The 51,097-nt window shown below is 39.1% G+C and overlaps 1 protein-coding gene across 1 annotated transcript; it reads left to right on the top strand.

The window, feature by feature from the left end:
• Positions 1-34,395: 34,395 nt before the first annotated feature.
• Positions 34,396-38,131, top strand: LOC121243225 (calcium sensing receptor, chloroplastic). Its single transcript, XM_041141318.1, has 6 exons — positions 34,396-34,728; positions 35,075-35,320; positions 36,439-36,631; positions 36,804-36,945; positions 37,444-37,575; positions 37,744-38,131. Exons 1-6 carry the CDS (start codon positions 34,501-34,503, stop codon positions 37,982-37,984), a joined length of 1,182 nt encoding a protein of 393 aa, XP_040997252.1. The 5' UTR covers positions 34,396-34,500; the 3' UTR covers positions 37,985-38,131.
• Positions 38,132-51,097: the final 12,966 nt, after the last annotated feature.

Here is a 51,097-nt window from a genome sequence, read left to right as displayed (position 1 = left end):
GGTGTTTTTCGAATTTTATTTAAAATTCCAACAGTGCAGCCTAGGAATCCAATAATCCAACATGCATATTACAAGAAAAATTATCATTCATGACGAGTTATTTACGACGAAAATGACTATTTATGACGAGAATAGACTCATTTTGACAAAAAATAAATAGCAGTAAATAAACAGTTTTCTTGTAGTGATGCACACATTTTTAACTCAGAGATGGTTGGAATACGATAGATCGGCTATTTTACATCCAAATTAAGAAGAAACATACAAAAGCCTTAGAGCATTGACATTGGTTTCATTAAAAGCCTAGCCAAATGTAAAATTTGATAAATTTGATCAAAATTCATCTGCATTGGATTCATCAAAGGGATAGATGGGAAGTTGTGAGCTACAGTAAATCCATAGTATCCTTCAAATTTGAAGTGTTACTATTCATCAAGAAAATGTATTTTTTTTTTCTTGTGTTTTAATCCCGCAACGGCCTTTTTTTCTTTTCCTTTCTCTCTCTCCTTTTTCCTCCCTGCGTCTTTTCTCTCCATTTTCGTTCTCGCGAACAGTAGTGCCCCTTCTCTGTTTCTCTCGTTTTCGCAAATCGCCATCTCTCTCTTTCTCTCGTTTTCGTAAATCGCCATCTCTCTTTCTCTTGTTTTCGCGAATCGCAGTGCCTCCTTTCTCTTCACGATTTAGGTCCACCCAAGCAGAGTGCGAAAGAAACAAAGCAGCACCACATTCAGGTTTGCGCGAGCTTCTTTCATTTACTGTTCATCTCTTTTCTTTTCTCTTGAAATCCTAATTTTTTATGAGTTTTGATAGTTAAGGTGCATTTGAAGAAATGATTGTAGTTTGGGGTTAAATCCCCCACTCCTTTTTTTCATGTTGTTGAGTACATCTTGCAAATCTCTTGCAAGAATTTGGATATTTTTTCATGTTGGGATTAAATCCCCCGCCCCTTTTTTGGTCTAGAACTTTTATTTTTTTTGCATGGAGCCTATTTTCCGATATACATTTACTTAAATATTTTATTAACTTTGGATATTTTGGCGCTGATAGTCTCTTTTTTTCACTTATTTGATGATCTAAATATTTCTCAGGCGCATCAGTGTTGTGGATTGTCAAGCAACCACTTGGAAAAGGGTATTTTTTTTTCTTTCTATATTGTATTGTTGGTATATTTCTAGATTTGCATCTTCAGTGTGTGATAATTTATCTGCAGACTGTAATGTATTGTACACAGAAGTTAGATTGAAACATGATAATGGGAACATCTCAAGTGTAATATGCATTACATTGATGGCTTGAATGCCACTATAGGAGAAATATGAGTCAAATATAAAACACTTCTTAAGTATGATTTGTAGTGTAGTGTGAAGATGGTGTTAATATTTTCACAAGTTCAGTACAACTTTGAATGATTTATTTGTTAGGAAAGATTTATGGAACCTGTAATTTTTAACCTGTAATTTTTTAGACCCACATCTTTAGAAGCAATTCTTCAGTGTTACATATTGTTACATTATGGTTGAACTCTTTATCTGTGGTGGGCCTGCTTCAAACTCTTAAATTTGTGATGAGCCTCCATGGCCCTGCCACGTACTTCTTTCAATAGCACGCTGCATAATGCTCCACTCTTTGTTCTATTTATGTATTTTCCCCTGTAGAAATAAAAGCCATGTAGAGTACTGGGAAATTATTGTTTCTGGTCAAGTCTGCCATTGTTAATATCCATACTACACAACCAACCTTTTATGCGTATTACAAGTTACTGAAATTACTTAGACTGTATCATAGTTTAGTTCACTACACTAAAGAGTTTTCTTCCTTTTCTGTTTTTTCTTTGCTTTCCTTTTTAGTTACTGAAATTAGTTTTCCTCATGAGTAATTATTGTCATCAAAGTAATTACACAGGATGGTCAGAAGATACAAGTGTTTTGAAAGTAAAGAATTTTCTTCCAAAATACCTAGACTGTATCATAGTTCACGATACAACCAACCTTTTATGCGTATTACAGGTTACTGAAATTACCTAGACTGTATTATAGTTCAGTTCACTACACACAAGAGTTTTCTTCCTTTTCTGTTTTTTCTTTGCTTTCCTTTTTAATTATTGAAATTAGTTTTCCTCATGAGTAATTATTGTCATCAAAGTAATTATGGAAAATGTATGTGTTGCCTTGTCTATTTTCTGCCTTATATGTACTGCCTTGTCTAGTTTCTGCCTTGTCTATTTTTCTACCTTGTATGTGCTGCCTTGTCTATTTTCTGACAACTTAAACATTACGATTCTTCAAGGATGGACACTCCATTTGAGGATGATCCATTCTTCACCAGTCTTTTACAAAGTGGAGGAGAATGTTGTAATATCACTCCAACATACACGCAACATTTTAATGATGTTGTCCAAACAACCCCCTTCATGGTGAAAAGAGGCCTCCGGAAAAAAAAGTTCAAAGAGGTGCATCTTTCACTGTTGAGGAGGATAACTTGTCTCCGGTTGGCTCAACATTAGCATTGATGCCATACGAGGTACTGATAAAAAATCCACTCAAATATGGACAAAATTTATGAGTTTTACCACGAGTATAAAAAACCAAATACTGTGAACCGTTCGGTAGGGTCATTGATTAATCGTTGGTCCATGATCCAAAAATGCACAAACAAGTTTTGTGCATTTCTAGCGCAGATAGAGTCATTGCACCCAAGTGGTGCTACCGAGTAAGACAAGGTATGTACCATTTTCTTTTAATAATGTATTTATTTATCTAAGATTTATTTTTTGACAGTATTCCTTCACTTTTTCAGATTGAAAAGACAAAAATAATGTACAAAGAGATGGAGAATGAGAACTTCACACTGGAGCATTGTTGGTGTCTTTTGAGACACTAACCCAAATGGTAGCAACAAATGATTTCACTGAATACGATGAGCAAACCACATGATAAACGTCCAACTAATAAGCAGTCAAGTGAAGTTGCGGACGACGTTGTGGAGGAGAACGTTGAGAGGCCTCCAGGCAAAAAAAGATGAGAAAGATAACTTGAGGAAGTGGAAGGTCCAAGAATCATGTGATATTGAGTTCAACATGGCGTTAGAAAAAATGACCTAGGATAGACGGTTGTTCTTGGCAGAGAGGAGATCATGGGTGATGAAGGCAGATGACAATAGAGGTGCACAACTAGAACTTGATAAGAGAAAGTTTGAGGCGGAGATTATGAGCAAGGATCTTTCTGGCATGAATGCCATGCATCAAGCCTACTTTCTAAATATTCAGAGGAAAATTTATGAGGAATCTTTAAATTGTTCCGAAGGTACATCCGAGAAATCTCTATCCACACCTGATGGAGGTGTGTAACTATTGGATATGATTTTAGATTTCCAGCTTTTAGTGGCTGGACAGCCACTATGAGATCTAAATTTTTTTATTTTGAAGTTGATATGTAGTCTTTTTGTGTTTGCCATAGACTGAAATTATATATGTACCTTTGGACTTGCTGTGTAACTGGAATTGTTGACTTGCTATGTAACTGGAATTGCTGATGACAACATTTTGTGTGATGATAGCAGCTTGTTCATATCTTGTATGTTACTTGATGATATTTACCTCACTGTACTAGTTCATGTGAGGATGAATTATTTGGTCATATCTTGTATGATAGCAGCTTGTTCATAGCTTGTAGTGATTGAAACAAATACTAAGTATCATGTGCAATTAATTGGAGCAACTAGCTATGGTGTATTGAATATATTTATCACATCATCTACTAAATATATGTTGTTGTCTTACTGTAATAAAGCAGGAAAAGGGAACCTTTTCGCATACCCACTTAATTTCATTAGGTTTGGTTTTTTGGTTTTTTTTTAGAAGGGGATCTACTCAATATATGTTGTTGTCTTACCGTATAGTTGGTATTGTGGAGGCGTGATAGCTACCTAGACAGATTTTCAATAAAAAGGGAAATCTTAAATAATGAACAATAAAAAAGGATTGCAAAATATGAAAAAAAAAATTAAAATAATATTATTAAAAAATAATATTATATTATTATTTTGATGAATCCAATGACTAATCCAATATGAAGTTATGGATAGAGAGGTTTTAGATATATGAAAAATATGTACTTTTCTTCAAAATTTAAAGATGAATTTGATGAATCTAATGCTAGTGCTCTTACATCCATGGCTTCTAAGCCATAGGAGAGAGAGGAGGGGAGAGAAGTGGGAGGGAGGAGTACCTCTCAGATCGACTATGTTTTTGGATGAAGAGAAGTGGATATATTTAGAGAGAGAGAGAGAGAGAGCGAGAGAGAGAGAGTTTACTTGAACGGAATGTTTTAATTGCAAACATTTGCATACTTAGGGAGTTAATATAAAAAATTTAAAACCGAGGTAGTCATGATTTGGAAGCTGGTTAAAACTCAGACTGATTCAGCAACTACCGTTAGTTATTAATCCATTTGACTCCAAGTTAATTCAATGTATGCCTCAACGTAAAACCTAAAATTAATAGTTATAATATCTTCCCCAAAAAATATAGAATCTACTTTCACTTATCAACATGTTTACTATCTCTAGTGATTGACATTAAAGATGGATGTATTCATTTATTGAAGTATTTATTTGAGAAGTTAAAAATATGTGGTTTGATTGGCAAAATTTACAGTCTTTAAAATAGAGGTCTGAAGTTCAAAACCCCATCCTTCAATATAAATATAAAAAAAAAACTATTTGAAAAAGCCGATACTTTTAGAAGAATAATATTATTTATCCTCAATTTTATCATATTTAATCATATTTATTAATATAATAAATTAAATCATTTCATATATCAACCATTTAAAAATGTATTACATCAAAAGTTCTTTTGGAATAATGGGACAACAAACATCATTTCTTTTTTCTCAGTAAAGGCTGCTGCTTGATGGTGACTGCTATTAGAGTACTACAAGATACATCACTTATGCATAAATCCATTTAAGGCTTGATACTAAAAACTTAGCATATGCATAGAACCATGAAATTATCACTTGTAATAGAATAGAGATCTTGAGTTTAAATTTTAATTCTATATTTTACTTAATTAATTAAATATTTCACGTGTTAAGTCTCTTATTAAGGGAGAACTTAGCCCACATATGAATGAGAGTGTTAAGATATAAAATAAATAATAAAAAACTACATCTTGTCATCAGTTTAAGCTTTTGAGACTGGCCAACAACCGTCTACATTTAATTTAACTCTTCCTCCATTCGGTTTATGACAATTTAAGGCATCATTATTTTTATCTTGAAGCATATAGATTCAAGGTGCCAACTGATGATCATTGGAGGGTGTGAGTATACCAAGCGAGTATACCAAGCATGATGCCTACTTGCTTGAGAAACCATTTTTAGAGCCATTTATTAACCCGTTCCTTCCATGTGTCTTTGCACCCATATGCCAAGTTTTTCACCAAAGAATTTCTGAACACCCCCCACCAACTCCTCTGAGTACACTACACGGTCCAATGACTCCATTATAGGTCTTGAGCAGCAGTCACATTTGGAGGCCAAAGGAATTTTTAATTGTTGAACCCATCATGAGTCAAAAGATAGGGTTGAATAAAAGGCTTTCTACGTAATATTGATACCTTTGTGGGATATGTTTATACCATATATATCCTTCTGCTCCACTCCACTCCAACTTTGATTTGTCCACTCCAACTTCGGTTCATGAATTCACCAAATCTCGATCTGTCCAAATAGGGTATCCTCCCCTTCATGAAGCTGTGATGCCATTTGTTTGATGCTAAAATTAAAATTTGCATAATAGGCTAGAAAGGAGGAAAGAGTCAATCTCGGCCCACTATAGTGGCTCGATAGTTGCTCTTGTGTGGATACAACATACTTGAGTTCATCTATAACAATAAATAATAAATAGAATGTAAATAAGAAGAATACACATATTTACGTAGTTTGGCATATATAAACCTACTTCTACCGAGTGTTTGGAAGAAAAATCTATTATAATGAATGATTTGTACAATCTCTCGTATCTCATAATATAATGGAAGTTGAAAACCTGCCTAGAGAAGAGAACCAATTTGAAGTTTCTTGGGTTGAGGTTGAAAAAGCTTTCCAGAGAGCCCTCCAAAGGTCGTCTAGAAGTTTAATGATGTCCGCCCAAAATCCCCTTGTCTTGGGTAGGAAAACTCTCAGCTTTGTTGAGGTCTTGGGAGTGGTTGGTCTTGTCTTGTCTTCTTTTGTCACTTTCACCTTTCCCCATCTAACTTTATTCCTACTTCAGTTCTAGGCCTTGTCTTGTCTTGTCATTCTCTTTCCTCTTGATGATGGCTTTACGGTGGACTGGCTTGGTATATTTTGGATCTGGTATATTTTGTCCCTAACACCATCGATGAGAACTCATTAATTAGTTAAGTCCCCTCCCATACTCGTAGTTAGCATTTTCATATCCTATATTCCATTTCTTAACACCTCACAATTTCAATCCTAACTTGAAAGGTCCACCCCTTCCTCCACTAAGTTGTAAGTACCTCTCCAGTGGTCAAACCATACAGCGATGTTACATCTTTTCACCAGCCACCTTGTCCCTTGAATGACCTCAAGTAGAAGAGAAGCTATAGACCTCCACAAACTTGAGGTCTGTTTGGAAGGTTTAAGGAGTAATGGGTGAAGAACTTTGACATACTTAGCCGGGTATTATTCTGCCCAAAGAGTGATTGTGCAATAGCTGGCAGGCCGATTTCATATTAAGGGTTTTTTTTTTAAAGTTTATTTAGGTCCCTGACTATGCATCCCTTCTACTGATTTGGAAGCTTTTTCTATACCACCAACTTCCTTCTACCCTTCCATGCAGCATCTCTTCAAAAGAAAAGTTAGAGGTGAAAAAATTTAGAAATAGTGTCTATTACCTTCTTTGGAACATTTAGAACATAAAGTATATGGACTGGCATGCTAGAGATGACATGTTGAATCCTTACATCTATATCGATATGCTTAATTTCCTAGTCCATAAATTCAACCAATCTTAGTGATACTAGAATTACTTTTTAGCCTTTAAATCTTATGCTGATTGACTAACATATTGGTTGGAACCTCAATCTCATATCCCAAGTCAAGTTGGACGTGTTGTATTATGTTTATTTTATTTTTATTTTTCTTTTTTAGTTAGGAGAAGATGATAACTCTACCTGTCTACGTGGGACTATTATAACATCTTATGGATGAGAGATTATAATCTCGAGCGTGCATAAGCTCTCAACAAGGAATTTCCTGCTAGTTCATATCGAGTAATTCGAGAAAAAGTTCCCCAAGTCCGATGACCTTGGAGAAATTATTTGCACCCTAGGATTCAATCCTTTAGACCTAGAGGGAGTATACCACTGTAACACCTCGCTCCTCAATAAAGACAGTTTTAGAACTTTCGGGAAACCGGTGTGCTACTACTGAACTTGACCTAAGGATTTAATTTTCTTAACGAAGCTCTAGATACAAAGATTCTATATAATAAATAATGTCATTCGTTGTAAAAAAATATTGAGATCATAAGAGAGAGTGTACAGAAGCATTTTTATTAAAATTTCTCAAAAATTGTGCCATAAAAATCATAACTTAAGCTCTCTGTACATGACCTAGACCACTGTCTCACCTCCCTGGTCAAATCCTATCCTGCAGTCTCATCCTCATAATGTCATCACCTGGATTTTCTTGAATACTTAATAGACAACAAATCATACTGTAAACAAAATAAACATAGGGTTTTCTTGAAAATATACATACTCATAAATACATACGTAAATAACATGAATATGAACTTATCTTTCACTTATCATAGGCCAATACCCAATGTTGACGCCGTGAGTTAGGGTTAGCGAATCTAAGTAGATTCCAATTCCGCCCGTGGCCGCAAGTTGTCGAATCCATACATAAGGAAGACACATTGGGTGCACTACCAACATGTATGACCTGGCAATGCAATATGCCCATAACATATGATACATTTTTCTTATCATAACATAGACCGTTATGTATTTTATCATTCATACTTGCATACTTGTCATATCGTTTCATATCATAGATTTCAAATGAAATCGCATTCTTTAATAAAATTTCGTGATACATGTTTCCTCACATAAAATCATGATTTTTCATAAATATTTTAATGCATAAATCATCACATAAAATCATGCATAGCTTTTTATAAATATTTTAATGCATAACTCTCACATAAAATCATGAATTTTCATAAATCTTTGATGCATACCTCCTTTAATAAAATCATTAATTTTTCTAAATAATTTAATGCATAATTCTTGTGACACCCCCAAACCTCCACTTGGGATGTAACAGAGAGTTGGAGCGTCAGGACATCCGACACAAGGTTATATACTCTCGTTCATGACAGTTAATATGCAATGCATCCTAGTATGCAACTAACAGTATGCGATAATTGCAGCGAAATAAGGGTAATTTGTTATAACTCATGCCAGAATGAGCTAAAACATTCCAATAGCATTAATAACCATCATAAGTTCAAACTTAAGGATAAAATTTCCTTAATACAAAATATTTAATCCAAGTTTCATGGTTAGATCAACTATTTTATATGCTCTGAAGTATGAAGAGACAATGCTTATGAGCATCGAAACTATATCTAGTCTTCGCTCATGGTCTGGCTCCTCTTCAACCATCTGTATCCAGCTGTCCTTCCTCTATTGGTTCTGACTCAACTTCTATCATTCCAAGGGGAATGATAGAAGGTTCATAAGGGTGAGATTTATTTGAAATCTTAGTAAGTTAAACAACCAACTTGCACAGAGATAAGATATATATAATTAATGATAAACATGAGATGCATGCAATGATATGCAGAAAAAAAATTGTATTTGTCTCACATCCAGGTTTCTCAACATTTTCATAAAACTTTGATGCACTTTCTATTTCAGAGAACATTTTCACTTTCTCATCTAAAAAACATGACATTTCAAAAGAGAACCTTTCATACCACATTGCTTTAAAAAATCATAACATTTCATCTTTATTAAAGCTATCATTAACATATGTATGGTAGCAACACGGTTCCCCATATGCACCATGAGCACCTGCCCGTGACCGTAGCATAACTCATGTTGACACTACATCTTTGTCTGCAGAAATCGTTCTCAATGCATTGGTAATATAACATAACATCATAATATATACACTCACCAGCATTAGGTGTCATAACATATGATTTCGTTTTGGCGTTCTTTAGAAAGAACCCATTCGAAGCCCGTTGACTGTTCTTCGTCAACCCAAGGATAATTTCTTAAACACTCCAGAGTGAAAAGAGAAGTTCCATTAGGATAATTTCTCATTCTAGCCTTTGGGGTTATGACAAAAATCATTTTAATGCTATGCTTGAAAAATGTATTTCATGACATGATGCATGTGGTAAGCTTTCATGTGAAAATGACAATTATATGCAATATGCTAAAAATGGTGAGAATTTCACATGTCATGTAAACAATTAATCAAATGCTTAATGATGTATCATATAATGTTTAATGATCAAAATGACATTTAATATGAATGTGGTGTTTATACAAGAATCATAAATAAATTATTTAAGAGTAAGTTATAAGCTAACTTACAAACTTCCAGAGTTTGGAAATATTGTAGCGGCTGAAATCAAATTCGTACTAAGTTAGGATTTGTACTACTATAGAATACATTCATAATCAAAAGGTTTAAAAAATGATTATTTACAAAAATACCCCTAAACTCTAAAAAATTGCCACTAAGGCCTTAATTTTTCGCTATTTGCAAACAAATCTCAAATTTAACCAAATTTCATGGACCTCATATTTTTCATATTCTAAAATCATCCATACTCCTAGAATTGTAAAATTCAAAGTGGAATTAGTTCAAACATACACAACCTGTGGCATGCACTCTAATTAACTCCTAAGTGTACTTTTAACTATTGATCCCTATGAATGCATGCATATACAATATTCTTAAATAAAAAATAATCACTATAGTCCTTAATGACATTATAAATGCTAAATCTTAGGTGAGCAAATTCATCCCAACACTTAATCATGGCTAAAAACCTTAATCTTCATTAATCCTTCATTAATCAAGCATGATGCTCTTAGCCTAAATCACCAAGGCATGCTTTCAAAATTCACCCAAAACATGTATTTTCATTCTTATCCCAATCACAAGATCTTCTAAATGCTCATTGATCAAACCTTGGTGAAATAAATCAAAACTTCTTAAAATAAGCATGATTTAATCAAAATCGTGCATGCTTGATGCTCAACACAAGGTAGAATTAAAACCTATCATGACATGCTTCTAATCTTAAAATCAAACCTCTCATGATCATTCTAAGACATTAATAAATCATATTAAAACATACTTAAGACATGCCATAGCTAAATTTCCACTTAAAACAATTTAAACACTTAAATCATCTTTAATGAACCCAATTTTGAATTAAGTATGGTAATATTTTTCTAAACTTAACCAAAATTCACTCCAACACTTGAAAACAAGGTTTGACATGTAAACTAAGACAAGGGCAAGAAAACTTACAAATTTCGTAGCCCACTCAAGCACTTAGCACAAGAACTCCCAAGAACACTTAAACTCACTCACTTTTCGGTTTCTCTCAAGACTAAGGGGGAAGATTGCTCTCTATACTCTGGGGGAAGATTGCTCTCTATGCTCAAAGGGAAGTTGGAGAGGAGGTGTGGAAGAATGAAGGGGTGAAGGGGCCTTTTATAGATGGCCAATAGGGTAGAGGTGTTGGCCTTGGTCCAAGGGAATTGGTTAAGGTGGGAGGTGGTGTAAGAAGCTGAAATTTTTAGATTTTAGTCCATCAGGTTGTGTCATCTTGTGCAGACCAAAAAAGTACCCTAAACCACCGTGATTTCACTTCTACAGTTGCTACATTGGGCCTAAAGAAAGCTAGTCTAGTCATGGTGCAGAAAAAAAGAAATAAAAATACAAAATCATCATACACAAGAAAACAGGGTCAATGGTGGTTTCCTTGAGCAGATTTCGGTTTTGTGCTTTCTTTGGCTGAAAAGAATGAGTCCAAAGCTCATGATGACCATGAGGACCTCTTGAGGATTGGGTGGTTAAGGAGGTGGCATGGGGTGGTGGCTCAGCCAACGGCAAATGGGTTGTTGAATCTCAACTAAAACAGTTTGCAACCAACTAGCTTCCTAGGTGCAGTCAATTGGTGTTTTGGTTTGGTTCTTGAAACCAAACTCGTCCAAGGCTTGGTCTGGGTTTAAAGGGGTCTCATGAGGTGTTTAAGGACCATAGCTCCCTTGAGAAAAAGGCACAAAAATATTGGGCTTAAGGGAAAAACAGTCTATGCACTCAAACGGCACACATGTGTGCCAATTGATGTAGTTTTGGGGTTTGATAAGTCATTTCCTCTAATGACATTTGTGGAGGTTTATCTAAGGTTTTAGTATGATCTAATAGTGATGTAATTTAGTAATAAAATAAGAAAACTTTAGATCCAAAGGTTAAAAAAGATTAAGAAAGAAAATTAAGTTTCAAAACATGGTTTAAAGATCACTAATCTTGGATAATTTGATTAATGGTCTTAACCTAATTTTAAAACTTAATTTGGGTACTTAGGGTATGATATGGGCTTGAGGAAAACTAATGATATGGTGTATGTGGGCTCCAATTGGAAGTGTAAAAATGGAAGACAAGGCTTTGGGCCTTGATGGGCTTGTAGGGCCATTAGTGTGGGTTAATGGTCCATGGGCTTTTGGGTTTGAGTGGATGGGGGTCTTGTTTCCAAATTTTGATAGATTAAAAGAGACCTCAAGATCCACAAAGATGGGTTTTGAAAGGCTTACTTGACCTAATTGGGCAATGGGTCAAATCTATGCCAAGCTTGACCCAAAGGTCTTATGTTTTCCTCATACTTGAGCCAAGGCTATCCTACCAAGTCTTGCACTCATATGAGGCTTGTTTTAGGGCTTCTATGGATTGTCTCATAAATGTCCTAAGGTTCTAAAGGTCTTCACTCTTTCTAAGTTAGGCTCAATGGCTTTATGTCCTTTTCATTGGGCCTATTTTTTAGTGTCCTCCAAGAAAGGCTTAAAACTTAATATCTTCCAAATTGGTCTAAGGCTTATGGTACCTATTCTTAACCTATCACATCCTTAGTGAATTGGAGGCCTAAAATCTTATGTCCAACAAGTAAGGCCTAAGGCCTTAGTGTCTCTCCTAAGCCTTTATACCCAAAAAGCATAGGCCCTTAATAAACAAATCTCTTGGGCCTTCCTAAATCCATAAAAAATTTAACCCAAATTACTTAACCTAATAAGGTGGCAAAATCTCCAATATGTCACTTGTCATTCTAACATTGGCCTCTTGGCACATTTTCTCAAAATTAATTAAGCACTAAAAATTCTCCAAAATAATACTATTAAACCAATCAAGATCCAAAAGTCTTCATTTTCCTCAAAATCAATATTGTACTAGAATCTTCTAAAAATTCTACTAAACCCAAAGTATACGGTCCCCTTGCTAACTCAAATATCTAAAATTGTTCTTATTCTCAAATAGCCCAACTCTTAATTAACTAGGATTAAGGTTACTAAGGTCAAGGCCTAAGGATTTTTTTAGGCGGGATGTTACAATTCTTCACATAAAATCATAGATTTTCATAATTTTATCATGACTTGGGTACACACAAGGGGCTTCCAATAGAGGGTGTACATGCATAATATTTTTTTAATAAAAGACGTGGTGTTTACCGTATATACGTGTAAGGGTATGATCATGCTACTTACCTCGTAACACTGATCCAATATTTTCGGGGCGTGACTGATTACCTCTAAAATACATATACTTTGCATAAATCTCTAATTAGATACATACCTTGTAATTAGAATCTAAAATATTAAAACCCTTGAAACCCTAATATGTCATCACCTCGAATACTTTGATCTCCTAAAATTTACGATCAACCCTAAGATCACATAAACTCTTAAATTTCATAGATTTACATACACGTATTATAACTCCAAACTTCATGAATAATTTTCGTCACAAGGATCCACGACACGTATCCTTCCATTTAACATCCTCAGTTTGGTTACTTAATATATATATAGATATAGAGATTGTTCTGTGTGGATAAAGAGGGACCTTACCGAGTGTAGTGGGGATAAGCAGCGACTGAAAGTGGGGGGGTGGGGGGGGGGGGGGGGGATGGTGGTGCCTCATAGCAGCTCAAGCTTCGGTACTAGGCATTGGCTAGAGAGAAAATTAGGAGAGAGAGAATCAATGTGAGGAAGACCGAAGGGTTTGGCCGAGAGGTATAGAGGGAGAGTCACCGAAGGAGAGGAAGAGGACGCACGGTGTGGCTTTCAGCTTGGTTGTGAGGTTGACCGTGGCTTATGGTGGGCTTGGGTGCAGTTGGGTGGCTCTTCGGTGGCTCAAGATTGGAGAGACCAGTGCTCTGGTTTTTGGTGTACAAAACAAGGGTACAGGTGGTGCAACTCGGTAGCTCATGGCCAAGCAGTGGCATCGGTTTCTATTTGTCTTTGCACGATGGCTAAGGGAAGAGACGTGGGCTGCCTTCCCTTAGTTGTAAAGCTGGTCTGGCTTCCGTTGGTGGTTCACTACGTGGGTGTCGTGAAGGGCTGGATGTGGCTACTGCGGCGTGGAGTTTCCTTCAAGGCTGGTTCTGTGCATGGAAGCTGGCGACTTGAGGGAAACTGCTGTGACTTATAGCAACAAGGAACCCTAGAGGTAAATATGAGAGGGGTGGTTTTTGGTGGAGCTACAGGTAATGGGGCAGATTGGTGGTCTGGGTATCTCGAAATCGACAATTGTGATTATACAAGGTGATACAATTTGTGATGGTTTGTTTGGCTGTGGGTGGTTTGTTGTTACGTTTCCAGATTGCAAGGGAGGAGAAATATAGGCGGAAGAAATTTGTTGAACGTGTTCAATTCGAAGTCAATCACTTACTTCTATAGGATGAAGAGCCGATCATGATGACTAAGAAGAGGAAAGGTGACGGATGTCAGGGTTTGTTTTGGAAGTATACGAGGAGAACTCTAATAAATCTGTGTAATTGGATAACGCGATAGTTGTGGAATTGTAATCCTATTGGGAGAGTTCTATTGAGTGAGTTCTAGTGGAAGTTTGAGACGTGGATGGTTGGAGTTTATGGAAAGCAGTCAGTTAGGAATTGTATTATGAAGAGGAATGTAGAATGGTAACTGTGTTTGGAGTTGGACACTTTCATGTCCAAAATAAACATAACTTATCCAATAAATTCTTTTATGGACTTTTAGAAAAATTCTTGGGCTATTACTAATTAATTAAGGTCCATTGGTCTATTAAACAGTTCTTAACTAATTTATTAGCCCCATGAAAATTTCATAATTTGTTTGAATAATTTATGGGTCGTCGCCTATCTAAAATAATCTAAGAAATCTCAATTGGACTTCTATAATTATTGGCCCATTAACCTAATTTAGGCCCAATAAAATTATCTATAATTTATCCCTAATAATATTGGATCGGGTCATTACAACCAACAAAACCAAAGTTCTTACCACTTGAGACAATTCTTAGAAGTTGATTCAATACGGATTTATAGAAGGAGTTAAATAGCCTATGTGAGGACCACACAGATTCAAGGGGAGGGATCCCCTCATGTGGGCCAATGCTAGCAGGAAGACGGTATTCAGGAATGCACAGGAAAAAACAATGTAAGGTAAGCAGCACGTTGTGGCGAGCAAGACTAGTGCAAGCGTCACCTTACGCGAGCAACGAACAAGGCGACTAAAGAGATACGTGCTCCGAGCAAAGGATGTGCTAAAAATAGGTAAGGTGAGCGGCGAGCAACGAACAACATAGTACTGAGCTGGGAACGCTTTGAGATAACATGGAGGAGCTAAAATGGTAGCAGGTGACATACCGAGGAGATAGACTACGTGCCTATTTCCCAAGCAAGCTGCAAGGAAGTGCGCGTTTTGTCCCATCAATTTACTCGGTCTCTACCATTCTTCATTCTAGCATACATGTGAATGATCGAGATTCATGATCCCATTTTCAATCATTCAGAGGTTTTAACTGGTGCATTCATATTCATATGGTCTATCACTGTTAGTGTTGTGATAAGTTTTAACTTATTGAGGTTTTTGAAATCTCATCGTGGTAGTCTTACTACGATTTCGTCCCTCAGAACCATAGACTTTGATGTAAGTCTTAGAAAGGTTACCTTGAGGAAGAAGGACCAGTACAACCTAAGGAATAGCCCTTAGGCGACAAACAATTTATTTGAGTTGGACGATGAATAAATGTTGGTATGTAATTATATTTGGGATGATGGAACAATGACTGATAGATATTTTTCTTAATGAATGAGCAATGTACAATTTCTCTGGTACTACTAGTGTTAGTCTCTGACTAATACCCTTTACTAAATCCACTGCAATTCTTATACACACGTGTACTTGACATATGAGCACACAAGATTCCCACGAATGTAAAGGATGAAGTCGTCCGGCTTGCATCTTCTGCACTATGGTTCCTTGCCAAAACACAACCATGGGCAGGGGCCACCACAACCTATAAGTTATAAGTATTAATGATCACAATTACTTTAACCCAATATATAAATCTAAGAAAAATATCTTCATAACCTCAACTGCCATAATATTTGTAATCACAATCTAAATTATCATTATTGGCAATAACCTTCTTACATCCATAATTGCAATGTACCATATTTTTCCTTTCAGAAGGTCTATATTGCACCAACAATTTAAAAAAAGACAATATTGCCAAATTAAATCAACAATTAAAAAAAATCAATTATTTATTTATTATTTCAAATTTTTTTCAACTTTTAATTAGAGTATATGTGGAAAGGGCTTAATACCACTCTGAGGCCTATTGGGCCTCTTCATGGGCCTGGGTTGCAACTCAAGCCAATAACCCACTCCTCTAAGAGCCCAATCCATCCTAACCATTGAAGTAATAACCGATTAAGAGTATATCGGACAAGAAGACCTATCCAATAAGTTGGATTTTATTATACTCTCTATCCCAAGACTTGAATTTTAAATAACAGATAAGCCGGCTATCGCATGGTAATAGAAAACTCATGGGCTCTATATATACATATCTCTCAGGTATGTGAAGATTTATCTGATTCATTTATCTAGAAAAGGAGATTCTTATCGTAATCACTGACTTAGGCATCAGAGGTGTTCTCCAAAACCCCCAAGCCACCCAACTCTTTAGTTTTAGGTGAGTGTGTGCATGAAGCCGTGAAACACGTCCATAACAGTAGGTGCCGTCTGTGGGCTCTTGTCTCTATTTGTCCTACAACCAGCGTACTTTTCACATGCCCACCACCACTCGATCTCAGGCACCCAAGCCCATCTGGGGAGGACACAATGCCTAGCCAAGTCAACAAGGTCGAGATGAAAGCATATAGCGCTGGAGCTGGCCGACCTCCTCAAGAAAATGAGGAAACGAGAAAGCTACACCATGACCTGTGCAGTTTGATAGACAAATACGAATAGATGGCCAAAAAAATAAGGACGACTTCTTCAGTGGATCAATTGTTGACCAGCACTAATCTGTCGTACATCGCAGAAATCATGACAGTACCCTTGGCACCTAAATTCAAAGTTCCAGCAATAGACATGTATGACGGATCTAAAGATCTAGTGGAGCACTTGGAAATCTTAAAATCCCACATGACAATCCACGAGTTCCCTAGAGAAATCGCATGTAAGACATGCCCTTTAACTTTGAAGGGATTGGCATGAGGGTGGTTTGGAGCGTTGCAGCCAGATCCATTGATAGCTTTGAAGAATTGGGTAGGCAGCATACCTACTGACTGTGAAGAAGATGGAAGAAGGGAGCCTTAAGGCATATCTGGCACGGTTCAATAAGGAGAGCATGACAGCCGAAGGTCAAGATGAAAAAATTATGTTGGCTACTTTGCTAGGGGGAATTTGGCCAAGAAGTCCATTTATGGCGGAATTGGCAAAGAAGACACCATCCACCTTATGAGAATTTATGGATAGGTCAAATGATTTCGTCAACACTGAAGATACATTGATCGCCTTAATGTCCAGACCAGAGAATAAAGAATAGCAAGTGCCCAAAGCGAATTAAAAAAGGAGCGAGATGGAGGGTCGAGATCGAAGAGAAACCCACACGAAAGAAGGCGAGACGCTGCACAAGCAGTCACGTGTATTACTCTAGTGTGCACATGCAAGTGAAAGTCAAAGAGGCCAGGCGTCCATTGGAACATGGATGGGGGTGATAGACCCAAAACTAATGCACCTACCACAATACGAGCAGCCTCAGAACTGAAGATTTCTATACATTGAAGCAAAAGATTGAGGAGATGAGGGAAAACAGCAGGCTAGAATGCATTTTCGCCCTGAACGCTACTCCCCCCGGTGTCTGAGCGTAAGGCAATAGCACATGTACCAACGGAGCAAAAGCCCAAGAAGAATAGGCTCGCCAAGAATAGAAAGAAGGTCATAGGAACTGCAAGGCGACACCCTAGGCAGGACGGAAGTCGAAGGAACCCACCCGTAGGTGAGATACGGATAATCGCCAGAGGATATGCCGGGGGTAGCCCCATTTCCTCTAGGAGGAAAGTGTATGATAGGAGAGCCAAATATGATGAACTATATAGTATAGGGAGACTTGCCAAGTAGCCTCATGTGCAAGTTTCACCCACGATCTCTTTTGAAAACGATGATTGTCTAGGAGTAGTCTACCCGTATGATAATGCATTAGTAGTAACAATGCTGGTAGCAAATTACACTGCACGGAGAATATTGATCGGCAACGGGAGTTATACGGACTTCCTATTTTGGGACACATTCACAAGAATGTGAATCAATGTAGACCAGCTACACCCAGCGCAAACTACTTTGAAAGGATTTACGGGGGAAGCAGTACAACCCATGGGATTTATCACATTACCGGTGTTGGTAAGAACAGATCCCCACGATGCCACTACCATGACAGAATTCATGGTGGTAAAAACCCCAATTGGCAAATAAAGCTATCATTGCCCACTCATCTCCACCTACCATTTGAAAATGAAGTTTCCCACGAGAATAGAGATTGATGTGGGGTACGAGGTGAACAAGTGCTTACCCGAGAATGCTACGTCCAGGAGCTTAAGGGGAACGAGAAGTAGAAGTGGTTGAGACGTGGGATGATGCTGTCGCAGCCTTCCGACCTGAAATTTTCATGACAGAAGCAAAAATGAGAGATGAAGACACCATGAAACTGGGGAGGCAGACGAACCCTTGGAGCTTATCAATGTTGATTGAGCCCAACCATAGAACTACGTGAAGATTGGAACCAGAATGACATGTAATGAAAGGCGGCTACTGAAACAAGTCCTCCTCGAGCACAAATATGTCTTCGCATGGAGTCATAAAGACGTGCCAGGAATTGATGTGGAGGTGATAGAACACAAACTGAATGTTAGCTCGAGCTCTTGAGGAGTTAGATAGAAGAAACAAAGTTTTAGTTCTAAGAAGTACAAAGCGATTGCAGAAGAGGTAGATAGATTACTAGCAACTGGATTCATCAGGAAAACTCAATACCCCGAGTGGTTGTCAAATGTTGTGCTGGTGAAAAAAATTCAATGGAAAATGGTGGATGTGCATGGACTTCACGAATCTTAATAAGGCCTGCCCAAAGGATAGTTTCTCATTTCCGCACATAGACTTGATAGTCGATGCCACAATGGGACACAAGGTGTTGAGTTTCATGGACACCTATTCAGGATATAATCAAATCCGAATGAGTTAGGTCAACCAAGAAAAGATGACTTTTATAACTGATCGGGGATTATACTATTACTAGGTCATGCCTTTCGACTTGAAGAATGCAAGGGCAATGTACCAAATATTGGTAAACAAGATGTTCAAACATCAAATAGGCCGAAACATGGAAGTATATGTAAACGATCTGTTGGTGAAGAGCATGGAGTTTGGACAACATATGGAAGATCTAAGAGAAGCCTTCAGTGTGCTACGCCAATACAAGATGAAACTTAACCCTACTAAATGCACATTCGAAGTACAATTAGGCAAATTTCTGGGGTTTATGGTCTCAGAAAAGGGCATCGATTCAAATCTTGAGAAATTGAGGGCAATCTTTAAGATGAAATCGCCCACGAACATAAACGAAGTTCAAAAGCTAGTTGTAAAATAGCAACGCTCAATTCGTTCATGTCCAGATCGATGGATAGGTGTTTCCCTTTCTTTCGAATCCTTAAAAAGGCACAGGGTTGGGACTCTAAGTGCGAGGAGGAGTTTGCACAACTCAGTGAATACTTGGTGCACCCATCGCTGCTTAGCTAGACTAAGCAAGGGGAGCTGTTGTTGCTATCCTTAGTCACAATCCCATATGTCGTATCTGCCTTGTTGGTAAGGGAAGAAGGGGAGGAGCAGAGACCTGTGTACTATGTAAGCCGAGCCTTAAGAGGAGCTGAGACAAGATATCTGAAGATAAGAGTTAATTGCTTTCGTCGTGGTAACGGCTGCGCGACATTTACGCCCCTAATTTTAGGCCTACCTGATAAAAGTCGTAACCTCATCGCCCTTACAGAAGGTGATGTAAAGGCCCGACACCTCTGGCCGGTTGGTTAAGTTGTCCATTGAATTGAGCAAGTACGACATCAATTATGTTCCTAAGACCATCGTCAAAAGAAAAGTCCTACTTGATTTTGTAGCGAAATTCACAAGTTTCCAAGAAGAGATGTCCAAGACTCCAAAGAAAACATCGTGACAAGTGTATGTCGATGGGTCATCTTGCAGAATAAGAGGTGGCGTGCACATAGTGACAAATGATGGCACCGAGTTGGATCATGCAATACAGATAAATTTCAAGTTAACAAATAATGAGGCTGAATATGGAGTAGTGCTCACGGGGTTGGCCGTAGTGGAGACGTTAGGCGGGAAGGAGATAGAGATGAGAGCGGATTCGCAGGTCATGGTCAGCCAAATCACAGGAGAGTATTTTGCAAAAGGACCAAAACTGATCAAGTACCTCCATCAGGTTCAGGAAGGGTGTAGTTGCTTTCAGTAGTTTCGAATCGAGTGAATCCCTCAAGTTGACAATTGGAAAGCCGATCGATTAGCACGAGCAGGCTCGACGAAGGAGGAAACTTTACCATGAGAGGTCACAATGTGGGCTATTGACACATTGGCCGTAGGTAATGATGTCTTGGAGATAGGAAGTAGCGTGCCGAAGTGGGCGGATAAGATAATCAAATACCTATGAACAGGAGACCTTCCTACCTCTTGCAAGGAAGCGAGGAAAGTCAGAAATAGGGCGGCCTGATTCACCATGGTAGATGGGAGGTTATACATGTGAGGTTTTTCAGCTCCATTGTTAAGGTGCATATCGAAAGAAGTGGCCAAATACGTCATGAAATAGGTGCACAAAGGAGTATGTGGAAACCACTTAGGAGGGAGATCCCTTGCCATGGAGATCATGAGGGCAGGGTACTATTGGCCAAAAGCCCTAAGAGACGCAAAAGAGTTTGTAAAAAGATGTGTTCAATGTCAGCTGCACGCGTTGGTCTCGTACACTCCTCCTGATGAACTTACATTGATAATCTCCCCTTGGTCATTCGCTCAATGGGGTATAGACCTGGTCGGCCCTATGCCCTCGAGCAAAAGGGGAACCAAATTCATCATTGTCACTGTCGATTACTTTACCAAGTGGGTAGAAGCTGAGGTGATAACGACAGTGACTGCGCAAAACGTGACTAGATTTTTGTGGAAGACTGCAGTATGCGGGTTCAGGGTGCCACAAAGCATTATCTCAGACAACGGTAAACGGTTTGACTAGGATCATTATTGCAAATGGTGTGCCAAACTAGGGATCAAGGTCAAGAACTCCTCCCCAAGACATCCGCAAGCAAATGGGAAGGTTGAAGCAACCAATAAGACCATTGTTGGACTACTGAAGAAGAAAGTAAACGAAAGAAAAAAGGGCATGGACAAATTAGCTCCCTGGGATTTTGTGGGCATACAGGACGACGACAAAAACTTCGATAAGCAAAATATAGTTTGCCTTAGCATACGGAAGTGAAGCAATGATACAAGTAGAGGTAGGATTACCCAGTCGCTGAAGGGAAAGCTTTGAGGTCGAAACAAATAACAAGAAGCTGGAAGAGAATCTGGACCTATTGGTAGAGGTGAGAGCGGATGTCGAAATAAGAGTGGCAGGTCACAAAAGGAAGACGGAGCAGTAATTCAACAAAAGAGTAAGACCGAGGTCCTTTAAAGTGGGGGACCTGGTTCTAAGAGAAACCAGAGTAACTATGGCAGAGGAGGGAAAGCTGGGACCTTGATGGGAAGGGCCATATGTCGTGGTAGCTAGCTATCACTTGGGAGCATATCATCTAAAAGAAGTTACCAGCTGTGAACTACCTCATCCTTGGAACACCGAGCACTTAAGAAGATACTACATTTAACCCAAGGTATATTACATTCAGTTTAATAACTTTGGAAGCTTGTGAACACTTTGTCATTGTTATTATTTTGCATATTTATGTCAGTTAATTTAGCTCCAGAATTTTTTGTTGCATCTAACTCTGATCGCCAAGGTTATGCAGTCGAGGCATTATCCCGCTAGGCTACTCTCCACTCGCTAAAGTTGCGTGATCGAGGCTACCTCCCACTACACATAGTCGAGGCATCCTCCCATTACGCCACTTGCCAGAGTTGTGTGGTCAAGCTACCTCCTACCACACTCTTATCGCCAAGGTTACAAGATCGAGGCAACCTCCCGCTACATCATTCACCAGAGTTGTGTAGTTGAGGCTACTTCCCACCACACTCTTATCGCCAAAGTTACGTGGTCGAAACATCCTCCCGCTACACCACTCTCCACTTGCCAAAGTTGCGCAGTCAAGGCTATCTCTTGCCACACTCTTATTGCCAAGGTTCTACGATCAAGGCCACCTCCCACCACACTCTTATTACCAAGGTTACATGGTCGAGGCATCCTCCCGCCACACTCTTATTGCCAAGATTATGTGATCGAGGCATCCTCCCGCTGCACCATTCACCAGAGTTCCACGGCCGAGGCTCTCTCCCGCCACACTCTTATCGCCAAGGTTGCGTGGTCGGAGTAATCTAACTCTAACCAGAATGCTCGAAAAGGTAAATATACATAATCCCATGTATCGCCATATTTCAGTCAGATTCCTTTAAGGGAAAAACATAATGTAGCGCAAGATAACAAGGGAAACAACAGAACAATATTGAAGTAGCATTTACAACATTAAAGCCAAGAACCAAATTGTAAGCAAAATATAGTCCTTTTAAAGGAAAATCAAAAGAAAAAATCTTCAGGAAGTACAAGGAGGGGGGAAGGCGTTCAACATAGTATCCCTTTCAAAAGAATCGAAGATATGGTAAGCAGAAGGACTAGCTCGGATTGATTTCCAGTTCAGGGTGCGAAGATCCTCCTCAGGGTGGTTAAGTAGGAACTCACGCAACTGTTTAATTCCAAGCTTGAACCCAAGACCCCAGGCTCGGCTTCGAACAGAGTAGGCAGCTGTCAGTTGAGGAAGAATGCGAGCAACCTCACTTTGAGAATGACCCAACTCGGTGTTCAATTTAGTCACCTTAACTTCTTAGTCTGACAGCTGGTTTTCGCAAGTCTCCAGAACCTGATTTAGATACAAATAATGGTGTTCATGCTCCTTAAGATCTTTTTTCGCCACCGCTAGATATTATTCGACCCTGAATTTCTCACCCTCCACTATGCTTAATCTAGTATTGGATTCTCGACACCCTTCTTCGGAGGTTAGCAGGCGAGCAGTGTAATCAGCCTTCACCTTCTTCTGCTCCTCATTCTCTACTTTCATTTGGTTACGGCGAGCGACTAGATCATCTCGATCCTCTTTGCTTCGTGTTGATGACAGCTGGTTTCCTCCAAAGAGCTCGCAATTCCATTTTAAGTGAGTCAACTAGGGCACATAAGGAAGCCAACACATCTTCAAGCCCACGGGAGTGAGACTCAGCTCGGGACAATGCGCCTGCCATCTCTCCCTTCTCGGCATGAGCAGCACAGAAGGCGTTATGGGCTTTATCAATAACGGATCGCATGGATTAGTTTTCTTCCTCCAATTCCAAACAATCCTCAATCCCAAACGGTCATTAGACTGTTAACTCCCTGAACCTAAAAAAGAAAAGAAAAAAAAAGGAGTAAAAAAAGGCAAGAAAGAAAATATAAATCTTAATGCAAATGAACTCACTGGTGAGAGGATGCTCCAAAGGTTATGAACGGTGGAGTGAAAGGCCTCTTCACGGCGAGTACGTGAGTCCTAAGAGGAACTAGCTGGGCGAGAACTAGATGAACCTCGAGGATCAGGAACCTTAAAGGAAACACCAGTGAAACCCATCGAAGCAGGAGTATCTTGAACAGAATTTAATGGAACTCTTAGAGGAATGCTCATATTTGCTCCCACCTATTGATTGAGAGTAGCTCTACATCATCCTCTCGAGCAGTTGATGCCTAGGAAGGACCAGCGAGAGGATTCTCCTCTGGAAAAGTTGAAGAAGGCTCACCACCCTTGATAGGGGAAGTGCTGAAAGGCGAAGAGGGGATCGATACCCTACTTCCGCTAGTAGGAGATATTGTTGGGAAAACAAAAGACAACTTAGGGGTAACCCCACCCAAGATGGTCGAGGCAAGGGGCAAGCCAGATGTAAGGGTGGTAGCTTCCACCAATGGGTCTTCAACATCCTTGACCCGAGGGGATCCCCCAGAAGCGTCGAAAGAAGGAAAGCTGCTCAGTACATTCAGAGGTGCATTAAGGAATTCTGGGTTTAGAGTTACAATGTCATCACCCTCATCTAAGTTGATGTGGTCACCTGTTTGCTGAGTAACTACATATAGTATATTAGTGACAAAACAGCTTCAGCCGCTATTACCTACTCGAGATCGGCCTCGGCTTGAGCCATAATCTCGTCAAGGGAATTGGTTAAAGGTACTAGGGGAGGGTTTGATTTTTCCTGACCACTTGCCAAAGGTGGTGGCAAGGGCCCACCTTTTGTGGAGCTGGAATCATCTTTAGGTGCCACAATCGCACAAGCTTCCCTTTTCTTCCTCCCCTACAGTGGGTGGTGGCCCCCTTTTAAAGCCACTCGCCAACAGTGGAGCACCCAAAAATTCATGCCAAAAAATATGCGCTTGACTAGGCTCATTAAGAATCTATCAATATTGGAAGGAGTTAAAATGACATCCGACCAAGTAGAGCTGACATTTTTTTTCTGACCAAGCCTGCACCAATTGGATACAAGCTTCTTCTAAAAAAGAAAGAAGAATCTCGAATCCACGCTCCTCTACTGGAGACCACGAGGCCCTAACGGGGAATTCATGATTCGAAACCTCATCCGCAAGAAATTCTCAACCAGTACCCGAGACAAGGAGAATTTTTCTCTTCCAATCCTTGGCATGGGAATACTTACACTCTAACTGAACTATTTTATCGTGGGACCTAAAACTACAATAGTTCCCATCCAAACGTCTAAATCCATGAAGAGAAAGAAATTTACGAGCCGTGAGATTAGGATATTCATCACCCGTAGGCTCCAACACTCGTCGCCAAAGAACGAAGCAAGCCATTAAAATCCTTTAAACATTAGGCACCAGTCGAGTCGAGGCAAGTCCCAAGACATCTAACACGTCACGGACAAGTCGTATGAAGGGCAAAAGAAGCCCTATCACAAACATGTCCATATACAAAGCAACAAAAACTGTCAAAACTTTCACGTCAACAGCGCCACAGCGCTGGTTAGGCAATCCCAAAACTACCACATCCAGGATATTAAAGTTGTCCCTCGCGGCATCCAGTTTACAACAGGAAATGTTTTACGCCACTGACGACCATCAAAACTCGAGTGAGGAGCATTTTCCCCTGCCCTATTAGGGTTAGCAGTGGCCCCTTTGGGATGAATAGTAGACTCGCGGGGTCGTGAAGAACTAGCCCCACGAGAGGAAGCCATAGGATTGTTCTTAGAGGAAGCCATAGATTTGTAATGAAGACTCTGTGAGAGAGAGAGAGAGTGTGTGTGTGTGTGTGTGAAGAAAACATAGTGCTAGAGAGATGAAATGAGAGAATCAAAAGAGGAGAAGTGGGAAAGAGAGTGTTTAAAAACTATAAATACTGTGATGGTTAAAGGAAAATGTGCAAAAGGGGTCAACACGAAGCGACGCTCTGACAAAAGGGCACAAATGACAAAAAACAGATAATGAAGGAATGCTATAACTACAACTCTCATCATGCTGCACATGATGAGACTTCGTGGGATAACTAGAAGGGGCTTAATACCACTCCGAGGCCTATTGGGCCGCTTCACGGGCCTGGGCTACAACTCAAGCCAATAACCTACTCCCCTGAGAGCCCAATCCATCCCAACCATTGAAGGAATAACTGATTTAGAGTATCCTGGAAAAGAAGACCCATCCGATCAGTTGGATTTAATTATACTCTCCATCCCAAGACTTGAATTTCAAATAACAGATAAGCCCACTATCGCATAGTAACAGAAAACTTATGGGCTCTATATATATATCTCCCAAGTATATGAAGATTTATTTGATTCACTTGTTTAGAAAAAGATATTCTTATTGTGATCGTTGACTTAGGCATCAGAAGCATTCTCCAGAACCCCCAAGCCATACAACTTTTTGGTTGTAGGTGATCGTGTGCGTGAAGCTGTGAAACACGACTATAAGAATTTTTTTATAAGTCTTAACATAGGGGGTATATTGCACTTGTTTGGTAGTTTTGAGAGCAGTGGTGAAGCTTCATAGTTTAAAGAGTGATTGCAAACGGTGTGGTAGTTTGAGGAGGTATTCGACTTCTTAAAGCTGTATTAGAGCGATGTGCATAATAAGTTCTCTAGCCTCCACAATGATCACTTTCAGTTTGGAGGAAAGAGCTTCAGCTTCATATCCTCCTTTCCTCCCTTCCACACCAAGAACCTCATTTTTCGACGAACTCCCTTTTTTTTTTTCTTGTTTTGTTTTTGTTTTTGTTTTTTTTTTTTTATGCATTTTTAGGTTAGTTTTATGTTTTGTTGATTGATACTTGTAGAGCTGATATGATGCTCTACGACCCACACTTGCTGCCACGCGCCAGCCCACCATCTTTCTCTTGTCGTTTTCATTTCGGCAACCCCAGACCCATCCCAAATCAATGTGTGCGTGATCCACATGCATCATCCCCGGCAGGCATGGATCTCGCGTGCCATCACCTCTTCTCCAAACATCCCAAACAGTTACTCATTTGCCTTGAATCGCCTGTTTAACACCCCCAAACAGACCCTATTTGGGATGGTTATCAGACAACACATTCTTGTTAAACAAAAAATATTTTAACGAATAATTAATCTTTTCTTAATTCAACTAAAATCATTTCATGGTAGCGGAAGCTCAAAAGCATCTATAAAGAAATCAACTTGAAATATTCACAAAAGTATTACATTAAAAGAAGAATAACACAAAATTATTCAATTAACTCTTAAAAAAATCACGTCTCACTTTTCCCTCTCCTAGTACTCAAATAGCATTCATCAAATAATATTGCACGGAGAATAATGAACATGTAACAATAAACAAATAGACCTTTAACATGTAAAAATAAGTTCTCATCAATTAACATGGATGGCAAACTTATTCTCATATTGAATTATAATGAGACATGATCCAATAAAGGTATAATACCAATAAATAAATTAATTATTATTTTCCTTCCGAGTTATACAAAAAATATTTGAACATGTATAAATGATCCATGATCACATAAAGAGAATATAAAAGAGTACAATAATTATTTTTAGGTTAATTTTTCATATTTATCTTACATTATTTTAAATTTTCACATTTACTATTGTTTACTGTTTAAAGTATCATGTAACCTAAATGCTTGATTTTTTATGTGCGCCTTGTACTACCCTATACAACCTAGTCTTGTCCTCTCATAGGACTCAGTGATCTCTTCCCATAGGGTATGTATCCCCCAAAATTATACCCGCCATTGGATATAAATCACATCACATCTGGTATAAATTTTAGAACTAGAATATCTTTGGTTAAGTGATCTTGTAATCATAAAAATTGATTAATACTATGTCCGGAATTCCATCAATTTATTACAAGGACGTGCTGAAAGCAATCATTTGTGTAGTCATGCACAACTTTACGAGTGATAGAAAAAGAGACCCAAATTCGCAATTTAATTATTTTCACTTAATTAAAAAAATAGCAAACAACGTTGGAATGACAGGTTATAATTAAATGAGCATTGAAATAACAAACATGAGTTATGATGCCAAAACAACAAGTAATAACTAAATGACTACTCATCGACGCTGGAAGGGATAAAATAAATTGGGCTTAAAGTGGTTTTTAAGGCCCGTCCGAAGGGGGACCAGAAATGAAAGAGGAATGGACAAAAGGGTGAGAGGAGTGTTAGTATGTTAGAAGGAGAAGATGGGAGGAAACATAAAGGAGAGGTGATATCATATAAAGGAGAGGTGAGTTAACCTAAAAGAAGAGGGACAGAGGAAAAAGGGTGGGATCAAAAGACTTTAAGGGGGATTTCGAATTCTACTTCAGCTTCTTCAACCTCAAGAGAGGGACTCTAGCAATGAGTGCTCTACTAGAAAATAGGTATAACGAGGATGAGAGACTGTAAAACAAGTAAATTATAGTAGACTCTCTCCTCTCCAAACTCTCGTAGACGTAGGTCCAGTGTCAAACTACGTAAATATGTGTGTCTCTCTTTATTTATTTTCTCTGCATTTATTTACTGCTCACTGCCATAAATATATGCACGGACACCGTACAGCCTCATCGAACCATTGCCAGGGGCTCAACACGACACCGATCAAGGCCCAGATCGCCATAGCAGGCCGGGAATTAATCTTTCTCCCTTTTCGGCCTGTTGCACTATTTTTAGGCGTTAACAATGACACTGCCTATGGGATCTCGAGTTACTTTTTACACCGGAAGTAAGAGAATGACAATTTTTCGGCGTGCTAAATGATCACCGAAGGAGTAGATAAAAGTTTTCCAGATAATTATTCTCATCCATTCAAACTTTTATTTTTTTGAGCATTTTGCAAAAAAATGGTGAGTGGGTCTTTCCTCATCTGGGCAAAAAGCCAAGTGACTCGCCAATTGAATTGCAAATACTCAGTGCACTTAAAGTGCACTGTACGAAAAGGGTAGGATACACCCATTGTGCACGAAAGACACATAAGATATTGTAGAGGAGCACTATGCACAGTGGTGTATGGGTGTACGCACGTAAGTGCGCCTAGGGAGCAAGCAATGGCGGGCTGACTGTCAATTGCCCATCACGAGCGGCCTTGCCTTTCGAGGACCACGTCGACAAATGGCCGAACAGACCGACCCCACCCGTTCAACACCATATGAAAGCTATGGGTTCTTGGGATACATTTAGGTAGACACAGGGGGACCCGGGACAACCACCGATAGCCATCACTGGTGCTGCAGGTGATTTTTGTCTCCGGTGGAGCCTCCCCCTTCATGAAAGGCAATCATCATTGGAGCCCCACATATGCGAAGAGAGCATGAGCTGGCATAATCCATTATGCCAGCCACAGTGTGGACTTAGGACTTCCACCAACGGCCACCATTGGGGCCACCAATGGTTTCGCTCTCTGGTGGAGCCTTCCCCTTTCTGAAGCAACCAACGCTAGAGTGCTCACATCCAGGCCATGCAGCTCTACAATAGGATCACGATGGTGAGCATGAAATGCCCGCCACCTCCCTCACGACGCACAACGCACTCTCGTTGTTTTACTGGATGCCAAGAAGAAGCCATGGGCAATGGCACACAACTAGTCCCTCGTCGTCAGGCACTTGGAAGCTGGTGGGTCACAGTTTGCCAGCTACCACAAGCTAGTAACGCCACAAGTAGGGCACAACAGCCCTGGCTGCCGTTGGCATACTGGCCATCTGCGATAGAGAGCACCAGTGGGACCTTTCCCACTGGCCCCACCACTTCCCCTCAACCCTCCAACGACATTCTCTCGAGAAACGGACATGGCTAGTCCTTCTCGACTGACACTGACTCAACCTCTCTTTGCCCACAAGGGTGACTTGGCCTCGCCATTGATTAGAGACGGACTCCCCTCCTCGACTCAAGGTCTGACACTACTCGGCCATGCTAAAAAAAACTCCTTGGCCATGCCCAATAGAACTCCTCAGCCAACACTCTCACAAAGCTTCTCGGCCACTGGCCTCTTGGCCTTGGGTCCTCGGCCAACCATCTCTTGAAGCTCCTCAGTCACGGGCTCCTCGCCCCTAGCCTCTTTAGCCAATTCTCGCCACCCGTCACAGCGGCCCTTCTGCCAGAGGTTCACATCGGCGAACGTCAACCTCACCTAATTCACTCCGCGCAACACCTACGAGTTGGCGGGATTCATCCTGCCAGCCACCAAGGGGACCTCGGACAGCCATCTCTAGGGTTGTTGGCGGTTTCTGTCGTTGATGAAGCCCCACTTTCTCGAAGCGTAGACAGATGCAGGAGCACCGCCAGTCCCTGTCACCTTACATGGAGATCCACGAGCTGGCGGGACCCATCCTGCTAGCCACCATGGGGACTCGGGACAGCCAACAGTGGCCACCACTTGGGTTGCCAGCAGTTTCTATCTCAAGTGAAGCCTCTCCCTTTCTAAAGTTGTGACTGTTGTCGGAGTATACAAATTGTGCTAAGACTCACATTCAAGCGCGACACTTTAACGAGACGATTTAGCACGGTCAAGTGCCCCATCCTCTGCTCAACTTCCCTCACTTCTACTAGGGCCAATGAGGCAAGTCCAGTCTTATGAACTGCTTAGCCTCCTCGACATTCCCTCACTTCTACAAGGGTCAACGAGGCAAGTTTGGTCTTACGAACTGCTCGGCCTCGTCGGCATCAACAAGGCGAGTCCAATCTTATGAACTACTCGAACTTCCGTCACTTCTACGTGGGTTAACAAGGCGAGTCTAGTCTTTTGAATTGCTCGACCTCTGCCATTTCAACAAGGTGGGTTCAGTCTTACGCATTGTCCAACGTTACTCTCGAGGTAGCATTTCTGCCAACAAACACCAAGTATCTACACTCATGCCATAACCGCTGCCAGGTGTTACCTTTGGAGTTAACGTGCCTCCAATCTCCACAACCGCCTTGTGTGGGTTGCCTTAAGAATGAGTCGATGAGCTCGGCAGCCGCTTAAGGTGAGACCAGGGGTTTGACGGCTCCATGACCACTTTTTGTGGGATACTACAAACGAACTCCAATGTTGATGACAAAATGGAAACGTTAACAACAATTCACATCGAAGAAGATAAATTCACCAACACCATCAAAAACAAAAATATCAGATGAATATACGCTTTTGACAACGACAGACCTTCATATAGATGAACAACTCAACCTACCCCACATCTACGAAGGTCAACAAAGTGAGTCCAGTCTTTGAACTGCCCAACCTCCCTAACGGCAACAAGACAAGTCTAGTCTTACGAACTGCTCGACCTCCCTCACATCTATGAGGGCTAACGAGCCGAGTCTAGTCTTTTGGTTGCCAGCCTCCCAAGCATTCGAATAGGCGGGCAAGTCACTTGACTGCCCGACCACCCTCGTGTGCATAAAAGCCTAGCTCCGCACTCATACCTTACGCGGTCGAGCACATCTTCTGCCAAGGTCAAGCTCCATGCTCGCAACTCACGATGTCGAGTACATCTCCCGCCAAAGCCGAGTTTCACGCTTGCACCTCACGCAGTCGAGTACATCTCCTGCCAAAGTCGAGCTCCACGCTTGCATTTCACATGATCGAGGATATCTCCCCAAAGTCGAGCTTCGGGCTCGTACCTCACATGGTAGAGTGCATCTCCTGTCAAAGCCGAGCTCCGCACTCACACTCATGTGGTCAAGCCCATCTCCCGCCAATACCAAGCTTCGCGCTCACAATTCATGCGGTCGAGTACATCTCCCACCAAAGCTGACCTCCGTGCTGGCACCTCATACCATCAAGTACATCTCTCGCCAAACTCGAGCTCCCCGCTCGCACCTCACGTGGTCGAGTACATCTCCAGCCAAAGTTGAGTTTCGTGCTCACACCTTATGCGGTCAAGCCCATTGCCCGCCAAAGCCAAGCTCTGCACTCGCATCGTATGTGGTCCAGTACATCTCTTGCCAAAGCCAAGCTCCGCGTTCGCACCTTACATGGTCAAGTCTATCTCTCCCCAAAGCCGAGTTCTGCATTCGCACCTTACGCGGTCAAGCCTATTTCCCGCCTAGTCTCGCGCTTGGAAATATTTATCACTTAACGAAAGCGAAATAGGAAACCAGAGACCCACTCTTGGAATTTATTTTTCTACAGTTCCACAGACTACCTCTGTCACATATTTTATCTTGAATGATTGTTAAGGCCTTCTTTTTGGGCTAATTGGCCTTAAGAATCGCGTTCAACTAGAGGGGATAAAATATCTCAATCCCATAACGGGTCTCCAAGGCCAATCTAAGGTTGGGGGACTCATCTGGAGGGAATAAAGAGAGAAGGAAGGAGATGACAAAAGGCTAAGGAAATAAATGGTGTCAGGAGGGGAAAAAATGAGATGTGACATAAAGGAGAGTAGATGTGACGTAAAGAAGGCAAGGTTAGAGGATAAAGGGAAGAGACAAGACAACTTGAAGGGGCATCTTCCAGACGACTGGGGGACAAGTTGCTACTTCGACCTTTCCTTCAGCTTCTTCAACCTTAGAACCAGAGCACCAATGATAGGGCCACCTTCAGGAGAGAAACCTTTGATCTCTATGTATACTGAGGATAAGAGACTATGAGAGACTCTAAAATAAGCATATTATAGTGGATTCTCTCCTTCCTACACCTCGTGGATGTAGGAATTATACCAAACCACATAAATCTTTGTATCCTTGTCTCTTTATTTTCTCTACATTTATTTACGGTTCACTACTATGGATGTAAGTATAGACTTTGTACAACCGCACTGGACCACTGCCAGGGGCTCCAAACCATACTGATAGAAACCCAAACTGCCATAGCGGGCTGGGAATGACTCTTTCACCCCTTCCGACATGTTGTGCTAGTTTTATGCGTTATCGGTTGGCATCATTTGTGGGATTTGACTAATTTTCTATATCGGAAGTGAGAAAATGATGGTTTTCTAGCTTTCAAATTCATCTCGGGCTGAGTAGTTAAATTTTTTTCCAAATAAGTATTATTAGCTTCTCCTTTCTTATTTTTTATGAACAACACTGTTACCACAAATTGGACAAGTAAACCTTTTGTCGCCCAGACTGCTAAGTGCATTGTACATTCAAGTGCTTTTCATGCACCCAACGTGTAAGGTTGAGAACCTAAGTTCCTCGGCCATTGCAAAATGCTCAGTGCACTTTGGCTGCATTGTGCAAAAAGATGGGGGGAGTACATGGATGAACATTGTAAACTTAAATACACTTTGAATACACTATGCATTTAGAGTAAGGGCGAGATAAACTCTGAACGCACACGTGGGCACAGACTAAGTGTGCATTGTGCACTTACAGTGCACTGAGGAGACATGGTGGTCGTGCATGGCATGAACAGTGCACCAGTTGACCCGCCGAGAGCCCAATTGACCTGCCAGCTTCACCCCGGGTACTGTTGGCAGTTTTTTACGTCCACTAGTCCCCCATTCACGGATCTCCATAGTTTATCTTGAATATTCTCAAGACCTTTCTTTTGCAGCGAATTGACTTTAAAAATTGCAGGCAACTAGAGTGGATAAAATATCTCAAACCCATAACGGGTCTCCAAGGCCAATCTAAGGTGGGGGGACTCATCTGGAGGTAGGAAAAAGAGAATGAAGGAGATGACAAACAGTTGAGGAAAGAAAATGTGTCATGAGAGAAGAGATGTGATGTAACATAAAGGAGAGGGATGTGACATGAAGAAGGCAAGGGACAGAGGATAAATAGAAGAGACCAGACGACTTCAAGGGGCTTCTTCCAGACGACTGGGGGACAAACTGATACTTCTACCTCGCCTTTAGCTTCTTCAACCTTAGAACCATAACACTAATGACAGGGCCTCTTTTAGGAGATAGATCTCTGATCTCCATTGTACAGCAAGGATAAGAGACTATGAGATACTATAAAACATGTATATTATAGTGGATTCTTTACTCTCCAAACCCTTGTGAGCGTTAGTATTATGCTGAACTACGTAAATTTTTGTATCTTCATCTCTTTATTTTCTTTGCATTTATTTACTGTTCACTGTCATGGATGTAAGCACGGACTCCGTACAACTACATCGGACCATCACCGAGGGCTCCAAACCATACCGATCGAGGCTAAAACCTTTATAGTAAGTCGGGAATGACTCTTTCTCCCCTTCCGGCATATTACGCCATTTTTATGCGTTAACAAGTTGAATAAAAATATTATAAAGTTAAAATATTTCTAAAATATAATTTTTGTTTTGATATTTAAAAAAAATGAATTATTTTTTGTATTGTGTTTGAAAGTTTAGAAAAATTATAATAATTAATTAATGATTAGATGAATAATTTAAAATTTTGAAATTGAGAAATATTTGTATTTATAATATTTAAATGTTAAAATTAGATGAAATGCGATCGTCAATCCAAAAGTTGACTTAGTTTTTAGGCTCTCACAAGTGGCCCATATTTGGCCGTGGTGGCCTAGCTGGTGGCAAACACTATGGGATTGTCGATCGAATTTTTTATATCCATAATTTTATTATATTATCTCTCAAAATCTTTCTAAAATTTTTCGGGTCCAAACATAATTTTATAACAGATCCCACCACTATTTTTTTAGGAAAAATTTAATTACAAACGATTCTGTGTACTAATATGTGCACCCATTCAATATGATTAGTTAAAAAGTAATTTTTATTGAAAACAATACTAATTTGAATTTAGAATATGAAGACAACAACATTAATACGCAGATTAGTATACAAACTTGCTTGTATATAGTAAAACTCTTTTTTTTATTAGACAGAATCACTCTTAACTCATTTCATCTCGTCTCATTATTATAATTTTTTTAAATTCTCATATAAAATATAATAAATAATTTAATTTTTTTAAATATTAAAATAATAATAATATAAAAAAATAATATTCTAATAATATTTTATTAAATTTATTTAAAATTATTTCATCTGAAGGCAGCCAAACTCTTCTAATTAGGAGTCAGGACCAGGTTATGTAACGTTAGGAGTCAGGTTGTCGTGTACCGACAAGTCAAGAACAAGGTTGGGTTTTGTTTGTTATTGGCCAAATGTACCTTATTTCCTCCACTGATTCCTCATCACACAATCCTCTCTCGATCCTTTAGCACAGAAGTATATTGGGTCTTTCGCACCCATACTCTCTTGACTGAGGGTGAGTGGTGGCGCAAATGGCTATGGAGTTGGCCATCCGAGCTTCAGCCACCCCGAGGCCTTCCCTTCCCTCCTCTTCCTCGCTATCTTCCAAACCCATATCTTCTTCCAGACCACATTTCAGACCCATTTCTGTATCTTTACCTACATCAACAACCATATCACTTTTGGCTCTCTTCACTCCTCCCCGTGAAGCAAAGGCTCTCAGTCTCCCCAAGGACCAGATAGTCTCTTCTCTCACTGAAGTAAGCTCATTTCTTTCTTTTTCCATCCTGTTGCTGAAGTAAATTTACAGCAAGTTTGCATATTTATAAGGGATTCTTTGTTCTTTTCTTGCTTTCGAGATGAAAGCTTTCGATGAGTGGTCAGCAACATTAAATTTATCCTCGAATTACCCACCAGAAAACTGCTCAGTAGTTTTCTCTTGTTTCATCCATTACTCGTTTAATTCTTAGCATAAACAAAGGAAATTTATTAATTTCAAAACCAAATAAAGTGATTCGAAAATGCTGACGAAATTAAGCCTTAGTGACGTTCTTCAAATTTGGGTTCCTACCCAGCTATTGAAATTGTTTGTGTTTTTTAAATTAGGTGGAGAAAACAATTGAAAAGGTTCAGGAAGTGGGTTCAAGTTTCTTGGATATCACAAAGCAGATTTTTGAAGTTGTCAGAAATGCTTTGAAGCCGGGCATCGAAGTGGCATTGCCAATTGCTAAGCAGGCAGGAGAACAGGCCTTGAACATCACTTCCCCGGCAATTTCCGAGGCTTCAAAGAAGGCCCAAGAAGCAATTCAAAGCTCTGGCTTCGATACGCAGCCTGCTCTGACTGCTGCAAAGGTTTCTTCTGTTAATTTTTTCAATTGCATTTTGGTCAACTATGCAGATTATATCTATTGTAATAATAGTTTACGTATACTACATGTGGGCATATCAAAGCACAGATTGCTTGGAATTAACATAATAACAAACTTAATCTGTTAGGAGCTGCTTGAATTTTCAAGAATATTTGATCCGGTTCTTGAAATACTAGTATGTCCAATGAATGTAGTGGAAAACTGATTTGGTTGTTGAAATGATGGTCTTTACAATGAAGGGTGAAATGCATTCCATCTTTATGATAATTTAATATTTGTTTCAATGTTGAATGCGATGTGGGTATTGAAAAGTTGTAGCGTGCTGAGCCAAGCCTCATCAGTGCCCTCGATTTTGACATTTAAATGAAAATGATGGTTATAAAGTAATCATTTCTTTATAATTTTCATTTTTTTTATGCAACTACTTCATTAATGTAAACCCCTAGGGGTTGGCTCAAGTGGTAAAGGCCTTGGGCTTAGGAGTAAGCTCCCCTCGGGTCTAAGGTTCAAATTCTCTTGGGTGCAAACAATCTCGAGGGGCCATCGGACTGGGGGATTTTCCCCTTGAATTACACGAGGTGTATTAGCAGGAAACTCCTTGCCGATGGCTTGTGCACCCCCGAGATTAGTTGGGTCACTGTTCCCAAGACACACAGTGCCAATAAAAGAAAAAAAAAGAGGTAGTTTAGCAGGTCCATGTATCAGGAAGTTATTTGGAGACTGGATTTGCCAATAAGCATAGTTGCCTGGTTCTGAAATGAGGCTCTCTTGCTCTTGGCTGCATTAGCCTTGTTCAATTTGTTATCCTTAACATATTTTTAGAAAGAAGCGCAGTTTTTTTCTTTGCTAAAGTTAACTGGTCTCCATCTCATGTTGGTCGTTTTTGATAAATGTCCCATTTTAAACAACTAACTTGGATGTTCAAATCTTATATATAACTCTATCGACTTATTATTACTAAAAAAAAATCTATTTACTTAGATAAGGCATCCACATACCTTGTAGCTGACATTGATCTCAAGTAATTCATTGATCTCTAACATTGTGGCAGATAGTTTGAAACGAATATTAGCTTTGAGCATGATTATCTCTTTGTTGCAGACGGTCGTAGATGCAGCGCAGCAGACCACAAAGGTAATTGAAGCGGCCAAGCCTATAGCTTCATCAACTGTTGAAACCATCTCGTCTGCAGAGCCTATTGTGATTGTAGGAACTGCTGGAGCATTATTTCTTGCTTACTTTCTTATTCCTCCCATCTGGTCTACCATCTCTTATAGCCTTCGTGGTTATAAAGGTGAGTTCATTGTTTTCTGATATAAAGTTGCTTCATTTGTACGTAGAAGTTTGGAGGATGGTGAATTGTGGGTTTTATTATTTTCTTCTGGTTTTTTTCTTTTCAAATTTTTGTCACACCAAGCTAATCTTGTGAAGTGGATCTAAGATTTGATTACTCTGCTACTCTGTAGGTGAGCTTACTCCTGCTCAAGCTCTTGATCTAATTTCTACACAAAACCACCTTATGATCGATATTAGATCAGAGAAAGACAAGGACAAGGCTGGTATTCCTCGTCTTCCCTCTAGTGCTAAGAACAGATTGATTGCAATCCCGTAAGTGATACTACGGCTTCGGTATATTCATTACACATCAGTATATCCTATGCCTTCCTTTTTCTGAAACGAAATTCTTGTTATGCTCTGTATTGCTTCTCTTGCTTGTAAGTGTGGCCACTGCCTCATCCGTAGTTTCCTCTGACTAACCACAGATGTTTTAACCGACATCATAGTTTCTTCAGTTGTCTTCATCCTCTGGGTTACCAAAGAGGGCTACTAAAATACATGTTTCTGAACCTCTTGTTTAATATTTCTTTATCATGTACGAAGGATGATAGACAAGATGTTAAATATGGTTATCCTTATTTTTGTTTTTTTTTCCCTCCTTAAGATTAGGATTTTTTAAGCAAAATTGACTAGTGAAGTGCATTTGGGCTGAAGTGTTTATAAGAAAAACATATAAGGTTTATTGGGTTTAATGTGATCATGGAAGACATCCATTCAGGACTTGGCCACCTCTAAGTATCTAGTATTGTATTGTCTTTAATGTCTCAGTTTGGAGGAATTACCAAGCAAGCTAAGAGGTCTTGTCAGAAATGTAAAGAAAGTGGAAGCAGAAATGGCTGCTTTGAAGATTTCTTACCTCAAGAAAATTAACAAAGGTTCCAACATCGTGATCTTGGACTCGTGAGTTGTTTTCCCTGCATATTTATTATAGAGAAAAGATATTTGCAACCGTGAATTGTGCAACCGCCGCGTAATCGCTTTGAAAAAAGGGATTTAGGCACTTCATAGTTGTATGTAGAAAATTTTTTTGTAAGAATTATATTTACATTTGGTTTTTGACATATTCAGGTACTCTGACTCAGCAAAAACAGTTGCGAAAGCACTAACAACCCTTGGTTTTAAGAACTGCTGGATTGTAGCTGGTGGGTTTTCTGGAAGCAGAGGATGGTTACAGAGTCAGTTAGGAACAGATTCATATAACTTCTCTTTTGTGGAGGTCTTCTCACCATCCCGAGTTATCCCTGCTGCAGTCGGACGTTTTGGCACAACCGGCTCGAATAAGAGAAAACTACTTCCCGGAGCCGATTGACAAATTTATTTTTGTTCCTTTTTTCAAGCTTCTGTGGTATAAAAATTATCCTGATGTGCATAAATGGTTTAGATTAGACTTCTCTGGAATAATTTCTTGTAATTCTTTGATCAATGTCAATCCATTGGTTGTTTGTTGTTTTGGTCATATTCCATTTCATAACCTGCCATGCTGATAGGATCAGCTTCTTTTTGGCAACAGATGAGAAACATTTCATGAAAATTGCATCTTTTAAGCACAAATCTCTTGAAATACTCAATTCAAATAACCATGGGAGAGCTTTTGGAAAGGGCAACCCCATGACTTTATTAACATTTAAAATTTCAGGATTTTTAAAAATTATGTTAAATTTATGGTCATTTAATACAAAAATGGTTGACATGGCCAAACAGGAGCAAATTTATTACTTCAAAAATTATATATAAAAGGAATGAAGACATAACATTCTAGATAAAAGAAGACGAAGTGTTTTTTTTATCTCTAAAATAATTTTCAATTTATGGCCATTTAACAAAAGGGTGGATGATGTTGCTCATCAGAAGCAAAACTATTGTTTTGAAGATTATAAATTTTATCGATGATAATAATATTGACGATGAAAACACTTAAAGTGCTAACTAGGGTTGTTGGCAAGCAACTTGCATCCTGCCTGACTGGCCCATTTGTAGAGGGCATTCGCCTGCATATAATGGGTGCCTGCAGTGGAAATGCCAAGGGGCGGGTGCTGGGTTGGGCTTTAGGCTCACCCGGGTTTCATTGGTTTGCTCGCTCCACTCTCTCTCTCTCTCTATATATATATATATTACATATATTTAAAAATAAAATTTTTTAATAAAATGATGTCGCTTTGAGGATTTTTTAAGCGTAAGTAGTAAGTATCCCCTCCCCACGCCGTACCATTTTCCTCTCTCTGTTTCGTTGCCACTCGGGCTCTCAAACTCTCTTCCTCTTGACGTTGCCCCCAACCCTAGGTCTCTCTCTCTCTCTCTGTGTGTGTGTACAATATTAGATGTCGCACGATGGGCGGTAGGCAAATGGCACAGGAGACCAATTTGCTCTCTGTCATTCGAATAGGGACAAGACCGGAGCTCGGGGGCCATACTTTTCCCCCGCCCATGTGGGGACGGGGTAGGGCTATGGGCTGCTTGGCCTCGCCTAGGAGCTACGAGTAGCACCCATAGTGCTAACTCCACTTATTGTTTTCTACATCTCTATCTATTTTTAGTATGTGCTACATAGCGCTCATGCAAAGGAATTGAGAGGCTAGGCTCCAAACAAACCCACCATTTTCTACTTTCAGCCACCATCTTCAATTTTACTCCCCTATTTTTTTTCTTATTAGCTTCGATGCCACTTTCCGAGACCATGAACCCAAGGAAATTTCCCAATCCTACCTCAAAAAGCACACTTCACAGGATTGAGTTTCATCTCATACTTCTGGAGGACTGTGAAGGCTTTCCTTAGGTCATCAGTGTGCCCCTCCAGCTCCTTTCTTTTGACAAGTAGGTCATTGACGTACACCTTTACGTTGTGGCTGATTTGTTCATTAAACATCTGGTTAACTAGCCTCTGATAGGTGGCTCTAGCGTTCTTGAGGTCGAAAGGCATACTTAGAGGTGTAACGGGTCCGGTTCGGTTCGATTTTGGACATATTTTATAACTGAACCAGTATACACCAATTTTGAAAAATCGATACCTACACTGGTTATACCTCTAAACTGGTACTTTTGGTTTTACCGATTTCAGTCTGATTAGGTCCGATTTTTTGGATATAGTATATAATAATATAGTGATATATTATAATATATTATAATCGTATTATAGACTATAGTGATAATATATAGTTATTTATATATAATGGATTATTAATACTAATATATACTATTAGTAATCCACACCCATTATGGCCCATTATATATTGTATTAGTATATACTAGACTAATACTATATATATATATATATATATATATTATATAGTGATATAATGATATAATAATATGTATATAGTATCTACTAATACTATATGTTAGTGATAATATAATATAATTACTAATACTATAATATCATATAGTGATATAGTATTTGATTATGTATGTTAGTGAAAATATGCTAGTGTCTAACATATTTATATATTTGATTATATATGTTAGTGATAATTTGATGGTTGCATACACTTCTTATATGAGTGTATATGATCTAATGTATATAAATGTATTTATAAAAAAGAATATATATTGTAATTTATTATGCTATAAAATGTATTTATCCTTAATATATAGTCTATATTAATAACATATGATCAAATATTTATGTTTAATATTAAAATTTATGTGATATTAATTTTATGTTATAAAATTAAAATTTTTAATGATAATGTTATATCAAATGTTATATCAAGATTTATAAGATTAATTTTATGTTATTAGATTATTATTATTATACATGAATAATAGGATTTTAAAAGTTAATGTTATATTAATTAGCAATTTAGTAGATAATACAAAATTATTTTATATATAATACAAAAAATCATAAAAAAATATTTTATATAACATAAAAAATTAATATATATATATATATATATATGAATTGGTCGGTAGTTAGAAAAAGGAAAATCGAAACCTGACCTGTTTCAACTGGTTTTGAGAAAAATGAAACCGGTACCGGACCAAACCAGTTTTGAATTGGACCGAACCTGGCCCCTTTTTTTCTCACCCCTAAGCATAACCCAGTAGCAGTAGAGACCTCTACCATAATCATGGAAGCAATCTTCTAGGCTCATCTGAATTTGATTGTATCCAGAGTAGACGTCCATGAAACTCAACATTTTGTGTCTGGTTGTCGAATTGACGATCAAGTCAATGTGCAGCAAAGGGAAGTTGTCTTTTGAGAATGCCTTGTTTAGGTCAGTGAAGTCTGTGCACATCCTCTACTTGCCATTCGGGAGCGAGTCATGGTTGGCATACAAAAAGCACGCTGATACTGTTAGACCAAAATAATTTTGGATCTCACAGATGGTGCCAATTTTTAATGCACTTTTTGTAGCCATCCGCTATGGCAATGCGCAGAGTACCTGCAAAGGTGGAAGAAAGGGTGGCTGGGCGTGAACGTGTCACCTCTAATGCCAAAGTCGAAATCTCTAGAATCAGAGAGGGAAGAAGAAAGTAGTGAGAAGTTAGAGAGAACGATCGAGTCCGTAACCTGCCTTTTCTCCACCTCATGTTCTCTCCTTATAGCCGTCTTGTCCACTCAAACTGCCACACCATTGCATTCAATGCTGCACCCCCTTGTCGACAACTGGATCTTTTGTCGAGATTTCCTATGTGCATGCCATGTCCTTTTCACGTGTAATTTAGATGGGGTTGCACCCGCATCTGCCGTGACCTGGATCTCTTTCACAGGAGGTTGGGTCAGGCTGGTCATACCCGAACCTCAGGCTCAGAGGCCTTACAGGTACAGGCCCGATCTCAAAAGGGAGAGAAATATCCCCCCCCTCTCTCTCTCTCTCTCTCCCCCCTCCCTCCCTCTTGCTGTATGATACCAGATGTCACATGTTAGGCGGTGGGCTGACAACACAGGGGGCCAATTTGCCCTCCGACATTCGGACGGAGCAAGGCTAGTGCTCAGGGAGCAAACTCGCTCCCCACCCATGTGGGGACGTGGCAGGGCTAGGGGTTGCCCACCCTCCATAGCCCCGCCTGGGAGGTGCGGGTAGCAACCCTAGTGCTAACTCCACTTTTTGTTTCCCCCCTATACTTTATGTATCTATTTTTAGCATTGTGCTACAGAGTGGTCATGCAAAGAAATTTAGAGGCTTGGCTCCAAAGAAACCCACCATCTTCTACTTTCAGCCACCATCTTCAATGTCCAGATTCTACTCCCCCATTCTTTGAGAAGACCATTTTATTATGGTTGGTGGATTGATCAGGTACTTTTACTTTAAAATGTATCCTCAAACTAGACTCCATTGATTCTCCACACTCACTTGGATAGTTTTGTAAAAAACCTCAAAATTCATGAACCCCTCAAACTTCTCTTAAAATTCTATGACAAAACTTTCTACAATAACCATCATCCATCCTAATCTCAATTTCTTGGTTGTGGACGACTCTTCTTGTGTCCCACTGTGAAAGTGCACATGAAAGCTTAGTCATCCTTTGGAAGGAAAGAGCATGATCTTTGGAGACTTTACTAAATTGCATAAATTCTGTAAATAATTATTAAGTAGTTTTGGATTAAAGTCACATGATATTATTATCTTATTAAAAGATGCTGCGTAATCAAAATTTAATATATATATATATTTAATAACTTAACATTTTATAATAAGATAATGAAAAATTTTACTCGTGTGTAGAACATATATAATAAAATGTTTACATGACATAATTTAACTTGGAAGATAAATTATAAAATTTTAAATTTTTTTTTTTATAACTAAACACTCATTTATAAAGAAATCAATTAATACAAGTTGTTCTTATCAATCCATAGAGCTTGAGCAATAAACATAGGAACATCAACCCACCACATTTGTATATTATCAACATTCCAAGCATAACGTGCTAATCTATGAGCCACCAAATTCCCCATGTGATGCACATGCTGAATTTCAACTTTACTAAAATAATGCAACATGCTTTTTGCTTCCCTAATGAGATTACCATATGTTGAGAAGGATTCTTGCTCTTCTTCCATTTCTTTAACTATAAGCAAATAATCACTTTCAATAATAATTTTGGAGAAACCCAAATGGAGACAAAGTTGTAAGCCCCGCAGTAAAGACAGAAGTTCAATAGTTCTAGGATCATATACCTCATTCTCCATCTTACTAGCAGCCATCACCAAGTTTCGTTTGCCATCTCTAAGCGCAACACTCACACTAGCTTTTTGCATATCAAAAAGCATAGCCCTATCAACATTCAGCTTTAAAAAACCCACTGGTGGTGGTTTCCAACAACACATCATTTTAGCCTTTGTTGTTGATGTAATCATGAACTCCTTAGTATTTTCTGCAAAGACAAAGCATGGCCAATGACTTGAAGAGGGTCAAGTGAAACTCTATTAATCTGCATTTTATTTCTCCTGAACCAAATCCCCAAGTAATGAGGAAAAACATAGAGAAATCTGATTAATTGCCCTTTTCCATCATATATGTAGCAACAACTAAGAAATCCATTCATGTATCCATATTCTGCATAAAAGGCAAATACTTCTTCCACATATCTCTAATTGTTGGACAAAAGATTAAAGCATGTAGAACATCCTCTGGGCTTGACTTACAAAAACATCATTAATCCTCCACATCAATTTTCCTCTTTTTACAGTTGCTGACTGTTGGCAGAACATCTGTACATGCTCTCCATGCAAAAGTCTTGATTTTTCTAGGGATCTACATCTTCCAAAGCCACCTCCATAGTTTAGAGTGATCTGTACCCCTGGAGTTTTCCCCCCGATTTCTTCTGTATTGTTCCTGAATATACCTAGAAGCACTTTGAACACTGAAATTTCCATTCTTCTCTTGTGTCCATATCCATTTGTCTTCATACTGGTTTGATGATGCATAACTTTCAGTATATTAGCTGTAACAATTGGATTGAAGAGAGCTCTAATGTACTCCACCTTCCACCACTTGGTCTCTTGATCAATAAGTGTATCCACTGTAGCTTCCATATGATTCCCTTGCATTCTATCCAGTTCTTGCACCAAAGTCTTATGACCAGGGATCCATACATCAAACCATATCTTAATAGTTTTCCTTGTCTCAACTCTCCATCTGCAGCCCTCCAGAAGCCATCTTTTTGCTTTCAAAATCCCTCTCCATGCATATGAGGGATTTGCTCCTAACTTGGATTCAAGGAAACTGACCTTGAAAAAATATTTCGCCTTAAAAATTCTGTACAAAAGGGTATCTTCATTTTGCAAAATCATCCACCCTTGCTTAGCCAGTAAAGCCATATTAAAAACTTTTAAATCTTTGAAACCCATACCTCCTCTGAACTTTGATTGACACATTCTATCCCAACTAACCCAATGCACTTTTCTCTCATTATCTTTCTGCCCTCGTCAGAATCTTCCCACCATTCTCTCCAATTCCTTACAAAAGCTAACAGGAATTTTAAAACAATTTATTGCATATGTAGGGATGGACAAGGTTATTGCTTTAATAAGTATTTCTCTTCCACCATGTGATAACAAATTTTTCTTCCAACTCTGCAACTTATGCTAAACTCTAGTTTTAATCTCAGCAAAAGCCCGTGATTTAGATCTACCCACCATATTCAATAGACCTAGGTACTTATCATATTGCTGAAAAGAGTTAACACCCCAAAGAATCAGAAGCTCCCTTTGACTGTCCTCTAAAACATTCTTAGAAAAAACCATTTCAGTTTTTCCTTTGTTAATCTTTTGGCTAGATGCAAGCTCATACTTATCCAACAATGATTTAATATTTCTGTTAGTGTTAACATCAGCTTTACAAAAGATGATACTATAATCATCAAATAGTAGATGGTTAATATGAGGTGGTCCTTTATAAACTTGCAGACCTTGGATTGAACTTTCCCTCTTAGCAAACTTTAGTAAGGAGATTAAACCCTCTGTGTAGAAAAGAAACAAATAAGTAGATAGTGGATCCCTCTGCCTTATCCCTCTACTAGGACAAATTGGCCCATGTGGTACCCCATTAATCAAAACAGAGAAAGAGACAATTCTAACATATCTCATAATTAATTGAACAAAACTGTTTGCAAAACCTAACTTTAGCATAATCTTCTCTAAAAAATCTCATTCCAACCTGTCATATGTGATAAGTGTTATTTTTATGTTATTTTTATCACTCTTTTATTTATGAAAAATATCATTTTCCCTTCAATACTATTGATTTTATTTTATTTCTACATATGTTTATTTATTTTCTTGAATTTGAAGGAATGAAAAGATTTAGTGCAAAAGGAGAGTATTTTGGTACAAAAGAAGAGACTGCGGATCCAGACCGATGAGAGACAGTGAGATCTAAAGAGAGTCGATGAAATTTAGGCGAGGAGCCTTATCACGAGGGCAGCAAAGAAATCTTTCTCGCCCAAAAGGCGAGAAGAATTACCTATCGGTAGGCGAGGAGAGGCCCATTCATCTATAACCTCCACGCCCGTTCATTTGTGATCTCCACGTCCGCCAGTTATATTCAGCGCACACGACATCTACTCGCCTCTACCCTCCTGAGTTGTACAATCAATCTATTGGCGACCAAATCCTCCTGAACTCCACAAAACAAGCCGTATATCACTGAATCTTCCATTTTAGATAATTCTGTTATTCTTGGAATAATTTCTTTTATGTTAACATTTATCTTTAGAAACTATTTTCCAGATCTTTAGGCTAGATTGTAGCCGCAATTATCTTGTTTCCAGATATGAATTTCGACATCTATTTAATCTCGTATTGTGGGATGAATAGAGTCTCTGGAGTCGGTTCTGAGTTTTAGTTTTGAGTTTTAGAGAGTCTGAGTTTATGTTTTGATAATTTAGTATTTATTCTTGAAGTATTCTTTCAAGGAGGCAGATCTGGGGGAGCAGAGGCAAGAGCCACATGTTTCATCAACTGACTCCAACGAAGAACACCAATTTTATTCTTTTTCTTTTTAATTTCAAAATGAACTAATTCTATTTTCTAGAGTTTTGATGTAACCTAGTATCACACAGTTTATATTCTAAGTTATTTTATTTTCAATATTTCTATGATTGAGTGTTTATTCCTTATTATTAATGCTTACAATTTTCTAGCTAACTATTGTTCGATCTTTTAGATTGCAATGAGACTGAGAGGTGATCTGTGATTAAAGCTCTAGGATTAAACACCATTAGTTGAGTGAAAGCAGAGATGCTTTACCGCGGCTAGTGTGATTTTTAAGGAAAATCCAAAAAATTTAATGAGTCTCCAATTAGTTAAGTTCACATAAAGGTATGGAGTTATTAGTTGGAGATATTTTTGGTATTGTTTGAGAGAAAATATTGAATAGTTAAGAGACTTTTATCATCAACTTGGGATAATTGAGATTCTATAACAAGGAAGAATAAACTGTGTGGGATTTTCTAGGTGAAGTCAAATGCTCTAGATCTATTCTTATTATTTTTTAAATCTAACTTTTAATGTTATTTTCTTCAGTTTAATTTAGATAATCCCCTCTTCAAAATTCAGTTTTTCAAATAGTAATTAATTTAGTAAATCTCAATACTCAATAGCATAATTATTCCCTATGGGTTCAATGATCATTTTCTTTAAAACACTTTACTACTTGTTACGATTCTGTGAACTTGCAGATATATTTTGAATCGAACAAGTTTTTGGCGCCGTTGCTGGTGAACTTGTTATTTGTTATTGATATTGATACTAGCTAGATTTTTACTATTTTGGATTTTATTTTATTTGTTTAAATTAGATCTCAGTTTGATTTTTGTTTCTTTTCTGGAATTAGAGTTGCATGCGTTAATCTAAATCCTTAGAGCATACACATTTTGATCTCGAGATTGAAAGAACCTTATGTCGGATCAATAAAGAGAAAAAGAAAGAGATCGTTGCATCTGAATTTAATATGGCTGACTAGGAGTACAAAGCGTTAAGAGACTATGTGATGCCCTCAGTCAATGGGGCGACGTCCAGTTAATGCGTCCAGTTATACAAGCCAATAACTTCAAGATCAAGCCGGCCATCATTCAAATGATCCAACAAACTGTCCAGTTTGGGGGGCTGTCACGAGAGGATCCTAATATCCATATTGCAAATTTTCTAAAAATTTGTGATACTTTTAAACACAACGGAGTGACAGATGATGCAATCCAATTGAGACTTTTTCCTCTTTCACTTAGGGAAAAAGCAAAAACTTGGTTGAATTCTCTGCCGCTCGGCATCATCACCACCTGGGAGGAGTTAGCACAAAAAGTTTTAGCAAAGTATTTCTCTCCGGCCAAGACAGTAAAATTAAGGAATGATAGTACTACCTTAACCCAATTTGAGGGTGAATCAGTGTATGAGGCGTGGGAGAGATACAAAAACTTATTGCGCTAGTGTCTACATCCCGACCTCCCTGCCTGGCTTCAAGTACAAACATTCTACAATGGTTTAGGACCCACAAATCGATCTATGGTTGATGCGGCCGCTGGAGGAGCATTGATGAGTAAGACCTATGAAGCTGCATATGGACTTTTGGAAAAATTGGCGTCCAACAATTATCAGTGGTCTGCGGAGAGAGCAATGCCAAGAAAGACGACTAGAGTTTTTGAACTTGATTCTATTACCACATTGGTGGCTCAAATGGAAAATTTATCACAACAATTAAGTAAGACGAACGTTAATGATATTTAAACTAATGTTGTTTGTGATCATTGCGCAAGAAATCATTCAAGTGTAGATTGCCAAGTGGGGAATCCTTTTATCCAACTGAATCAAGAACAAACCCACTACGTGTCCAATTCCCTACGTCAATACAATCTTTATTCAAACACGTTCAATCCCAGATGGAGAAATTACCCTAAATTTTCATGGAGCAATAACCAAGGGCCGGTTAGACCACCTCAACAATTTCCACAGCAAGTTAAGAAGTCGATACTTGAGGATATGTTTATGCAGTACATGTAAAAGACTGATATGGCGATGCAAAAGATTGATATGGTGATAAAAAACAACTCGTCATCCATCTACAGTCTTGAGGCACAAATCGGTCAGCTCTCCAACATGCTTATTGAGAGAACAACATGGATTTTACCAAGCAACACTGTGACCAATCCGAAGGAGCATGTCAAAGCCATAGTATTGTGAAGTGGGTGGACATATGACCAGCCACAGTCGGTAAACACTGAGCAGGATGAAGAAGCTACTAAAAATGTGGAGTCTAAGAAGAAGGAAACTGAGGACGAGGTGAAAGAGACCGATCGGGAGGCGATCGACCAGCAAGCTAAGGAGATTAGAGAGAATAAAAGGGCTGCAAAACCCAAGAAATCCAGGGAGTTTACTTCTGAAACTTATTCTCTTTCAATCTATGATCCACCAATTTCCTTTCCGCAAAAATTAAAAAAAGAAAGATTGATAATCATTTTTCTAAATTTCTGAGTATATTTAAGCAACTGCAAATTAATATTCCTCTCATTAAAGTTTTAGAGCAAATACCTAAATATGCAAAATTTTTGAAGGATATATTATCAAGCAAGCAGAAGTTGGAGGAACATGAGACTATGATGCTGACCGAGGAGAGTAGTGCTATTTTACAAAAGAAGCTGCCGTCTAAGTTGAAGGATCCAGGGAGTTTCACGATCCCTTGCAAAATAGGAAATTCATATTTTGATAAAGTTTTATGTGATTTAGGGGCAAGTATTAATCTAATGTCTCTCTTTGTTTTCAAGAAACTGGGTCTTGGAGAAGTAAAGCTGACCATCATCTCTCTACAGTTGGCGGACAGATCTGTCAAATATCTGAGAGGACTCATTGATGACGTACTGGTAAAAGTTGATAAGTTCATCTTCCCCTCCGACTTCATTGTACTTGATATGGAGGAGGACGAAGAGATCCCTTTGATACTGGGCCGACATTTCCTGGCGACGGGGAGAACTTTAATTGATGTCCAGAAAGGGAAACTTGTTTTGAGGGTAGGCAAGGAGCAGGTTACGTTTGACGTGTTTAAATCTATGAAATTCCTGCCCGAGGTACATTCATGTTTTCAAATAAGCGGGTGAGACATGATCAACGCCGACGAGACTTATAGAGATGAATTTCTAAAGCTACCACTTGAGGTATGTCTTACTCACTCTACGTCTTTTGAATCTGAAGATGAAAAGGTCAAGGAGTGTGAGAGATATTTGAAAGCTACACCTTCCCTTTCTCCTTCAATAAAATCGAAAGTGAAAGAAATAGACTCATCTCAACCGACGACACCCAAGCTTGAACTAAAACCGCTTCTATCAAATTTAAGGTAAGCCTTCTTAGGCCAGGACTCTACCTTTCCAGTCATTATTAACAGTTCTTTGGGTGATGTAGAGGAAGAGAAGTTGTTGAGAGTCTTGTGGGAATACAAAATGGCCTTGGGTTGGACCATCTCGGATATCAAATAAATTAGTCCTTCAATTTGCATGCACAAGATTTTAATGGAGGATAATTTTAAACCAATCGTCCAACCTCAGACGAGACTGAACACATCAATGCAAGAAGTAGTGCATAAAGAAGTATTAAAGCTTTTAGATGCCAAAATTATTTACCCAATCTCAGATAGTGCATGAGTAAGTCCAGTACAAGTCGTCTTAAAGAAAGGAGGGATAACTGTGATCAAGAATGACAAAAATGAACTCATACCAATGAGGACGGTGATGGGATGGCGAGTATGCATAGACTATAGAAGACTGAATGATGCAACTCGAAACGAACATTTTCCCTTACCGTTTATTGATAAAATGCTAGAAAGACTTGCTGGCCACGCCTATTACTGTTTTCTAGATGGATATTCTGGTTAAAATAAAAAAGCCATTGCATCCAAGGATCAAGAGAAGACCACTTTCACCTGTCCTTACGACACTTTTGCATATAGGCGCATGCCTTTTGGTCTTTGCAATGCGCCAGCTACTTTTCAAAGATGCATGATATCCATCTTCTCAAAATTTTCTTCATGGATGACTTCTCGGTTTTTGGTCACTTTTTTTATAACTGCTTATCTAATTTATCTTTGGTTTTGTAGAGATGTAAGGAGACAAATCTTGTTTTGAATTGGGAAAACTATCACTTCATGGCCACCACATTTCCTTCAATGGAACTGAGGTCGACCAAGCAAAGATCGAAGTTATTGACAAACTCCCACCACCGACCAATGTGAAAGATGTTAGGAGCTTCTTGGGTCACGCCGGGTTCTATCGTCAGTTTTTTTTCTTTTTTTTATGAAGAGCCGAGGCCACATGAACAAGAGTAACCTCGTCCTAATTTTTATTAAAAAACCCTCACTTATGGCGGAGGAATACCAGTAACAAATCCCCTGAGAACATGAATCCCACAGGTAAAAATCCCAAAGAAACCCAAACAAAAAACTCCCCAAATCCAAAAACATCATCCACGTCTAAGATAAGGTATGCCAAGCTTGTCCATACGAATAATTCTCCGGATAGGGCCTTGAATGGAAGTATCATCTCCAAACTATAAATTAATCCCTTGCGTCCTCTGCTTAGCTAAAAAATCAGCTACCATATTAACTTCTTTGAAAATGTGACGAAAGCGAACATTTAACTCCCCAATAATAGCTATAATTTCCTCCCAAAAATCCCAAAGAAACCAATATTTGCACACTCCCTTTGAATCCGACTCTATCAAAATGTCTCTCAAGCCCAATTGCTTACATAGCCGAAGCCCATCAAGAAGAGCTCTACATTCGGCGATGGTGTTAGTAGCATGCCCATAGGAAGGAACAAAACCCGCCACTACTCCACCTTGAAAATTTTGAATAATACCACCTCCACCTGAGTCTCCCGGATTACTGCACGATCCACCATCAACATTCAATTTTACTCTCCCTCTCGCCGGTGGACGCCAAGCAATCAATTGTGCCTTCTTAGAAGCAATCAGAATAATTGGGCATGCTAAAGTCTCCAGGACTGTTCACTCATGAGTACTTATGTATCGAAAATATTTTATCTTGCTCGATAGATCTCTAATTAAAATTTTAACATATCGAATAACACCATCAGGATTAAAAGCCATACCTTCCATTCTTGCCGCACACATCTAGCTCTCCATAACGCCCATGAAATAGCAATCAGAAGCACCCCCTGAAGCCAACCCACCTGCATGGACATGGAAGCACGTTGCCACCAGAAACTCATCATCCCCTCCCAATTTCGAATCTGTGGAAATCTCATTTGGCATGCATCCGCAAAAAAATTCCAGATTTTTTTAGCTCCTCCACTCCCACATACAATATGATTCAAAGTCTCCGTTTGAGGTTGAACACAACACTCACACTTAGAGGCAATAAGAATGCCTAACTGTTGAATAATGTTGTCTACTAGAATTGCCTTCCTCTTAGCTTACCAAACAAAGAAAGACCACTTCTTTGGAAGCCAATTCTTCCATAGCCATTTTTTCTAG

The sequence above is a fragment of the Juglans microcarpa x Juglans regia genome, chromosome 8D (assembly GCF_004785595.1).
Source record: "Juglans microcarpa x Juglans regia isolate MS1-56 chromosome 8D, Jm3101_v1.0, whole genome shotgun sequence".
Taxonomy (NCBI): Eukaryota; Viridiplantae; Streptophyta; class Magnoliopsida; order Fagales; family Juglandaceae; genus Juglans; species Juglans microcarpa x Juglans regia.
The sequence above is the reverse complement of the archived record's forward strand: the minus strand, read 5'-3'. Positions and strand labels throughout refer to the sequence as shown.

What these genes read in the sequence shown, in the direction of transcription:
- LOC121243225 (XM_041141318.1), top strand. Translation starts at nt 34,501, where the DNA reads ATGGCTATGGAGTTGGCCATCCGAGCTTCAGCCACCCCGAGGCCTTCC. An exon ending in CTGCTCTGACTGCTGCAAAG is followed by an intron (nt 35,321 to 36,438) that starts GTTTCTTCTGTT and finishes TCTTTGTTGCAG; the next exon opens with ACGGTCGTAGATGCAGCGCA. An exon ending in AACATCGTGATCTTGGACTC is followed by an intron (nt 37,576 to 37,743) that starts GTGAGTTGTTTT and finishes TGACATATTCAG; the next exon opens with GTACTCTGACTCAGCAAAAA.